General features: G+C 43.9%; 1 protein-coding gene across 2 annotated transcripts; it reads left to right on the top strand.

The window, feature by feature from the left end:
* The first annotated feature begins 17,429 nt into the window (after window positions 1-17,429).
* On the top strand, window positions 17,430-53,809 carry FRS2 (fibroblast growth factor receptor substrate 2). 2 transcript variants are annotated; one of them, XM_082257125.1, is made up of 6 exons: window positions 17,430-17,532; window positions 23,436-23,527; window positions 28,520-28,706; window positions 40,989-41,144; window positions 43,433-43,596; window positions 51,431-53,809. In XM_082257125.1, the coding sequence occupies exons 2-6, from the start codon at window positions 23,462-23,464 to the stop codon at window positions 52,385-52,387; spliced, it is 1,530 nt and encodes a 509-aa protein (XP_082113251.1). In that variant the 5' UTR covers window positions 17,430-17,532; window positions 23,436-23,461; the 3' UTR covers window positions 52,388-53,809. The 2 variants fall into 2 exon arrangements, with proteins under 2 accessions (XP_082113251.1, XP_082113252.1); XM_082257126.1 differs by lacking the exons at window positions 17,430-17,532; window positions 23,436-23,527; window positions 28,520-28,706 and adding an exon at window positions 40,418-40,549.
* Window positions 53,810-72,089: the final 18,280 nt, after the last annotated feature.

The following is a 72,089-nucleotide window of genomic DNA, read 5'->3' as shown; positions in this document are numbered from 1 at the left end:
ATCAGCTTTTTCAGCCAATGGCTAAGGGGGGCTGATCGGTGATTGGTGTGTTCTGGCAGGGGGAAGGGGACAGTCCCCCCCTGTCAGAACACAAAACCTTAGTGGGAGAGATTGCTGTACTAACATTGCATAGTTAGTACAGCGGCTCCTCCCAAGCTCTTTAGTTTTTTTTTGTTTTTTTTTAGTTTTCCATGCTGGGTTTTAGGCTTCTTTAAAATTGAATTGTACAGGCTGTATTTAGCCCTGAAAGCATGTTTAGAGACCCCAATAGCTTTTACAAACAGGGTTGGATAATTCTTCTGCAGTGACTCATCCTGAATGAGACATGTTAGACAAACAACCTGAAGGCAGGCAACAAGCCACTGCTGTACTGTGATTTTAGCTAGTCTGCATGTATTGCATGGGTTTTTACAACAAAGATTATATACATAGTAAAAATAAAAATCTCATATAGTTTAAATACGTGTGTGTGTGTGTGTGTGTGTGTGTGTATGTATGTATGTATGTATGTGTGTGTGTGTGTGTATATATATATATATATATATATATATATATATATATATAGTATGTATGTGTATATATAGCTTTATTTCCTCCATGCAGCTTTTTATTAGCAGCAGACCACGTCTAAGATACCACCAATAGCTCACTATAGCAGTGATTTACTGCTGTAGGGAGAGGCTGGACAGGACATGTGGTTACGTCCCTTGTATTGGAACTACACTCCTGATACTAAATACTCTGCAGTATAGGTTTTATGTTTACTTATACAATGTGCTCCTGTGGAGAGGTCTGTAGACGTATCAGAAGCCCAGGATCTGATCGTTTAAGCTCCTGGGCTTGATCCTTGATTCCAGCTGTCACTGACAGCCAGCTGTTCCAGTTTGAACCCTTGCCAGGACACCCAGGAACTGCTTGATTCCCAATGCTGTTTCAAAACCGTGTTATGGATGAATATCTTCTCTCTCAGTGCTGTTTAAGACGACACTGTGGACTCAATTGGGTTAACTTAGATATTTTTTTTTTCTTTACCAGGCAGCAACAAAATAGAGCAGAAATCTGCCAGCTCCCTTTTTTCACCATGTGCCACCATAGGAAGCTACTTTCTTTAATGACATAAGTGCAGGTTTGATCCTGGGCCAGGCGAAGTGTGTGACTGTTAACACCGTGTGGCTTGACCCCGCTCCTTCTAACTCGATTTAAATGACAGCTGCAGGAACCAGCGGCTCCCACTGCTGCCTCCATGTCCACTGAGAAGAGAGAGCAGTGCTGGATTAAGATCAGGTTCATGTTGCCATTTAAGGGGTGCTGGGTGGAGGTTCATTTTTTTTAATTTTTTTATCCTAATGCACTGAATGCATTAAAACCACTTTTACTTTTTATTGCTGTTTAGGGCTCCATTAGTGAAATTTACTCTCGCTTACAGTTCTGCTGACGCTTTATCAAACAGGAAGTGAGGGGAATTTTCCAACTGCAAAATGCACAGAAATAAAACTGGCGGAGTAGAAAAATGTAGGTAAATAGGATCTAGACATAATTCATTTATTTCACTTGTTTTAACTTTAATCACTTCCCGCACAACACGGTCATATGATGTCATGGATTTTCCCGCTCTCCCGTGCTTCTAGCGGCTCGCCGGTGCAATCGGTGAGCTGGGGAATAAGTCCATAGAACCAGTTTACCGTAGAGCTGACCGTGGACCAGATGGTCCCCAGTCATCTCTTTGACCTTAGGAGGCCAGGCGTGATGTTATGACCTCACGTCCGGCTTTGGCAGTTGTAAACCCTGCCTTTGCCTCTGCTGGGAAGCTAAAATTGTGTTTTTTTTTTTTTTTTTTTTTTTTAAGGCTTTCCAGCCTAGAGGAGAGATATGGGGACTTATAGACCCCAGATCTCTCTGTAAAGAGGACCTGTCATGCACTATTCCTATTACAAGGGATGTTTACATTCCTTGTAATAGGAAAATAGTGGTAAAAAAAATGTAAAGGGAAAGTGTCAATCTAAAAGTAAAATAAAGAATAATAATAATAAAAAATTTAAAGCGTCCCAGTCGCTGCGTGCTCGTACATAGAAGTTTGACGCCATTCCTTGTGTGCAATTTTAAAGCTTGACATGTTGGGTATCTATTTACGCAAAAAAAAAATCGGCTAACTTTAGTGGTTTTTTTTTTTTTTTTTCATGAAAAATTGCTGCGCAAATACCGTGTGACATAAAAAAATTGCAAGACCACCATTTTATTCCTTAGGGTCTCTGCTAAAAAAAAAAAAAAAAAAATGTATAATTGTCTAGCAAAAAAATGATGATTTTTACATGTAGGAAAGAAGTATCAGAATTGACCTGGGTGTCGAGTAGTGAAAAAAATACTGCAATTTTCTTTGCCTCCTTTATACATCACATTGAGTATTTTATGTCGGACAAAGTAGTTTGGCAAGGTAAAAATAATTAGCTTGGTTCTGACTGTTAAGGCTACATTTATTATTACCCGATACCCAACTCTCTCCATAGAGCTACTTTTGTTGTAAATATTTTTGTGTTCAAAATATCAGATGCCCTTACACTATTGTAGCTATGACATTGGATTGTTAAAGTAGAACTATGGGGGAAAAAAAAACGTACTTTTTTTCCATTTCAAATAGAGTAAGGGAGGGTTATAACAACCCCTGTCTGGTGTGTGTGTGTGTGTGTGTGTTTTTTTTTTTTTTCTTCTTGCCATCTGTGTCACATTGGGGAGATATGCCTTCACCTCCTGTCCCGTAGCCAAAACAGGAAGTGAGACGAAATCCCTGCAAATTAAGGGAATCTCTTGGGGTCACCAGAACTAGTGTCCCCATTGGAAGATTTCCCCTCTAATACTTTTCTGGGGCAACCCAAAATTTGAGATTTTCTTTTACTTTCACTTTCAATGATCATGGTAAACAGGACAAATAGTGAGGGTGAATCTCTGCAGAAACTGAACAAACACGGATGTGTCATCCACCCACTCTGCTCCGATTAACTGGGGATCTGGCAGCTGATCCCTGCTGATGGGGTACACTATGGGAACATCAGAAGAAAAATTCTGTATGGGGCACGATTGGTTGATTTGAGTGTGTACACAACTTTGGATTCCAACTTTCCAAACAAAAATTTCCAAAGGAACAAACTCCAAAAATGTTTTCGTACTTAAACCGAACAATTATCGTTTACTGTGTACTGTTTTCATATGAGAAAAATCCGATACAAAAGACTATGCATGATCAGAAACCACAAAAAAAGCCTTTATTGTTGTAAGAATTTTGGTACAATTAGTACCATCCTCTGTTTTTGACTTGCTGTGAGACATCGAGGAAAACCTGACGATCATTCGCCTGATTTTCTTATAGTGTGTACCCAGCTTAAGTACAGCTATGCCTGCAGCATATGGCTTCTGAATGGTTCACATTTCTTTTCTTGTGCACTCTGTAGCTGTTGCTTTTCCTTTATGCACCAGAGTTGTGTGGTCTGGTCTTTGTGCACTGGGTGGTCAAAAACAAAGTTTGTGATTTGATGAATTGGTGCGATCACCATGAAAGTGTGCTTTGAATAAAAGTAATGCGCTGTATATGGTACAAATAGCTCACATCTACCCAAGTGTAAATTCTAGATTTAGCCATTTCATGGTGCCCAAATATCCTGTTTTAAAAAAGTCAAACTTGCCGTTTTGATCAAAATGCACCCTGTGTACTAAAAGCATAATTTGCCTTGTTTTCATGTGCATGTGTTTTTAAAATGCATTAATCATCTCCTCATCCATTAAAATGCCCAAAAAGCACCAAAGTTGTTATATGCTTATATGACACTTAAGCTAGAAAATTAAAGCATGTAAAAGGGAAAAACGGAACCTGCTCCTTTAAATCATGTTATACAGCACAGTGCTATCTACAATCTATCACTTGCAATACCTGGCTGATCCTGCCTGGCTATACCCCCCCCCTTCTGTAAACTGGCCATGGTGTATCATGGCTGCTGAGCCCTGACACTGTGGTCAGGTTACGTGCCTCTGCCACCTGCAGCTCTCCTCTCTGTCTCCTATATCTCTTCCCCCCCCCCCCTCCCCCATCCTGCTGCTGAAATACCCTTATAAACTGCACACAATCCCCTCTGTTATAAAGCCTCCTAAGCTGCAGTATATGTTCTTTGTAAATGAAAAAGGGAGGGTCAAATCCATGCCTCGATCTCGCATGCAACCAATGAAACCGGAAGTGATGTCACTTCTGGTTTCATATGCACACTTTCCTGGCCAGGAGACACCTCTAACCATGCCAATCTGTGTGCTTGGTTAGATGGTGTGAAGGGCAGGGGTGACATTGGGGTCTGTTAGACCCCTAATGTCACCAAAAAAAAAGTATCTGTCACCTGCCCAATGCTATCATGTATTGTTTGTTTTTTTTTTTTTTTTTTTTTGTTTTTGTTTTTTTAACCTCTTGTAATCGCAATCACAAAAATAAATTGAAAAATAAAAGAAAAAAGTAAATAAAATGATAAAATATATTAAAATTAAGAAAAAAATTGCCAAAACCCCCATTGCCCCGCACACCTGCGCAAAGCACGCCCAGGGTGCATACATGTATGAAAACCATGAAGAATAATCATTCTAGCACAAGAGCGCCTAGTTAACTCTGAATTAATGAGCTGTAACAGCTTTTAGGCGTCACCTACGCTGATTTTTGGGCACCATAGTTTGACAATATTGTAGGCGCAAACAATTTTTGAACCTGTAATGTTGGATATCTATTTACTCGGTGCAACCCCATATTTTATATAATTTAATATATATATATATATATATATATATATATATATATATATATATATTTTTTTTTTTTTTAACCAAAAATTGGCATTATATGGTGTGATTTTGCACTAAAATTCATTTTCTTATATTTTTTCCGGAAAATTTGAATTTAAACAGTTGGGCAAATATCACGTGAAACAAAAATTTGCAACGACCACCTTTTTATTTTACAGGGCCTCTGGCTGTTTTGGGGATGTATGTAATTTTATTGGCAAAAATTAGGATTTTTACATGTATGCGACAAATAAAGCAAATTGCTCTGGAATGGAACTGGTTAAAGAGGAGCTCCAGGCAGCTATAAAAAAAATAGTCAGCAACTACAAAAAGTACCGTATAGCTGCTGACTTTTTAAAAAAACAGCCACTCACAGGTCCTATGGTCCAGCGGCAAGCTCACCCCAACCTTCTTTATTCTCCGTCCTCCCTCGGTGCCGCCGGCATCTGCACTATGGGCACCCGGCTGTGACCGCTTGCGACTTCACAAAGAGGTGCCCACTGCGCATGAGCGAGTGGCACGACGCATCCTGGATTGGTGGATGCAGTCTTCTGGGAACTGTCAGTGTCCCAGAAGACTGCAAGGGGAGGGCGGAGAACTTGCATTGCCGAGCGCCAAATGGAAGCGGGAGCAGGTACCTGTCAAAATCGGGTACCTGCTCTCCCCCTCCCCCCCCGCTCCTCAAAAGTGCCAGTTGTGCAAGAGGAGTGGGGGGCGACTCCTTAAAGCGGAACTTCCCCTTTTGAATGGAGTTCCGCTTTAAGAACAAACCTACAGAACCCGTTTGTAACCTGGAGACTGCATGTACGGATTTCACCTGGGCAGTTTTCTACACATGGTTAAATCTTTTTCTGATTTAATATTAATAGTCATCTGTGTTTTCCAAACCTGAATCAAACTTGGGTGTTTGTAGTAAGATGTTTTATTAGATTACTCCTAATGTGTGAAGACAGATTTGGAAAAAGATCTGACAACTGCTGAATAATTTTAAAGTTTGTCTGATTCAGTTCTTTAGTTCTTAGCGCAGCCATACATGGACTTTAAGATGCGCAGATATTTCACCAAAAACCGTGGCAGTGGGATTTAACTGGTTAAATCCACCCAATCGTTTGCAGTTTGGCCTCCAAGTTGAAAAATCTGTGTATGCTAAAGAGCAGGACTCCTCCTGGGACCAGACTGTGTTTGAACACCCTTGGAACAGGGTTCCTAATCTGCCTTGAGCTAGTGCTGCTAACCTTATTATTAGAAATGATATGTTGCCCCATTTATAATTGGAACCAGATTCATATTTAGTACGCAAGTCTTTACAGCCTATTCTGTCTTTTTATGTTTTTTCTTTGATGTTACTAGTGCATTTATAATTGGAAAAAGGTTCAGTTGCATTGCTCATTTATCCCATGTATTTGTCTCAGGCCCTGTTCACATCTAAGCTTGTAAAGCGCTCATCTATGAAGTCTACAAATACCCAACAAGCAAAATCCCATTCATTTCAATGGCTCCTGTTCTCATATAAGCGTTTTGTCGCCTGAAGCTCAAAAAAAGTACATGAGCTTCCCTTTTGGCAGATTACAAGCGTTTTTGTTAGATGTCAATGCCTGCCTCCAAACACCTTAAAAAAACGCTCAAAAAAAGCCTGAAAACTATACGCTCAGGTGTGAATGGAGCCTTAAGCTTGGTTATTTTGCAGTAATGGGCCATGCACACTATAATATTTTCTGAAGACTTTTTCCTTTAGATTTACCAAAACCATATAATATGAGGTCAAACCTAAACACTTTCAATTTGTATGCAATCTGGCAGGCCCTTGCACTACATAGAAAAGGTAAATCTGAAGGAAATCTAACCACAAAAGTTGGATAGTGTGTATCCAGCTTAACACTGTGAAACATACCTGCTGACATATGCCCATGATAATGTTACTGTGTTTATCAAGACTATGAATATCCGAAGCGTAAGCACCGATACTCTGTTTTCTGAGGTCTATAAAACTTTACTCGTACTGAAGGAACTAGGGAGGGGCTGATTAGATAATTAAGGTGGTTTTAAAGGCAGTTTGACTTTTTTTTTATTTTTTTTACCTTTTTATTGTTCGTTTTTTCTAATACAATAACAATCATGTTATCCTTGCAACCTCTGTTTAGTGGTTTTGTACAGGGCAGCCCAGATCCTCCTGGGGTCCTTGTCTGGAGCTCCTGGCCCCTCCTTCCCTGTTGAGTGCCCCCACAGCAAGCAGCTTGCTATGGGGGTAGTTGAGCTGAGCTGCAGCTCCGTGTAACCATTCAGACACAGAGCTACCGCTCGGCCCCACCACCTATCTCTTCTTATTGACTGAGTTTAACAGCAGCAGGGGCCAATTGTGCCACTGCTGATTCTCTGCTAATCAGTAGAGCGTCCCTGGACATCACTGGATAGAGAGGGGGCTCAGGTAAGTATTGGGGGGGGGGGGGAAGACCGCTGCACATAGGCTTTTTTATCTTAATGCTAAAGGCTCCCCTCCAGCCCCACTTATACTTACCTAAGTCCCTTCTCTGTCCAAAAGCTCTCATTGTAGATGAAGGCTGGCCACTTAGAGGTTGTAACCCTCTCTTATAACTTGTACCTAATAGGTAAGCCTTTAATAAGGCTTACCTATAGGTACTTTAAACATCTCCTAAACTTTAGGAGATATTTACTTTTAATGCAGCCAATGACATCATTAGCGCATGCGCTCAGAAGGAACGACCACCTGTGCTGTTTTTTTTTTTTTTTTTAAATATTTTAGTATTTAATATTTAACTAGTATGCACTGCATACTAGCTCATTATGCCTTTGTCTTACAGGTTTTTTTTTTTTTTTACTTTTGGGTTTACAACCTCTTTAACCCATTGTAAAAGTGGCCTTTTCTGCCTTTGATGTGAATCCTCTGTTTGCCTCCTACCACCCTGCACTAATGTTGCCTCAAGTTTTAATATACGTAGTGTGAGAGTGAAAAAAGACCTTTCCCATTTTAAAAACAGCAGAAATTTCTGTTGCCAAGGAACCTCTTAAACCAACTTGCTGTCCATATTGTATACAAAAGGTTGCTAGGGTAACTTGTGCTGTTAGGGGAAGAATGCCGAGTGAGCTCACAGTATATGGAGGAGAGAAAGAATGTGTTCTATTTGGAAAGTTGGTGATAGTTGTGGTGTGTTTAGGGACTGAGCACATGATTCTTATACTTATTTGTTTTATTATATTTAGCATCTTACAGTTCTGATCTGTCTAGGAAATACCAGCGCTCTTTAGGTATCGGTTACTGAAAAAAAGAACATGTACACATTCTCTGACCAGCCTGCTCTGATTGTAAAAAAGAGCTGACAGTTACTTTTTGTTGCAGAAATTGAAGCCGAATAAAAAGCTATGAACTTGCATTGATTGATATATTATCCACCCCCCTTCTTTTTTTTTTTCCTATGGCCCTGCATGCCCTTTATCAGAAATCTGTGTTTATACATGCAATCATGTGACCAAAAACCTCAAGGTCCTCTCCCCCGCCAGGCGTGGCTGCTGAAGCTGGTGAGAGGACATTCTCTTCCTCCTCAACAACCGATAGAGTAGTACACGTTGGTGGATGACGTCACTGCTCTATGCTGTTCATCCCTGTTGTCTGTCAGCCTTCCCCATAACCGAGCATTTGGAGCTTTATGGTCGCATGTTCGAGTGTATAAAAGTCAAAAAAGGTATTTAAACAGTGATTTGTGATAAAGGGAATACAGCGCCATGAGGAGAAAAGGGGAAGGAATATTTAAACGTAAGTTTGATCTAGGAGTTCAGTTTACATCAGGCTGATTAGGCTGACTAATATTGGATTACAATTAAATTGACATAGCCATTAAAGTGTACAACCCTATTCCAAAAATGTTGGGAGCGCTGTGTAAAATGTAAATAATAAAGAAGTTGTATTTTCTCTGACACTGCTTGTAACAAAACTGAGTACCCATAGCAGAGAGAGGGAGTATACCCCCTGGGACTGCCCATAGGCATAGCTAGACACTTTTTCTGCCTAGTGTCCTACTCCTGTAGGGTGCAGTATAACCCAAAGGTTAAGAATAAATAATGAAATCTAGCCTTTTTACCCTATAGCAGTGCTTGGGTAAAAAAAAAAAAAAAGGGTAATACAGCGAATGAAGACTGTGCTTTTGTATGCATCTCGAAATTAAAGTTTTCCTTGGTTTAGTAACAAATGAACATATTCTCTATTCTGGCAGCTTCTTTCAGCACAATAGTATTGAGTATAACAAGTGTGTTTTTTGTTGTATTTAGACAGGCAGCATTCAACCAGGTCATCCATGTTTTAAAACTTCAGTAATTGCTTTAATTTGGGTGTGGTAGGCTCATCATTTAATTTTTTTTTATTTTTTGCTTATCGTACAAAGGTGCATACAAGCAGCAATCCCTATACAAAGTGTGTTGACTAGCCTCACCCTTTGTGCATGTATTTAGGTGTGCATAGTCCATGGCATTTACAAATAAATTAATCACAATCTGGATTTTAATTCACTTCATTGAATGTTACATGACTACAGGGACACTCAACTACTTTGAGTCGGTTGTAATTTGCAATTGTGTTCAGTTAACCACTTAAGCCCCGGAAGATTTTACCCCCTTCCTGACCAGGGGGTATTTTGCGATTTGGCACTGCGGGACTTTAACGGACAATTGCGCGGTCGTGCGACGCTGTATCTAAACGAATTTGGCGTCCTTTTTTTCCCACAAACAGAGCTTTCTTTTGGTGGTATTTGATCACTTGTGCGATTTTTTGATCATGCGCTATAAACAAAAAAAGAGCGTAAATTTTGCAAAAATAGCAATATTTTTCACATTTTTTTATATGAAATTCTCCCCCAAAAAAATGTAAAAATCAAAAATTTTTAACATTTTCGGCCAATTTGTTTTATGCTACCTATGTTTGGTAAAAAAAATCGCAAAAAGCGTATTTTGATTGGTTTGCGCAAAAGTTATCTCGTCTACTAACAAAGGGAAAGATTTTTGTCACTTTTGTTGTTTTTTTTTTTTAACGCGTAATGGCGGCGATCTGCGATTTTTATTTTTTTTTTTTTTGCGGTACTGCGACATTGCGGCGGACAGATCGGACCCTTGATTGACATTTTTGACACTTTTGGGGTTACCAGTGACATTTCTACAGTAATCAGTGCTATACATATGCACTGTTACTGTAAAAATACACTGGCAGTGAAGGGGTTAACTTTTTTTGAAAGGGAGGGGCTATGTGTGTCCCTAGGGGCGTGCTTTCTACAGTGATTGGCTGTGGCTTCAGATGTATGAACGGTGATCAACGGTTATACATAGTAGAACCGTATGATCATCTCTCATACACAGGGGAGAATGACAGGCAGCTTGTTTACACAAGCCGCCTGACTTTCTCCCTCTCCCCCGCCGATCGCCGAGTAACCGGCGGACATCGGGTCCGCCGGTCACACGCGTGGGGGGGTCCGTGACCACGCGGGAGCGCGCCTCCGGGGGCACGCGCTCGCTCCCTAGACCCTCACAAGCAAGCGACGTAGACCTACGTTAGTTTGCCTGTGAGGGGCTGACCTCCGACGTAGATAGTCGTGCGGCGGTCGGCAAGTGGTTAAAAATAAATTACAGTGTAATTTCCGTTTGAAAGTGTATTTCCACTTATGCTGTCCAGTTTCATAAAAAAAAATATATATTTCTTACCTTTTTTATTTTGGAGCAGGTTTATACGTAAGACTTTAAATGCAGCTTCTATTTAGAATAGCTTTCCGTGTGTAATTAGAGGAAAGATTGAGGACAGTTTTATTTTTAAAGTGCATAACATACAATGTACTACTCAGCCCTTGATATTTTTAAACCTTTGTAAAGCCGCTCATAGATTTTTGCTTTTTTTTTTTTTTTTTTTTCCTCCTTCCACAGTCAGTGTTGATGGGAAAACCCTAACACAGCGCTATAATGTTCTGCTGGTGGGGAACCTTCCCTGCTAGCAGAACACAATGATTGAACACTGCTGGCCTGGCTGCTATAGCCACTGGTAGTGATCACATGCAAAAAATCTGGCAGGCTGGATGTTCTGAAGTCGATCGATGGCTTGACTAAAGTACAACCAGCCTGCCCATAGGTGGATGAAATCTCGGCCAGTCCCTGTTGAATTGGTAGAGATTTGATCCATCTATGGCTGCCTTTAGGAAAGACAGTATGTACATCTAAATAAACTTGTAACATGCCTGATTCCCAGTTAGCAGCTGACAACGCCAGTTAGCAGCCCTAAATCGATCAAAACTGACTATAGCATTCACACTATTTCAACACTAATAACTGTGATAAACTAAAGCCCCATACACACGTACCAATCGTCGGCCGATTGTAGGCTTTTAGTATGATGCTTCAGACAGCCGACAGCGCATTTTCGGCCAAACAGAATCTGTCGTGCAGGCATTAAAATTTTTGTTGGCCTACACCAGAACGGCCGATTGTTCGCCAGTCAGTACAGAATTCGGCCGACAATCAGCAGATTAGCAAGACTGGGCATGCTCAGAGAAGAAAAAAGACAAGGAAAGTTAACCATCACATGACATCACTTCTGCAGTCGGCTGTTGTTGGCCGACAAAATTCGTGTGCAGTCTTTTGCACTTTTCAGCGGACAGGACAGCGCTGGACTAAAGACGGCCGATCGTTCGGCCGACGATCAGTACGTGTGTACGGGGCTTAAGAGTGCAGAAAGAGCAACTGGAGGCAAATCGCATTAAAAAAACCGACATGCAGGCATTCAATTGGGAACTTAAGTCTACAGGAATTTTTCATATTTCTTATGAAAAATACATAAACAAGCAAGTGTCCAGTGAAAATTCGTGGAAGGTGCTCCTTAATCCAAAATATCCAGGTGACTTTTATGCAAAGTGAATTTGTTTCACACCCCCTAAAGTGAATTCACTTACCAGACTATGTGGAACCCTGGGCAATACTGCACAGGGGTCAGTCAGGCTTTGGGCTGGTAAGTCTGGTGGGTGCAGGTTCTTGGATACCTCCTAGCGACCAATGTCCAAAAATGGAAGACCAAGCATAGCCCAGTAGTGTAATATGTTTGAGCTTTAATTTCACATGAATAAAATTGCACTTGCAATATTAAGATAAGTAAATCCCATATAAACATCTTAGCTCCTAGTGGCCGATAGCGCTGTAATAATGGGCACACAGCGGCGTGTGTTCCACCACACTTACTGCATTGGGCTGTTCTTTGTCTTCCATTTTTGAGCATTGATCGCTAGGAGGTATCCAAGAACCTGCACCCACCAGACTTACCAACCCAAAGCCTGACTGACCCCTGTGCAGTATTGCCCAGGGGTCCACATTGTCTGGTAAGTGAATTCACTTTAGGGGATGTGAAACAAATTCACTTTGTGACTGATACTCCAAATCAAGTGAGTATCGGCCCCACTGATAATCGGTCAATCCCTAGTCTCTGAGTACACAGTAGGGCGGACAGGCAGGGCAATACGTGATAGACTCTGGGCATATACCAGTCTTGGGCCACCACATGTTCTGGCAGCAAATGGCTCCCACAGAAAAGGGTCTACGAAGTGGACCCAAAGAGTTCCAGTGTCTGGAAAGCAGTATGGACAGTATGGAACTACAAATCAGAGCAGTCCCAGTGTCCAGAACGTAGCAGAAAATAGTATATACTGAACTGTCAGTCTCAGCAGTTCTAAGCACCTTCTAGTATTTTTTCAATAAGACCTGAAGCCACGAGTTCCTCTATGCCTAGCACTGGAATGAACTCTGAAAACATTTGACACTTTTTCTCTCAGCATAGGGATAATCTATGATTACCTCGCCTGAACAAGCTGAAGCTTCAAGCTGATTGGTTATTTTGCACAACTGCTGCACTGCAGATTCTGTCTGCTCCAATTTTAGTACTTCTCCCCTTCCCTTTTCTTCAGCAGGGACAGGGAAGATAGTCAGAGTTGATGGGAGGATGGAGCCAAATAAGGGGAATCTTAGAAGAAATCTTAGAAGAAAACCTGTTGGAGTCTGCAAAAGACTTGAGACTGGGGCGGGGGTTCACCTTCCAGCAGGACAATGACGCTAAACATACAGCCAGAGCTACAATGAAATGGTTTAGATCAAAGCATATTCATGTGTTAGAATGGCCCAGTCAAAGTCCAGACCTAAATCCAATTGAAAATCTGTGGCAAGACTTGAAAATTGCTGTTCACAGACGCTCTCCATCTAATCTGACAGAGCTTGAGCTATTTTACAAAGAAGAATGGGCAAACGTTTCACTCTAGATGTGCAAAGCTTAGAGACACATACCCCAAAAGACTTGCAGCTGTATTTGCAGCGAAAGGTGGTTCTACAAAGTATTGACTCAGGGGCTGAATACAAATGCACGCCACACTTTTTTCAGACATTTGTAAAAGTTTTAAAAATCATTTATCATTTTCCTTCCACTTGACAATTATGTGCCACTTTGTGTTAGTCTGTCACATAAAATCCCAATAAAAAACATTTACATTTTTGGTTGTAACATGACCATGTGGAATATGTCAAGGGATATGAATACTTTTTCAAGGCTCTGTATATTGGCTTTTTTTTATTATTGGAAAAATAGCATTAAAGTTTTAGTGAGCAAATGATAATAAATATCTGCCGGAACAGGAGAGACAGGATTCATTGTGGTAAACATAAGGAGGAGAGCAAAGTACTTTTTTTTTTTTTTTTTTTTTTTTTTAATAGGTAAAAAGGTTAGCAGCAATTAATTAATTTTTTTTTTTTAAGTTAATTCTATGTGTATGGGAACTAGGCTTGTGACGGTATCAGATTTTCATGCTGCGATTAATTAATTAAGGTTTTGCCACGGTATACGGTATTATCACGGTATTCTATTATTAAATTTAAATTATTAACTTTCCACCTCACTTCAATTTCATTGCTGAATTTAGGGGCTTTGGTTCACTTATGCACATTATTATATAGTCAGTCAGTACAGACTCTGTGAACCAGGCCTAAAATAGGTCATCAAGCAGTGTCTGGCCTAACTGGTGATAACTGGTCCTGGCGCTCGGCTCCGATCCGATGGCCTGGTCATTAAGAGGGCAAATCCTTGTGGTCAAGAAGTGGTTAAACCTGAAGGAGGTGTTGTTTATAAATTACTTTACTATCGCTTTAGGCCTGGTTCACATGTATGCGGGTTGGTGGTTCACATGTATGCGGGTTGGCGGTTCACATGTATGCGGGTTGGCGGCCCACATTTGCACAGGCATAGCAGCCCATTGATTTGAACGGGCTGCTATGCCCTCATTTTCCGCAGAAAAAAGGTGCATGCAGCATTTTTTTTAAAATTCAGTGGCCTTGAAATCCATCCTGCTTTTGCACCATGCGACTTACCTGCAGTTCCTGCTCTGGCAAGCTTTCTGCATTTTTTGTATATGTGGGCACGGCATTTAAAAACAGTTTGCGTGTGCAGCAACGGCAGGTAAGTCGCATGGTGCAAAAGAAGGATGGATTTCATGGCCACTGCATTTTTTTAAATTCTGCATGCACCTTTTTTCAGCTGAAAACGCAGGCATAGCAGCTCAAGCCCATTCACATCAATGGGCTGCTATGCCTGTGCAAATGTGGGCCCCCAACCCGCATACATGTGAACCAGGCCTAAAGCAATAGTAAAGTCATTAATTGGTTAAACCTGCAGGAGGACCGGTGTTTTTATCTATTAATGACTTTACTATTGCTTTAGGCCTGGTTCACATGTATGCGGGTTGGGGGCCCACATTTGCACAGGCATAGCAGCCCATTGATGTGAATGGGCTTGAGCTGCTATGCCTGCGTTTTCAGCTGAAAAAAGGTGCATGCAGAATTTAAAAAAATGCAGTGGCCATGAAATCCATCCTTCTTTTGCACCATGCGACTTACCTGCCGTTGCTGCACACGCAAACTGTTTTTAAATGCCGTGCCCACGTATACAAAAAATGCAGAAAGCTTGCCAGAGCAGGAACTGCAGGTAAGTCGCATGGTGCAAAAGCAGGATGGATTTCAAGGCCACTGAATTTTAAAAAAATGCTGCATGCACCTTTTTTCTGCGGAAAATGAGGGCATAGCAGCCCGTTCAAATCAATGGGCTGCTATGCCTGTGCAAATGTGAACCGCCAACCCGCATACATGTGAACCGCCAACCCGCATACATGTGAACCACCAACCCGCATACATGTGAACCAGGCCTAAAGCAATAGTAAAGTCATTAATAGATAAAAACACCGGTCCTCCTGCAGGTTTAACCACTTCTGGATCGCAAGGATTTGCCCCTTTAAAGACCAGGCCATCGGATCAGAGCGCCAGGACCAGTCATCACCAGGTAGGCCAGACACTGCTTGATGGCTATATAATAATGTAATGTGGGCTGCTATGCGTGTGTGTGTGTGTGTGTGTGTGTGTATGTATATGTATATATATTAGAGCTGCACGATTCTGGCCAAAATGAGAATCACGATTTTTTAGCTTGGAATAAAGTTTACGATTCTCTGTGTAAAAAAAAAAAAAAAAAAATTGGGATAACTTTACTGTTATGTTTTTTTTTTTTTTTTTATTCATTAAAGTCTATTAATTGCGTTTGAAAGACTGCTGCGCAAATACAGTGTGACATAAAATATTACAACAATCGCCATTTTTTTTCTGTAGGGTCTCTGCTAAAAAAATATATGAAATGTTTGGGGGTTCGAAGTACTTTTCTAGCAAAAAAAAACTGATTTTAACTTGCAAGCAACAAGTGTCAGAAAAAGGTCCAGTCTTTAAGAGGTTAAACTTCCTTTCTCCCTGGCAGAGGGAAGGAAAAGATACAATGTATTCATTTTTGTTTATAGTTACTGGGAGAGCTGTGTGAGTGAATGAGTCATCCAGCTCACTGAAATGTATCAATTCACAAGTCAGACCCAGGAGCAGAGAAACTCGGTATTTTAAAAATGTCACAATAACAATACTGTGGCTATGCAATACCGCGATATATCGAATTACCGAAAACCGGCATATGTCTAATGGGAACATGAATGGAATAGTTATACCCATTTGGCTTAAAAGTGGAAAGTACACTTTAGGCAGAGATTTGTCGTAAATTGCCAGATTAGTTTGTATCTCCCAGGGAGTGTAGATGGACGAATATTTTCTCAGGTAAATGCTTTCGTACGGGGGATGCTTATGCTACATTTATTTAAGCCTAATCAATTGTTCCTTTGCGTCTATGATGACTCTTTCAGATAGTTTTGATTACTCAGTTTTCATTGGACGTTCAACACCTGCCTAGTGGCAGAAAGATACCTATATTAACCACTTAAGGACCAAGCCTATTTCTGACACATGTTTACAAGTTTAAAATCGGTATTTTTTGCTAGAAAATTACTTAGAACCCAAACATTAGATATTTAAATATTTGTTTTAGCAAAGTCTCTGGAGAATGAAATATTTTGTCACGCAATATTTGCGCAGCGGTCTTTCAAACACATATTTTTTTTTTTTTTGGGGAAAAAATACATTTTTTATTGCATTTAAAAAAACTAAACAGTAAAGTTAGCCCAATTTGTTTTGTATATTGTGAAAAATTGTCACGCCGAGTAAGATACGTAACATGTTACGGTTTAAAATTGCGCACACTCGTAGAATGGCGACAAACTACGGTACTTAAAAATCTTCATAGGCGACGTTTTAAATAATTTTAACGGTTACCAGTTCAGTTACAGAGGAGGTCTTTTTCTAGAATTTATTGCTTTCTCTCTGGTGATCGCGGTGATACCTCACCTGTGGTTGGAACACCATTTTCATTTGCAGGCGCGACTTACATATGCGTTTTCTTTTGTGCACAAGCTCGCAGGGTCAGGGGCGATTTTTACATTTTTTTTCCCTATTTTTTTTTTAGCACGTTTTTAAAAAAATTAAAAAATCTGATCACTTTTATTGCTGTCACAAGCAATGTAAATATCCCTTGTGACAGTATTAGGCAGTGACAGGCACTCTTTATGGAAGATCGGGGGTCTAAAAGACCCCAGACCCCCTCCACTGCACTTCAAAGTATTCAAAATGCTGAAATCTGCATTTTTTTGAATACCGACAACTTTTTAAAAACGGCGCCGTTAGCAGCCGAATAAACTGGAAGTGACGTCGCTTCTGGGTTATTACATCGAAGATCCGATCAAAGCCGAATCTGGTGGGACAGGAGACTTGGGCAGAGCTGTGGAAGGTGGCGAGAAGGGACATCCCCTTCCGCTCTCTGGAAAAAAACGGGTGTGGCTGCTGAGCAGCATCAGCTGTTGTGTCCTGAAACCCGACCTCTGGCTCTAAAAATCGGTACCGGGTTGATCCCTGCAGCTGCGGACATCATCCCGGTAAAACCATTTCTGCAAGCCGACGTACAGGTATATCAGTTTGCAGGAAGTGTTAACAAAAAGTTCTGTCAAACAATTCGGAAGGTTTATGCTACAACTATTTCAAGAACAAAAAACCCTGGAAATGGTAGGATGTGAAATGCTAGGGAAGTGACCTGCGTAGATTACTTGGAATATGTGACTGTAGTACCTAAATATAAATCATTGTTGCCAGTAAGAAGTCCATAAGTTACTGATATTTTTTCTTTCTCTCTTTAAAGATTGGAGGCTATTTAAGAACTCGGTACGGTATGCTATCATGGTACATGACTGACGCCCTAATGCTGCAGCAGAGGTTATGGAGATTAATGGCCAGATCTACGTAAGTTCTCATTGCTGTGATTTCAGAATTTCCTGTCTCTAAAATCTAAGTGTCTAGGTGCACTTTTAGTAAAACATGCTGGAGAGAAATGAATGTTATACATTGTTAGTAAATGTAATGCTATTCCTGTGTAAATAGTAAGTTTGGTTAAGTGCCGGTTCACATTTATACGATGCGGGAACGCTGCGAATATACAGCGTGTTCCCACATTGCATTCGCAGCACAGGCAGTTCACACTGCCTGCGAAGGCAGTTTATGCAATACGCTGGGGGTGTCAATTCAAAGTTAACGACACCCCCAGATCAGATCGCATATTGCAGTGCGATCTGAGAGTTCGCACAGAATCAGATCGCACTAATGCGATCCGATTCTGCTGCGGACCAAAAAAAGTCCTGTGCGTGTTAAGTGCGATTGCGGTGCAAATTCAGCCATACAAACTGTATGGCTGAATTTGCACCGCACAGACATCGTATGTAATTTTAGGAGCAATGCGCTCCGAATTACATGCGAACTCTGTGATCGCATAAATGTGAACCGGCACTTAGAGACGGTTCACACAGCCTGCGTGATAAAACATCATAATTTGTCGATTTGAGCCACTGGTGCCCTGGACTTGTAAAGCGCAAAGCTTTCTTTACCATTTTCTTTTTTAACTTTATTGAAATGCGACTGTGCAACATTTCATTCATTTTTCTGCACTGCAGCTCGCACACAGCACTGGCATACTTGCACTTGCACCCCAAAACACATTCTGCTACCTCTTCCGAATAAGGGGTTACCAACACTTGTGAGACTTTTCCACTGTCTAGATGCATAGAGGGGTCCAAAATCTAAGAAGCACCTTTGGACTGTCAATTAGCGTAAATTGCGCATCTAATTTCCTGACTACCTATCACATTTTAAAATGACATGGAGCACCGGACAGTGGAAACGCCCACAAAATGACCATTTTGGAAAGCAAACACCCCAAGGTGGCTTTACTGGCGTGATGAGGCTGTGCTGGCGTGGCTGCGCAGGACACTGATTAGGCCGCACTGGCGTAGCGTTTGACGCACTGAGGCTGTATATCAGCTACACTATGGGTGGTAAGTGGTTAAACTGCTTTTCTCTATCGCTCATTGACAGACGTAGTCCTCGGTGATACAGCACCTTCGGGTTATGTTGCCTCCACAGGAGTAGGACTAGACAGGAAATAAAATGCTCTGGCCACACCCTAGGGGCAGTCCCAGAGGGTATATCCTCTCTCTCTCTCTGCCACAGCAAATCAGTTTTTTTCTGTCTAGTCAGGAGTAAGGACCTAGATACCTTGCTGGGATCTTCGGTCCTGGCAGGATTTTTTTCTTAAGTTTTTTTTAGACAGCTTTTTTCTCCAGTGTTCCTGTGAGATCTTCAAGCAAGAAAGCTGAACTGGGCGACGGGCTGGATGTTGAGATCCGGTGGTCACCCCAGTTCAGCCTACGAGCGCGTGCAGGCCATAGCTCCGCACTGGGTCGGCCGCGACATAGTCCCACTGAAGGGACTGACCCCGCGAGTTAAACGTCTCGCTGAAACGCCAAGGACCATGAGTCACGGCGTCCGTATTGGTCGACAGCCCTCCCGCCCCGGTGGAGAAGGGTACTGTCAGGAGTTGGTGCCCGTCTGGTTCCGGTATGGTGAGTAGTATGTTCCCCCTTTCCCCTGACGGGTCTTGTGGTGAACGCGGGCCCCTCTCTGTATGGTAAGGATGAGTTCCCCTCTATCCTAAAACATGGCACAGATCCCCCTACTTTGAGTGCGATTTTATGTGCAAAAAGCCAGGAGGCTTGGTTTGGGAGCTGACAATCTAATTGTAAACATGTTAAAAAGATTGTAATTAGTGGCAGTATGGGTATCTTACTGTGATAATATAAGTATCCTACCAGTCAGTAGCCACGGACATGTAGACTGCTTTCCTAGTCAAGTCTCCAGCGATAGCAGGCCTTCCGAACGGCCATGGGGTCCGCCAGGGCCGGTACCGCCGACCAGGCTAAATCCCCATGTAGAGAAGGTGTTGTGATGCTCTGCAGTCACGCCGCTATTCGGTACTAACCGCCGCCATTGTTTGCTAGATCGCACGAGGCCGCCATTTTGGCGTAGCCTCGTGTCTCCAGCATGGGGGCGGCCATGTTTGAGGTGATCCAAACACCTCGTGGAGCTAGGGGAGGCGCCGGAAGGCGTGCAGAGGGGCGGAGCCGCCTCCTTTCTTCCTGGGCAGCCAGCCAAAAGACTTCCTGTTTGTGAACACAGCGCTGTAACCTGTTGCAGTGAACTCTGAGCATCAAGTGGTGAGCCTGGGGGTCTATCTCTCTCTCTCGATCGAGAGAGAGAGAGCAGGTAACACTGAGGGGCTTTTGTGGCGCTGGGGGTCTGGAAAAAAAAAAAACGTTTTTTATTTAAATTTGAATTGTATTTTCCGGGAAATTACTGGAATAATCATGGACCCTGCCATACAAATACCCCCACCTGTTTCCCTCGAGGGGGCCACGGGACCCGCCGGTGCACAGAGTATGGATGCATTTACAGCAGTTTTGGAGTCTTTGGTGGCTCGGGTGGAGGCAGCCTGTCAGGGACGGGGGTCAAGAAAGCGACCCCCGCCTACCCCTATATTATCTGACACCTCTGACTCAGATTCAGAGATGGTCACTGCAGCTGCAGGTCCCTCTGCAAGGGCTGTTATCTCAGGTAAAGCTCCCTCAGACAGTGAGGAGGACGTTCTTTCTCCCGCTATAATTCAGGAAGAAGCATTGGTGGACGCACTAGTTGTGGCGGTGCGGGAAACCTTAAGACTTGAGGTTTCACCGGCAGAGACAACTGAAACAGAGATTCCCTTTGGTACTAACAAGCCCATCAAAACGGTGAAGGTTTTTCCTGTACCCAAGTGTTTTGGTAATAAAATTAAAGGAGAATGGGAGCATTCTAAGCGTACCTTTACTATTTCCAAGCGTATTGCTGGACGCTATCCGTTTGAGGAATCCCTCATTAAGAAATGGACGGTACCACCAGTGGTGGATCCACCTATTTCCAGGCTGAATAAAGCCACGGTTATCCCAGTGGAGGACACTTCGTCCTTTAAGGATCCGGTGGATCGAAAGATGGAAGCGGAGTCCCGCACTATCTTCTCCCTGATAGGGTCAGCATTTAGACCAGTAATTGTTATTGGTCTAGTTTCCCAGACACTTACGGAATGGGCGAGATTGGTACGCCAAGACCTAAGGGGAAAAGATATCCCCCAGGGAACATCTGATTTGATGGAACAGATTATACAAGGGCTACAGTTTGTCTGTGACGCAGCCTTGGATGCTACCCCCCTATTAGGGCATGCATCTATGTCAGCGGTAATCCTCAGACGTGTGCTGTGGTTAAAATGCTGGCGCCACCGGGGGCAAGAGCACTTTCTTGCCACAGGCTGCTAAAGCTAAGGGACCTCGCAACAAGCGAGGACCTTTCTTTACCGCCCATAAAGGGTTCGTACGCCCGGCTGGAACAAGCGGGAAAGGCAAGACTCCTCCAGGAGGGTTCAAGAAAGGCTGGTCGGACAAACAGAGGACCGACTCAGCCAAACCCGAAGCAAAGGATTACACAGCCTGAAGGTGCGCCCCCACCCGGGTTGAGGGTGGGGGGACGTTTTCACCGGTATTCAGGACATTAGATCGAGCATCGACTACTACTACCGGTGCGATTCTTCCCTTCCAACATTTAAGTACCATAGGGAGCGGTAGTCACCGTTCCCTGAATAGATCTTTTCCTTTACCTTTTCCTAAGATTAGTCTCTATTCCCCACAGGAATCGGATCTGGTTGACCAGACAGACCAAGAAGCCTCTAGCCCGGTGACTTCGGTCCCTGAGGTTCAACCAGAAAAGATCACCGTTCCTGATAGGAATCAGGTATCTGATAAATGTGTGGGAACAGAAAACGACCAGACTTTCTCGGATGGTCGGGGCCAGATAGCTCTAGGGACGCCTGGTTCAGATCCAGTCAGCGCCAGTGGTCCTAGAAATTCTAGGCTGGCCTCGTCAAGCCGGCCTGGCCGACTTGGACATGCTAGTCGCAGACGTTCCGTGGGAACTTCGTCTCAGGGAGTGTCTGTGGTCTCAAGGACCAATCTTCCATCGTGCTTTACAGTCGCTGGTTTTAATGGCCTGGCCATTGAGACCCAAGTACTGAAGGACAGAGGGTTGTCAGCTTCAGTCATTCCTACCCTTATTAAAGCAAGGAAAGCGACTTCCAGCAAGGTCTATTATCACACATGGAAGACTTATATTGCGTGGTGCGAATCTTTAGGATTTCCTCCACGTACCTATTCGGTGACTCGAATATTGGCCTTTTTGCAAAAAGGGGTTGAGCAGAAACTAGCCTTGAGCACCATCAAGGGTCAAGTTTCAGCATTAGCAATCTTCTTTCAGAAACCTTTAGCTACCAAGTCCTTGGTGCGGAATTTCATCCAGGGGGTGCGGCACCTGGCTCCACCAGTCCGCGCGCCCTTACCGCCCTGGGATCTTAATTTGGTTTTGTCGGTTCTACAGAAACCTCCCTTTGAAAACATCAGGGAGATTCCCTTGCTTACTTTATCCCAGAAGGTGGCCTTCTTGGTGACTATCACTTCTGCTCGCAGGGTGTCAGAACTGGCTGCATTATCATGCCAGTCCCCATACCTAGTGATTCATAGGGATAAGGTAGTACTTCATCCTAAGCCATCCTTTCTTCCTAAGGTGGTTTCAGATTTTCATCTGAATGAAGATATTGTACTACCTTCCTTGTGTCCTCAGCCCAATCATCATCGGGAACATGCGTTGCATTCCTTGGATGTGGTTCGGGCAATCAGGGTATACCTGAAAGCTACGGAATCATTCCGTAAGACGGATTCACTTTTTGTGATCACGGATGGCCCCAGAAAGGGGTTGCCTGCATCTGCCGCGACTATTGCCAAATGGATTAGACAGACGGTGGTACAGGCTTATTCTATTAAGGGTCAGAGTCCTCCGTTCCCTGTTAGGGCGCACTCCACTCGAGCGCTCAGTACTTCCTGGGCCTTTCGCCATCAGGCGTCAGTGGTCCAGGTATGTAAGGCGGCCACCTGGTCGTCGGTACATACCTTTACAAAATTTTATAAAATTGATGTGATGGCATCGGCGGATGCCTCTTTTGGCCGCAAAGTGCTGCAGGCCGCAATTTGAGGAGACCGGTGGTCTACCTCGAGGGTTTTTTTTCTGTTGAAAAATGTTTTTGTTGAGTCTCATCATTAAGGATGAGCATTGTAAACTTCTAGTTGGCACCGGTTGGGCCTTCTAGATTTGGATTTGATTTCCATTTTCCCACCCCTCATTTGTGATACTGCTCTGGGACTTCCCGAAGGTGCTGTATCACCGAGGACTACGTCTGTCAATGAGCGATAGAGAAAAATGGATTTTTGTAAAATCTTACCGTAAAATCCTTTTCTCTTAGCTCATTGACAGACGTAGTACCCGCCCCTCTGTTTTTGAGTTGGGTTGGGTTAAATTCTCTAAACACTGCTTTTGTGACATAACTGATTTGCTGTGGCAGAGAGAGAGAGGATATACCCTCTGGGACTGCCCCTAGGGTGTGGCCAGAGCATTTTATTTCCTGTCTAGTCCTACTCCTGTGGAGGCAACATAACCCGAAGGTGCTGTATCACCGAGGACTACGTCTGTCAATGAGCTAAGAGAAAAGGATTTTACGGTAAGATTTTACAAAAATCCATTTTTGCAAGGTCAAAACTTTGCCTGAAATTTTGTAATTGTGATACAAAGTTTATACATATTTAAATGTTCTTTTAGTGTGCACATTTTTATTGTAGGTTCTGGAGACACATTGACCTTTGTGTAACATCTCCTAACACTGCTGCTGTTAAATATTCTGTTTCTAGTGATCACATGGTCTTCTAAAGAAGCAATGGGTAGCTGTTGTAGCTGTCCAGATAAAGAAGCTTTTGCAGATAACCAGCAAAATAGGTTCAAGGTAAGTTCTTTTTTTTTTACTTTTCACCTTTCACCGGTTATGGCATAAAGTGACCCTGTCACTATAGTAAAATGTTTCAAGAAAGCATAGCCTGTAAAATACGAATATAAATACGTATTTCTTCCTGCTTGCTCTACTGCTGGGAAAGGTAAACTTTTAGGACTGTTGATCTCCAGTGTACTGTTCAGCTCTGTGGTTCCACCTGCTAATCTCCATGGCATTACTGTGTCCTGCAGAGGTGTGGAGGTCACCAACTTGAACCAGTGATCGCTGCTGGCAACCACTGAAATCAACACTTCCAGATGTGATGGTTTCTTAATTGTCTTTAGGGACTGTTTCACATCAACGTGGAGATGTTGGGTGACACAGGCAGGAGGAGGGCTAAGTATATACACAATAAATTAGGACAAAAGGTGCTACGCTTCTTACCAATTTGTAAAAAACATGATAAATAAACCTTAACAATCTTATCTTAATATCACTGTGCAATCTAAAGAAAACGATCTGTTCCAACATTAACCACTTGTGCTTATTCCATCCAATGTCATGATGACAATACATAATTGTTGAATTTATAAACATGAATATTCTGCAATAGAAAAAAACACTCTTCATCAATACATTGTTTCCTCAGTGCCACACCACTTGTTGTCTTTTTAGGTGCTTATAAATTAAAACCACACATGCCACCTCTGCTCTCCAAACTCTCACTTTAATAGAACAGAAACTGCACCTAGTTGTCGTCATCCATTAACAATGTAGTTATCAAGGTGATTCCCAATCCTCCCGTCCACTTCAGTGTCGCTTGTAATACCACCAATATAACTGGGCTCTGGCCCCTTTAAAACTTCAGGTCACTCATGCGATGGTGTTCATGTTTAGTTTTTAAAATTGTGCTTGTGTTGTCACGAGGACCGCATGCCTCATTTTGTGGATTAAGCTTAAGTAGTTAATGTTGGAACAACTTACTTTATTTAGATTGTAGAGTTATCAGACGATAAGATTGTTTTTGTTTTTTATGTTTATTTTTCACTTCTTTCACAAATTGGTAAGCAGCACAGCACCTTGTACCTTATACTGGCCATACAATTTTCTTATTCAATTTCCTTTAAATTTACCGTCCGCTACGTAGTAGAAGGGCCTGCCTGATTGCATACAAATTGAAAGTGCTTAGGTTTGACCTAATTTTATATGGTTTTGGTAAATCTAAAGGAAAACTGTACAAGAGAATTGACTAATGTATGGCCAGCCTTAGTTTATTTGCAAACTGACTCATCTGTAGCACAAGAGTTTACACTGGTTTAAGTATATACACTCTTCCTTTACAGAAAGCTATGCTTTGCTGGCAAATTTTATTATAGAAGCATTTCAATTAAAAATGCAAGGACGACTTTCTCTTTTTTTTTTTTTTTTTCTTAAATCCAAACTTTCTCTTTCGTTCCTCGACGGTCCATAAATCATAACTAATGGGTTATATTGCTGCCTCCAGGAGTAGGACTAGGCAGAACAAAAAACACGTGTCTATGCCCATGGGCTGTTCTTTGCTTGCTAACCCCCCTCTCTGCTCTAGGTAATCAGTTTTATTCTGTCTAGTCAGGAGTAAGGATGTAGGCTCCTGGCTGGGATCTCTAATCCTAGCAATTTTTTTCTCCTTCCTTACATCTTTTTTTGTTCTCTTGGGAGATCTACAATGAACTGACGGGCTGGATCATTTAGATCCAGTGGTCTGCCCAGCCAGCGAGCGCGTGCAGACCGCAGCTTAGCCCTAGTTGGGCTGCGACATAGCCTCACGACAGAGGCTGGCCCGCGAATTAAACGTCTTACGGGAAAGCATACGACCCAGCTTGGGTCTTAGTCGCAGCTGCCCTTTGGCTGACAGCTCCCCTACTTCGGTGGCGAGGATTCTGTCTGTAGCGTTACCCACACCATGGAAGGGTAAATACTGTCTTCCCCCCCCCCCCCCTCCCCTTTTAGTGTTTTTTTTTTTTTTGGGGGGGGGGGGGTGAACGCTGTTAGGAGGACCCTTAGGTGCATGCCCTACTGTTTGCAGTGTGGATATAGTGCAATGGGGTCCCAGTGCAGAGTGTGCAGCAGAGTCTTCCCTAATGTGTCCTAACTTCGGAGGGGGTCCCCTTGCAGAAGGTGCAGCATTGAAGAGGGCGCAGGGAAGATCCTAGCAGCATGCTTCAGGATTTGTAGCTGATGGTGGCCGTTTTCCCTAAGTCTGGCTGGTCTCCAGGTGGCGGCCGTGTTTGTGTAGCCCGATGTCACGGGGGCCATTTTTCCTTTAGTCCAGGAGACGCTGGATGCGACCAAAGCCTTGTGGGGATGCCGAAGCTCCTCCTCTTCCTCCTCTGTTTCCTCTTCCTGTGCCCGGGACATATGAACAGGGATGGTGTCCATGATGATGCTGGGTTTGAGTTCTCGGTGCTCCTCCAGTCGGTAGGGTTAGTTCTTGGGGGTCCCTGTTATCTCTTTATCTGCGGATAGGTACCCTGAGCCTTGAGGGGATCCTTTAGGGGTGCCTAAAGATAATTTTTGTACTGCAAGGTCATCCTTTCCTTTATGGAGCCTCAGGGTCACATCTCCCCCACTGACCCCCTCATGAAGGTGACCAAACAAAAAAGTAATTGGGGTACCTCATGGAAACCATGGGTCTCCCTAAGAAATGGTTGCAAACAGAAGGCTCATCTCAGGTTAAGAATGCAAATAAACATACTTTATTTTAAATCAATGGACCGACAGTGTACCAAAGCTAAAACATTCTACAGCCAATGGATATACCAGTCCGTGGACTTTCCGCTGCAGATTGTCACACTCAAACTCACATGCACACATAAAGGGGCCCTGACCCTGTGCCCTGCGCCCATGTAAATGTAACCCTGCCCTGTATGATGGTATGGAATCTGCTACAATTTGACCAATCAATAATGCGTTGCATGAAGTTGCAGTGATGCCTCAATGCTGACAGGACAAACCCTGAGTATCATGCATGCACATATTGTCCCAAATCAATATATTCCTGAATGACAGATCAGGTCTGGTGCATCTACCCTTAGTGATCCAATGTACAGACAGTCACTGATGTAGTCATGGTGCACTTGAAATTCTGATTCTGATATACATCCATCAATGTATATGGTAAACTTTTGGTGATAAACCATATGTTGATGTCGGGCTTGGAAAGAGGAATCAAACAGCCTTGTAACATGTAAATGTCATATCCCTGTCTAGGGTATCATGGGGATGACCAAACAGGCCAGAGCAGTGTCTTGTCTTCCAGCAATCCCCAAGTCACAATACCTCAGTACCTTGAATGCAAGGTACTGAGGTATATTGTCTTCCAGCAATTTCCATTTCTTGGTGTGAGTCGATTGGCGCTCATTTTTGAACCCTTTCTGTGACTCACATCTTAACCTTTCTTCAACGGGGGGGTTCCATCAAGGGCCAGGTGTCTGCCTTGGAAATCTTCTTTCAGCGACCCCCTCCAGTCATGCACTCTTTAATTTGTACCTACATTCAGGGGGTTTGACAAGTGGCTCTACCTGTATGGTCTCTTTCGCCGCCATGGGATTTAAATTTAGTGTTTTCGGGTCTCCAGAAACCTCCATTTGAGAATATTCGGGAGATTCCCTTATCTACATTATCCCAGAAGGTGACATTCTTGGTGGCTATATTACCTCGGCCCGCAGGGTATAGGAATTGGCGGCGTTATTTTGTCGCAGTCCCTATTTGATGTTACATAGGGATAAAGTGGTTCTTTGTCCCTGACCATCATTCCTGCCCAAAGTTGTCTCTGACTTCTATTTGAATGAGGACATTGTGTTGCATTCCTTGCGTCCCAAGCTGGCTCATTCCAAGGAATTTGCTTTGCATACCTTGGATGTGGTTCGTACGATTCTGGCGTATCTGGCAGCTACGGCGTCCTTTTGGAGGTCAGACTTGCTTTTTGTGGTTACGGACGGACCAAGAAAAAGGCTGGCCGCTTCTTTGGCTACAGTCTCCAGATGGCTCAGACAGACAGTGTCCCATATTCCATTAAATTTCAGGTTCCACCTTTCCCTGTCACGGTGCATTCTACTCAGACGCTGAGTGCTTCTTGTTCCTTGTGTCATCAGGCGTTAATCAAGTTTGCAAGGGTGCCACTTGGTGGTCAGTGCAAACCTTCACAAAATTCCATTAAGTAGATACTTTGGCATCTACGAATGCTTCTTTTGGCCGCAAAGTTTTGCAGGCTGCTGTTTTGATAGGGGCTTTTTCCTCTTGAGGGGTGTTTTTCTTTGAACGTTTATTTTACAGATGGGGCTCTTGTGACCCAGTTAAAGCTTAGACCAATGTAAGTATGCATATTCAATACCTAGCTAATCCCTGTTGAAGAGAATCGCTATAGTCCTTTTTTCACTTTCTTCCAGGTCCAATGCCAAGAGGCTGCCCTGATACATAGTAACCTCAGGAGGTCACCTGCTTGGCATGGGCACTGTTGAGAGAACACCATGTTTTCTCGTTGAATGCAAATTGTTTTCTGCTTAGACGAGGTGGGTTGGTGATGGAATAATCCCCAGTCAGAGAACGCCTTGTATTCATTGAAAAAAAAAATACTAGGTGTCAAAGAGAATGGCACCCATGTCGAGCGAGGGACCCTCTGAGGTTACTAAGCAGGAGGGCAGCAGCTTGCTATGGGATCCAGAAAATATCGAACATCACTATTGTAGCGGTGGCTACTGCAGTGGTTTTTCACATCCACAGCAATTGGCCAGGTGTGGAATATGCATGCATACATACATTGATTCAAGCTAGACCAGTTTATAATGTAATAAAATAGAAATTACTAGAATTCAGCTTTAAGGTAATTTGAGTGTGGATCTTGATTTTAGAATGTTAATGTGCGCTTACTTCTGAGAACTTGTTCAACAAAGTTAAAATTGAAGTTTCCCGGGAAACTTTTACAGTTTTGTGATGGATGTGTTTTTTTTTTCCCTGTATTTCTGAAAGGTTATTAATGTGGATGATGATGGTAATGAGTTGGGCTCTGGCGTGATGGAGCTGACAGAAAATGAACTCATCCTATACACACGCAAGCGCGACTCTGTCAAATGGCCTTACCTCTGCTTACGCCGCTATGGATATGATTCAAACCTTTTCTCTTTTGAAAGTGGGCGACGGTGTCAGACTGGGCAAGGTGAGTTTATAGACTTTTAGTTAATGTCAGGAGGAACATAATGGAAGTAGGGGCATATACTCTGATTCTGCAACAGTAAACCTAGAATTTTCGATATGAAAACATATAAACCCAAGAAAAAAAAATGTATACCTTGCCTTTTATCGTTAGCTATCTGTGCCACTTCTAATGTTTCTCACACAGCCTAAATGAGTAACAATGGGGGTGCATGCGCAGTAAGCTGAGAAATCTAGTTTGAGAAGTGATGCATGGGAGTATGGTAGACGTGCACCACGTTTATAAGTTGACGGAATAGCTCGGGAGCTATCATTTTAAAAGACAAAAAGAATGGTATGTGTAAGATGAAATTGTCACCTTTTTAAGAAATTTTGGGGGTATAGTAGTAGGTGCTGGATTAGATGATCACAGGAGGAGAATTTTAATTAATGCAGAAGCCAGCAGCACAAGTGACTTAATCGATGTTAAGTAATTGCCCTTGTTTTAGCTTTTTTTTTTGGGAGGGTGGACTTAAATGCTGACATTTTTGTGAATTGTACATGTGCCAAACATAAATTGCATTGCATTCTGTCTTTTTCTTCCCAATTCTGCAATGTTAATGGTAAGACATTTTTGTTGTAGCATAATAGCTAGTGTCGTGTTGCTGCAATCTAACAGCATATAGCTTTGTTTTCTGACAAAATGCAAAACCGTATATATTGCCGTGTTAATGCAGACAGCATCAGTGCAGCAAGAGACAAGAACACTGCATCTATTAAAATGAATGAAGATGTGTGTATGTGTATATAGATATATATATATAATCTGAAAACACAGCAGATCTCGATGAGGAAAATGTAATGCTGGATATCTTGCCTGATATGGACTGGGTAATAATGTGTTAAGGATGCCACATCGATCGCTGGAAATGAAAATAATCAACCTAAAGAGGGCTGAATTCAAAGACACCTCGTAAATCAAAGTAAAAAAAAATGATGCCGCAGGCTAGTCCATTTTGCTGAAATTTCCTAGCAGCAACTCAAAATGGTATGTAATATAGTGTATGTATTAAAGGAACACTTTTTAATCAAGAGTATAGCATCAAGTCAAGTAAACTCCTGGAAGATTGATCTAGTCAGATAAGTAGCAGTGGGGGTTGTTAATCAGTTTAAGCTGCTTTGGTGTTAATGAAATTAACAGGTGCACTAGATGGGAAACAATGAGACAACCACCAAAACAGAATGGTTTTACTAGTGGAGGCCACTGACTTTTTTTTTTTTCTACTCCTCTTTTCTTACTGTTTGACCCTAGCACAAATGCAAAACTAGTGGAAGTGTCCCTACTGGTAGTATGAGGCGATACCTGGACCCTAGAGGTTGCACAGGCATTCCAACTCCTCCAGGATGGCACATCAATACGTGCCATTACCAGAAGGTTTTCGGTGTCTCCCAGCACAGTCTGAAGAGCATGGAGGAGATTCCAGGAGACAGACAGTTACTCTAGGAAAGCTGGACAGGGTAGAAGGTCTTAACCCATCAGCAGGACCAGTATCTGCTCCTTTGTGCAAGGAGAAACAGGATGAGCACTACCAGAGCCCTACAAAATGACCTCCAGCAGGGCATTGGTGTGAATGTCTCTGACAAAGCAGACGGAAACCGACTTTGAGGGTGGCCTAAGGGCCCGACGACCTCTAGTGGTTGTAGTGCTCACTGCCTGGCACTGTGGAGCTTGATTGGCATTTGCCATTGAACATCAGAATCGGCACGTCCACCACTGGCGCACTGTGCTTTACACAGATCAGAGCAGGTTCACCCTGAGCACGTGACCGATGTGGAAGGATCTGGAGAAGCTGTGGAGAACGTTATGCCACCTGTAACATCGTTCAGCTTGACTGGTTTGGTGGTGGGTCAGTGATGGTCTGGGAAAGCCTATCCATGGAGGGAAGCAAAGACCTCTGCTGGCTAAACAATGGCACCCTGACTGCCATTAAATCCTTGGACCCATTGTCAGACCCTACACTGGTGCAGTGGGTCCTGGGTTCCTCCTGGTGCATGACAATGCTCGGCCTCGTGTGATGAGTATGCAGCCAGTTCCTGGAGGATGAAGGAATTTATACCATTTAATGGCCCCCACTCTTACCCGACCTAAATCCAATAAAACACTTCTGCGACATTATTTCGGTCCATCCGATGCCGCTATTGCACCTCAGTTTGTTCAGGACCTTAGTGATGCCCTGGTCCAGATCTGGGAGGAAATAACCCAGGACACCATCCGTTGTCTCATTAGGAGCATGCTCTGACATGGTCAGTCTTGCATACAAGCACGTGGGGCCCATACAAACTACGGATCAACCGATATCGTTTTTTTCAGGTCAGATACCGATTTTCTGGCTACACTTAAGGCCGATAGCCTATATTAGGTGCCGATATTCTGTACATTTAAAGTTTTTATTTACGCTGTTCTTTAAAAAAAGATAAAAAATTGTTCACTTTTATTGCTGTTACAAGGAATGTAAACATCCCTTGTAACAGTAATAGGCAGTGACAGGTACTCTTTATGGAGGGATCTGGGGTCTATAAGATCCCAAACCCCTCCTCTGCACTTAAAAGCATTACAAACGCCAAGTTTGGCTGTTTTGAATACTGTCCTTTATTTTTAAATCAGGCTTCAGTAACCGGAAGTAATCTCATGACATAACTACATCAGAGACCCGATCAGAGTAAAATATTTACAAAAATGTGAGGGGTGTACTCACTTTTGTGAGATACTGTGTGTGTACACACACACTTTTCCCTTTTAATAGCTGCCATTGTCTATCTAAATTTTCTGTCAGTAAAGTTAACGAAAAAGTATCTATAGATGAATAGGTTTAGAGAACCTGAACCTTTCTTAACAAGTAGTTTGGTAAAGTGACAATATTAATATAAAGTAGGCACCCACCCATGCCTGCAAATAATTTGCAGTATCTTTTTTAGAAGCATCCCCAGACCCCCAAAAGCCAGACAACTTTGAGTAACAAAGGCCAAAGCTGACCTGTCTTTTCTCCTTCCACCACCAGTTGGTTAATGAGCCTCTCAAACTTGAGCACAGTTGTACTCTGTGAGCTTAAAGCTGTTTCATTATCCTTGTTGAGTAGAATAAATTGAGTTTCTAAACACCTGAAAACCTTTTCTGAAGAAAACGCTGCATGACGTGACCAAAAGCCTAGGGATTTTGGTTATGTGTTCCATATTGAAAAGAGCGGATTAGCCAGTCTGAACTCTGATCTTCATTTTTAGCAATGGCATCTTACAAGATATCTTGGCTTTTGCTTAAAATCTGGCATTATAGGGTACCTGGAGCCATATATTTTTTAAGGAAAGTTAAGTATTTATAAACCTCTTTTTTGAAATACATATACAGTATGTAAATAGTTTTATGTCCAGAAAAGATTTGTAATTCTGGTAGCCATACCCTTATGTTCTACTTAGAGCAATAGCTTAGAGCAATAGTTTGGCTAATAAACTGCTCTAGTTTTTGAAGGGAAGAACGATGAAGCCGCAGCAGGCTTGGGTCATCTTTTGCTTTTCAGAAAGCTCTGCAACATTTAAAGTGATAAAGTGTTTTTTTTAAGTTTATTTATTTATTTTTTTTTTAAAAATAAACATATACTTACCTCCTCTGTGCAGTGGTTTTGCACAGTGCAGCCCCGATCTTCCTTTTCTCAGGCTCCCTCGTCGGCGCTCCTGGCCCCTCCTGCTGAGTGCCTCCAGAGCAAGCAGCTTGCTATGAGGGCAGTCGATCCACGGCTTTGTGTCCATTCAGACACTGAGCCACAACTAAGCCCCACCCCCTTTCTCTCCCCCATTGGTTCACTGACATTGTCTCGTCCAATCAGGAGGGAGACTCTTGGGTAGCTGAGCTTCTCGTGCAACATTGCTGGATTGAAATGGGGCTGAGAGGGGCTGCTACACACTGAAGGTTTATCTTAATGCATAGAATGCATCAAGATTTAACCACTTCCAGCCCCCCCCCCCCCCCCCCATAGGCAATTGACGGCGGGAAGGTGGTTAAATTATCCCGACCGGACGTCATATGACCGTGGCAGGATAATACGCTTAGCGCCCCCCCCCCCCCCCCACCGCATCTCCGATCTTGGTAAAAAAAATAGCCTAATAACGTAGGCTCTTTACCATGTGACCAGCTGTGTCCAATCACAGCTGGTCACATAGTAAACAGGAAGAGCCGTTGAGTAGAGGGGAGATGATCTGTGGCTCTCCTGACGGGGGGGGGGGGGGTTATCTGTGCTGGTAATCAGAGCATTGATTACCAGTGCAGACCCTTGGGGTGGGGGTGCCACTAGAACCACCAGGGATGCCCACCCATGACCCCAGGGATGCCCACCATGGCCACCAGGGATGGCAATCGGAGCTCAGGGAGCCTGCCACGGATGGCCCTCCCCAACAGTCCTGCACCCCATGCCATCTATCAGTGCTGACCATCATTGCTGACCATCAGTGCTACATATCAGTGCCACCCCATAAGTGCCTCCTCATCAGTACCTGTCAGTGCGGCCTCATCAGTGCTCTTCAGTGCAGGAAAAAAACGTATATATTTACACAATTTTATAACCTAAACAAAAAAACTTTTTTTTTTTTTTTTTTTCAGAATTTTTGGTCTTACCAAAAATACCACCAAAAGAAAGCTCTATTTGTGGGGAAAAATGACATAAATTTGTAGGTACAGTGTTGCATGAACGCGCAATTGTCATTCAAAATGCGACAGCGCTAAAAGCTGAAAATTGGCCAGCGTGGGAAGGGGGGAAAAGTGCCCTGTATTGAAGTGGTTAAAAAAAAAAAAAATAACTGCCTTTAGAACCACTTTAAAGTGGTGTTAACCTCAAAACCAGAAATGTAATACAGTGCATCCAGAAAGTATTCACAGAACTTCACTTTTTTTACATTTTATGTTACAGCCGTATTCCAAAAGTGATTAAATTCGTTGTTTTCCTCAAAACTCTACAAACAATACCCCATAATGACAACATGAAAGAAGCTTGTTTGAAATCTTTTCAAATTTAATAAAATTAACGAAAAATCACATGTACATAAGTATTCACAGCCTTTGCTCAATACTTTATTAAAGCACCTTTGGCACTATTTAAAGGCTCAAGTCTTTTTGAGTATGATGCTACAAGCTTGACACATCTATTTTTGGGCAGTTTATCCCATTATACTTTGTAGAACCTCTCAATCTCCCATCAGGTTGGACAAGGAGCGTCAGTGCACATCCATTTCCAGATCTCTCCAGAAATGTTCAGTCTGGTTCAGGTTTGGGCTCTGGCTGGGCCACTTGACAACATTCACAGAGTTGTCCCGTAGCCACTTTTGTTATCTTGGCTGTTTGCTTAGGGTCATTGTGCTGTTGGAAGATGAACCTTCGCCCCAATCTGAGATCCAGAGCGCTCTGGAGCAGGTCTTCATCAAGGATGTCTCGGTATTTTGCTGCATTCATCTTTTCCTCGATCTTGACTAGTTTCCCAGTTCCTGCTGCTGAAAAACACCCCACAGCATGATGCCACCACCATGCTTCACTGTAGGGATGGTATTGGCCAGGTGATGAGCAGTGCCTGGTTTCCTCTAGACATGACACTTGCCATTCAGGCCAAAGAGTTCAATGTTTGTTTCATCAGACCAGAGAATTTTGTTTCTCATGAGTCCTTCGAGTGCCTTTTGGAAAACTCCAGACCGGCTGCCATGTGCCTTTTACTAAGGAGTGGCTTCCGTCTGGCCGCTTTACCATACAGGCCTAATTGGTGGAGTGCTGCAGAGATGGTGGATCTTCTGGAAGGTTCTCCTCTCCCCACAGAGAAACGCTGAAGCTCTATCAGAGTGACCATCGGGTTCTTGGTCATCTCCAGGACTAAGGCCCTTCTCCTCTGATCGCTTAGTATGGCTGGACGGCACGCTCTGGGAAGAGTCCTGGTTGTTCCAAACTTATTCCATTTACGGATGTTGGAAGCCACTGTGCTCATTGGGACCTTCAATGCTGCAGAAACCCTTCCCCCTAGATATGTGCCTTGATACAATCCTGTCTCAGAGGTCTACAGGCAATTCCTTGGACTTCATGGCTTGGTTTGTGCTCTGACATGCACTGTTAATGGTGGGATCTTATATAGACAGGTGTGTGCCTTTCCAAATCATGTCCAATCAACTGATTTTACTACAGGTGGATTCCAAGTTGTAGAAACATCTCAAGGATGATCAGTCGAAATAGGATGCGCCTGAGCTCCATTTTGAGTGTTCTGGCAAAGGCTGTGAATGTTTTTTTTTATTTTTTTATTTTTTATATATATATATATATATATATATATATATATATATATATATATATATATATATATATATATATATATATATATATATATATAATTTGCAAGGATTTCAAACTAACTTCTTTCATGTTGTCATTATGGGGTATTGTTTGTAGAATTTTGAGGGAAAAAAATGAATTGTAAAATCCAGCTGTAACCTAAATAAATGTGGGTAAAGTGAAGAGCTGTGAGTACTTTCCGGATGCACTGTATATTGCAGCTTACAAATATGTGGTGGCTTCATTCGGTTTTTTACTTTTTTTTTTTTCCCCCCTCTTTTTATTCAGTGATTTGGCCAGTAACACACCCTCCTGTATTAGAGCACCTCCACTATGGATGAAGGAGCGCAGGGGCACCTTTGGACAGCAAAATTGTTAATCTGAGGGGAGTGTTAGATGTACTAGCAGAAAATATATGCTAAATTGAAGCCAAACTCTAGCGAATAATCAGTTACAGCAAACCCTTTAATCTCTTGCATTTTTTTGATGGGTGTGCTCTTCCTTATTCTTGATGGTTGGGGAATAGCTACACCTTAAGGAGTAGGGCACTAGGCACAGAAAAAAAAAACGCACACAACCACCTATGGGCTGTCTTAACTGATAGTCAACCCCCTCTCTGCTCAGCTGCTGGTCAACTCTGTTTTTTCTGCCTCTTGTAAGGAGAGGACCTAGCTCCCTGCTGAGATCTGTAGTTCCATAGTTTTTTTTTTTTTTTTTTTGTTCCTTGGATTTTTTCTTTGGAGATCTTCAACAGCTGGGCTGCGCGATAGGCTGGACAATCTAGATCACTGGTTCTCAACTCCTGTCTTCAGGACCCACTAACAGGCCAGATTAAGTATAACCTTGGGGAGATGCAGACTAGAATACTGCAATCACTGAGCAGCAAATTGTATCACCTGTGATGCATTTCAGTTATCTTGCAAACTTGGCTTGTTAATGGGCCTGGAGGAGACGAGTTGAGAACCACTGATCTAGATCCAGTGGTCATCCCAGCCTTGCCAGCAAGTACATGGAGACTTGCAGGGTCAACTGCGACTGCCCTATTCTGGATCTTGGGGCAGCCTGAGGGTGTTTCTCACAGGGGACAATTATGACAGGTTGACTAGATGTGGATCTTCTGGCCTCCCAACTCAACAGGAAGGTGTTAAGTTTTGTGGCAAGAGCATGAGATCCCCTGGCAGATGTGACGGGATGCTCTGGTGGTGCTATAGAGCCATTATGCGTTTTCCTCTCTAAAACATCTTCCTCGTCTGCTGCACAGGATAGAGGACACAGGGATCCTGATCATTCTGGTCTTGGCAATCCCGGTGCGTTAACGTGGTATGGCTCCTCAGCCGGAAGATTTTCTGTCTCAAGGTCCAATCTTCCACCGTGCTATACCATTTACCATTACTGGCTTTGACAGCTTGGCTATTGCCAGTTTCTAAGAGACACGGGGTTCTTAGTCTCTGATTCCCACCATGGTGATGAAGGCGTGTAAATTTACCTCTCAGAAGTAGAGCTGCACGATTAATCGTATGAAAATCGCGATCTCGATTCACCCCCTCTGACGATCTAAACCTGACATATGCTCGATTCTTTGCATAGCTGAGGGAGCAGAGAAAACAGCTGTGGAAAACTCCCAGTAACTATAAACAAAATGATTACATTGTATCGTTCCTCCTGCAAACTCCTATCAGCATTTAAGTCTCCCAGTAACTATAAACAAAATTATTACATTGTATCTTTTCCTTCCCTCTGCCAGGGAGAAAGGAAGTTTAACCTCTTAAAGACTAGAACTTTTTCTGACACTTGTTGCTTGCAAGTTAAAATCATTTTTTTTTGCTAGAAAAGTACTTAGAACCCCCAAACATTTTATATATTTTTTTAGCAGAGACCCTACAGAATAAAATGGCGATTGTTGTAATATTTTATGTCACACTGTATTTGCGCAGCAGTCTTTCAAACGCAATTAATAAACTTTAATGAATAAAAAAAAAAAACGTAACAGTAAAGTTATCCCAATTTTTTTTTGTTACACAGAGAATCGTGAGAGAATCGTGATCTTTATTCCAAGCTAAAAAATCGTGATTCTCATTTTGGCCAGAATCGTGCAGCTCTACTCAGAAGATGTTTGGAAAGCTTACATTTCATGGAATAAGGCTGCAGTTTTGACCACGGTTTCTTCTTGGTGTCTTAAATGTTGGCCTTAATCCAACAGGGCGTTTGATTAGAAACTGGCTTTATGTACCATTTAAGGGCTGGGCTTCTGCCCTTGTGATTTTTCCTTTCAGCACCCTTTGGCCACGCACCACTTGAGAAGTACCTTGTTTCAAGGGGTTCAGCATGTAGCTAATCCAGTGCGATCTCCGTTGCTGCCAAGGGATGAGAACTTGGTTTGTTTTGGTTCTTCAAAAGCCTCCCTTTGAGAGTACTGGGGATCGTCCCTTACTCTCTCTCAGGTGGTCACTGTTTGGTTGCTGACAATCTTGTCCTGTAAGTCTTTGTATTTACGCAGAGATCAGATGGTTCTCCGTCTGCGTCCCTCTTTCCTTTTAAGGATAGTCTCTGAATTTCACCTGAATGAGGACATCATCCTTCCTTCCCTGTGTCCGTACCCTTCACATCCCAAGGGGGTTGGATGTGGTCTGGGCAGTTTGTGTGTAGCTGTTTGTTGCTGCCTCCTTCTGGAAGTTGGATTTTATTTTTGTTATTGCGGATGGCCCTAGAAAAGGCCTGGCGACCTCCTCTGCCACTATTTCCCCATAGATCTGGCAGACGGTTGTGCATGTGCAGGCTTTTGCCATTTAAGGGGTGGATACTTCCCTGTTACGGCACACTTAAAAGGGAAATGGATGCCTCTTGGGTGTATTGACCTCAGATGCCTGTGTCCTCAAGATTGCAAGACTGGTGCCTGGTTGTCTGTTCACACCTTTTACTAAGTTTTTTTAAAGTGGATATTTGGGCATCTTTGGATGCGGGTTTCGGGTGTGATGTTTTGCAGGTGGCCATTAGAGGTTTCTTCCTCCTGGGGGGTTCTCGGGTGCTGTTGCATGTTCTTTCTCTGGTTACCCACCCTTCCCTGTGGCACTGCTTTGGGACTTCTCTATGGTCAAGCATAAGGAAGAGCTGTGGCCATCAATGAACGGAAAAGAAAATGTAATTGAGTTAATTGATGGATACCCCACCTGCCCCTCTTCTGACTTTTCCCCTGTGCTGCTTTGTGACTAACTGGGCTGCTTATAGCAGAGAGGGGGTAGTTAAGAATGCCCTAGGTGGTACTGTGTTCTTCTTTTTTTTTTTTTTGCTTGGTGTCCTAATCCTGGTGGTGCTATAATTCTGCAGTTAGGATTAAAGAAGTACGGTGTCCTTCAACGAACTCCAAGAAAAGGATTTTACGTTGCGCAACAAAATTATCCTTTTTTTTTTTTTTTTGTCACAAAGTTAAATGGTTTGTCTTATCCATGTAACTGCTACGTCTTATCCATGTAACTGCTACATCTTCAGGAGAGCTTGTTCTTTTGAAAACCAGGCTTACTGGCTGGATCACCAGGTGAAAATAAAGCCTAAAAATGAAAACCGCCATCGCATCTAGGATTTGGTAGGCTGCTATATAATATTTGGTTTTAATTCCACTTTATTATATTGCAGCTTACCAGTCCTTGGATGTGGTGGCTGCTGTGCTGTCCACAAGGCAACTGGAAGAAATGTAACTGATAATGCATACAGGGGTACAGAGTGCAGAAGATGTCTAGTAGGATCTTTTGTTTTTTTTTTTGTTTTTGCATTTATCTAACAGCTTTAACAAAACACTATTGATGATATCTTAAACAGACCAAAAATTAGCAAATAGGAGTAGTTCATTGCTAGGGTTTATATGCACTTTAAACTAACGTTTTAATATTGCTCTACGTTATTGCTCAATATTAAAGCCCTGGGGGTGGCAGACAAGCCATTGACTGCTTCACAAATTAGTGATTTCAGTTTTTCCCCACTGTACAGATCCTAAAGAAATATTTTTTATCTGGTCCAAATAGAAGTGATCAAAGAAATGTAATTTTGGGCTAGTCTTATGAATGAGAGTTTTTTCATTTTTAAATGGTATGTATATGGACAACTGCACATTTACACCAAACCCCTCTAACACAGCCATTCTCACTCTAACACTAATCTTTAACACCTACCATCGCATCTGCTTACTCAACTTTGTAACCGAGCCCTATCCTTCCACATTGTTTAATTTTCCTCACACAGTTGCACCTTGTGTGCTGAGCCCTCATAGCCTTATATGGGACAGTTTTGTAATGCAGCTTTAAAGTGATTGTGAAGTTATATTTCTTCCTAAATAACAAACGTGTCCTACTCACGAAACTGTTTTGCACGGAGTGGCCCTAAACCTATTTTCAGCTCTTTCATCCTGCCTTCTAAATGCCCCATAACAATTTGCTTGCTATGGATGTGTGAGGGCTCAATCTATGGCCAAACTCTGCATCTATTGACACACGGCATGAGCCCCACCCCCTGCTCCTTTCTCAACAGCAGCGCTATTGGCTCCTTTTGCTATCCCCATTCCTTGTGAGAGAACAGAGATCAGTGCTGCTGCTCTTCGGCACTGTGCCGGATCAAATGTGTGTGTGTGTGTGTGGGGGGGGGGGGGGGTGCTGGCTGTGGAAAGATTTTTTTCGTTTGTTTTAAGCCTCAAGATTTTGTTCAACTTTCATTCTATGCATTAAGGTAAAAAAAAAAAAAACACACCTCTACTGCAGAATCCCCCCCCCCCCCAGTTCCCCTCCCTTATTCTTACCTGAGCCCGATCTAATCCAGTGCTGTGCACAAGAGCAGCGACTCTTGTCGCTGTCTCCCTCCTCATTGGGCAAATTGATAGCGAGAGCCATTGGCTCCAGCTCATGTCAACTCCAGTGATGAGAGGGCAGGGCAAAGTCCCACTGTCTGTGTCAATGGACACAGCAGCGGGGCTTGGAAGGAAGTCCGTACAGGTGCTCTCATGGGAATCAGTTTCCTATTGGGGGCACCAGCAAGAGGAGCCAGGAGTGCCGGCGGGGGACCTGCGAAGAGGATCGGGGGCCGCTCCGTGCAATTCTATTGCACAGAGCAGGTAAGTATAGACTCGTTTGTTAAAAAAAAAAATAATAATAATTTGCCTTTACAACCACTTTAATGCAGACAATGCACAGGCACTACTGGTGCTTAAGAGGATTTCTGTAGAGAAGCACACACTACTGCAGAATGCAGCTTTGCTACATAGGACAGGGGCGGTTACCGTAGGTTAGCTCAAGAGGAATAAGATGGTGAATTAGAGGATTTTAGAGTTAATGTACAGTTGTCCTATCTAGTGAGCATCAGTTAGATGTGATAAATAACAACATGTTGCATGTTTTGAAAAAGTACTCAAGGATCGCAGATCAAATCGTACAGTAAAGATCCTTTTGTAACAAGATTATTAATTTTAACTTAATGCTTGCAAAAGGAAGAGCAATCCAAATCTGGGACCTCACTGGTTGTCTTTGCTGGTACTGGTAAGTTGGGCTCCCTCTGCTGTCCAAAGAGGCACGGTACATCAATATCAATGCCTCCTTTGTACTGTCTGTCTTCTTTCCTTCTCCCATCTCTCCAAGAGGCCTACATGAAGGGGGCAGTTGCTTTCTTTTTCACTACACCAAAGTATAAAACAAAGTGCATTGCATATCATGACTACATAGCTACATAATTGCCACTTCTCTTTAGTCCTTTTAGAGGCCCCAATGTCTCCTAGTATTTGCATCCTCATGTACCAAGCATACAACCTCTACCTCGTGTTATTGCTTTCCTTATGCAGGATATCTTGGTATGTTGTGTTTTCTTCTTGTCACAGTGAATGGTCAGTAGTGTTGTGAATATCCCAGATTGTGTGTAACTAGCTTTTTAGTTACGAGTTTATGATCAATGTTCTCATTCGTTTTTTTTTCTCATTTCCAGGAATATTTGCCTTTAAATGTGCTCGTGCAGAAGAACTTTTTAATATGTTGCAAGAAATCATGCAGAACAATAGTATAAGTGTTGTAGAAGAACCAGTGGTGGAAAGAAGTCCTCAGACAGAGCTTGATGTCCCAAGAACTCCACGCACCCCCACAAGTAAGCACTAATCATATACTAAAATTCTAAGGTACCAGTCTTTCTCTGTTGATGATGGACCCACAGAAAATGTTGATGAAAATACATGCAGTAACAATTGCAGTAACAATTAATCCACATCAGTTACTGATGTAACTGGAGGGTTAAATCCTCAGTACACTGAGCCATGGTGGCACAAGTTCCAATTTATTGTGGTACCAACACTACTACATTGCTATGGGCAAAGAAACAAAATCTTGACTTCCTGATTAAACATACACTCCTGTGAACACTGAACATTAAACATTCATTTGCTCACAGTGAGCATGACTCTACTAAGATCTGTGTTGTTTTTTTTTTTTTTTTTTCATTTATTTTTCTCTGGAATTCAGACATTACTGAATTATACCTGAACACCCTGCTCATTTTTGTTGGTAATCTGATCCTGGAATGGTGGTGCTGGAACATACTCCTTTCTCTCCTTCACACACGCAATTTGGAGAAGTTTTTCACGACCATTAGTCAGGGTAAAATCTCCCGCTGGCCCTCTGCAGAGCTATGAGTGCTTATGTTGCATGAAGATTACAGAACTCAGATTAAAGTGTATCTAAACATAAATGTTAAATATGCTGATTGGATGTGGTAGGAATATTTTCAGCAAGTACAGAATATATCCATCGATCCTGACAAGAATCCAGTGTACTTGTCATTTTCTGTGCGCAGAAAAGGCCGCAAAAATCATTTTTATTTTTAATTTTTTTGTAATCAACTAATCCTATCAGTTGACCATGTATTGGAGATGAACAAAGGCAGGCGCATTTAACCGCCTGCCAACCACTTAACTTGGTTATACAACTGCAGGGCTGTCGTCCTGCTCCGGATCACATACCTAGTACATGATTCGGCACTTCCGGGTAGGGGCACATGACTGTGCTGTGTTTAAACACAGCACAAGCCCATCAGTGGGTGCTGGCCAAATAGATGTCTGCTCGCTAATCAGTGGCGCGAGACGCAGAACATTGTTTACTGGTTAGGCACATATTTAACCCTTTGATAACCCTAGATGTTTAACTCTTTCCCAGCCAGTGTCATTAGTAGAGTGACATTGTAAATTTGTAGCACTGATTACTGTATTAGTGCCACGGATTCCCGCAAATTTTTTGTGTCAGACTATCTGACGCAATATTGCAGTCCAGCTATAAGTTGCTGATCGCCACCATTACTGTTATAAATAAAAATTCCAGTATATATCGCATAGTTTATAGACGCTATAACTTTTATATACTTTTAATAAATATATATGCTTATTGGGTTTTTTTTTCTACCAAAAATATGTAATGGAATACTTATTGGCCTAAATTTATACAGAAATTATTTAATAAATGAAATTTTTTGCTTTATTTTAATGGGTATGTTTTATAGCAGAAAGTAAAAAAAAAGGTGGTTTTCTTCCCCAAAATATAACTTTTTTTTTTTTTTTTTTGTTTATTGCGTACAAAATACAAAAAAACCCAGTGGTTATCAAATACCACCAAACTAATTTAATTTGGGTACAGCGTTGCATGACTGCACAATTGTCAGTTAAAGTAATGCAGTGCCGTAGCACAAGAACATGGCCTGGTCATAAAGAGGGGTGAATCTTCCTGAGGTCAAGTGGTAAAATTCCAGCCTGTGTGACTTCCCTGGTTCTCACCATAGATACACTGAAGAAAATGTAGACACCTAGGGACAGGAAGTGTTATATACAGGATTTCTAGGTAAAAATATAGGAAAACCAGCCTGAAAATAGAAAACGATTGCAGTTACCTCATCGAAGGACTGGTAAGCTGTCATAAACAATTTGTTTTGGAGTTTAGATACACCTTGTAAAGGGTATCTAAAACAAAATTTTTATTAATGTTGAATTGTGTAGAGAATCGTTGGCTTTCCTGGTTTTTATTGCAGTAAGTGAACTTCTTTATTTTTGAAACTTTGCTGTGCTTGCTGCCTATTGCCTCTATGCATTCCTTGGAGTAGCTCAATAAGGCAACATATATTAAGTCATAAAATGTAGATTTCTGAAGGTGCAGAATACAAAAGTTATTTGACCTGGAACTAAAGATAAGGTTCATATCCCACTTTACACGAGTGCAAGGCTAGCACTGACACCCAGTTTCCATATGCGCAGCACTGCAGAATAGGATTACCCTAAATTCAGTTAATACATGTAATGCCTTTAGGCCATTTGTATGCAAACCTTTTAATCAGTTTTTCATATTACAGTACAGCCTTAGTACTTATATAATATGTTTTGTTTTGTTCTTCTGCAGCTCCTGGTTTTAGTGGTTCAAGCATACCTAATGGATATCCACGTTGCCCATCTTTTGGGGATGCATCTTCACATCCCTCTAGTAGGCATCCATCAGTAGGGAGCACACGCCTTCCTTCTGTGGGAGAGGAGTCTACACACCCACTGCTTGCTCCTGAAGACCATGTAAGTAGCCTAATATTATATCTATATTTGGTGTATTTTGTGTGCTTGTAGCTTTTTCAGATGTTGTAAACTGTATAGCAGTGAGGTCCAGGTGGCTGCACACATCTTTACTTTGTGTACAGAGTGCCCCAGGGGTCTCCTGTCAGAACACTATAGAGCAGCAGGGGAGATCGCTGTACTAACATTGAATTGTTAGTACAGCAGTTCTGACCTGAGCTGTAGTGTGTGTACAAGGCTTTATAATTGTTGCCTGCTTGTAAATAAGGACTTGAAAATCTGACAGATAAGCATTCAAAAGGGAACAATCCTTTCACCACACAAACACCATAGTAAGATGTCAGCTGAACCAGGGAGGAAAGGCGTCACTGAGAAATATGTATATGAGCAGGGTGATCTATTTTCCTATTGATATTGCTAGGCTAAGTGTGAACTTCGAAGTATATCTTCAGTTACATTTCAGACTGCGTTTGCTGCGGCTGATTGATCCTGTCACAAATGCAGTTCACAATAAGAGCCCATCCACATTAGCGCGACTTGTCAGGCGACTTGTCAGCCTGACAAGTCGCGCTCGGTCGCGGTCCATTGATTAGCACAGGACCCGTTCTAATAGGAGCGACACAAGTCGCTCCGACTTAGAAAAAGGGTCCTGTACTACTTTGGGGCGACCTGGAGGCGACTTGCATAGACTTCCATTATGTGAAGTCTCTGCAAGTCGCGCCGAAGTCGCGGTGCACGCGACTTCACAGGTCGCCCCCCCAAAGTCGTGTCATGCTAGTCTGAATGGGCTCTAAATGCATCTTGCTAAATGTTTTGTGTGACACTGTGGAGGAAATATAGGGATATGAATGTTCAGTGTTAAAGGAGTATTTCTGGGGTGGTTCTGGTGCCGCTTGACTTCAGAGAAAAACAATTTTCGCTTGCGTTCATTGACGGACACAGCTCATCTTCATGACCATAGGGTTATGCTGCCCCCTACAGGAGTAGGACACTAGGCAGAGTAAAACTTGAGAACTCCAATGGGGCAGTCCCTTGGGGTATACTGCTCCCACTTCCTGCTATAGGTATCCCAATTTTTTTCTGCATAGTCAGGACCTACAGTATCTCACAAAAGTGAGTACACCCCTCACATTTTTGTAAATATTTTATTATATCTTTTCATGTGACAACACTATAGAAATTACACTTTGCTACAATGTAAAGTAGTAAGTGTACAGCTTGTATAAAAATGTAAAATTGCTGTCCCCTCAAAAATCTCAACACACAGCCAATGTCTAAACTGCTGGCAACAAAAGTGAGTACACCCCTTTAGTCAAAATTTCCAAAGTGGGCCCAACGTGTGTCAATATTTTGTGTGGTCACTATTATTTTCCAGTATTGCCTTAACCCTCTTGAGCATGGAGTTTACCAGAGCTTCACAGGTTGCCACTGGAGTCCTCTTCTACTCCTCCTCCATGATGACATCATGGAGCTAGTGGCTGTTGGAGACCTTGCGCTTCTCCACTTTCTGTTTGAGGATGCCTCATAGATGCTCAATAGGGTTTAGGTGCGGAGAAATGCTTGGCCAGTCCATCACCTTTACCCTCTGCCTCTTTAGTAGGCAGTGGTCATCTTGGAGGTGTGTCTGGGGTCGTTATGTTGGAATACTGCCCTGCCGCCCAGTTTCCGAAGGGAGGGGGATCATGCTCTTCTTCAGTATGTCACAGTACATGTTGGCATTTGCCCCAGACCATGGCGCTCCCACTACCATGCTTGACTGTAGGCAAGACACTTGTCTTTGTACTCCTCACCTGGTGCCCGCCACACATGCTTGACACCCTCTGAACCAAATAAATTTATCTTGGTCTCATCGGACCACAAAACCTGGTTCCAGTAATCCATGTCCTTAGTCTGCTTGTCTTCAGCAAACTGCGGGCTTTCTTGTGCATCATCTTTAGAAGAGGCTTCCTTCTGGAATTGACAGACATGCAGACCAATTTGATGCAGTGTGCGGCGTATGGTCTGAGCACTGACAGGCTGACCCCCAACCCCTTCAACCTCGGCAGCACTCATACGCTGAGCACATGCGCTCAACCCCTTTGGCCAACCATGGCGAGGCCTGTTCTGAGTGGAACCTGTCCTCGTAAACCGCTGTATGGTCTTGGCCTCTGTGCTGCAGCTCAGTTTCAGGGTTTTGGCAATCGTTTTGGCAGATGTTTTGGAACTACATTTCCCATGATGCTTATGCAGTCTGCAGTGTAGTTAAACATCATGGGAAATATAGTTCCAAAACATCTGGGGGGCCAAGATTCCCCATCACTGGCCTAGGCCATCTTTATGTAGAGCAACAATTCTTTTTTTCAGATCCTCAGAGTTCTTTGCAATGAGGTGTCATGTTGAACTTCCAGTGACCAGTATGAGAGAGTGAGAGCGATAACACTAAATTTAACACACATGCTCCCCATTCACACCCGAAAGCTTGTAACAGTAACGAGTCACATGACATCAGGAAGGGAAAATGGCTAATTGGGCCCAATTTGGACATTTTCACTTAGGGGTGTACTCGCGTTGCAAGCGGTTTAGACATTAATGGCTGTGTTGAGTTATTTATAGGGGACAGCAAATTTACAGTGTTATACAAGCTGTACAATCACTACTTTACGTTGTAACAAAGTGTAATTTCTTCAGTGTTGTCACATGAAAAGATATAATCAAATATTTACAAAAATGTGAGGGGTGTACTCACTTTGTGAGATACTGTGGTTCCTTGCTGGGATCTCTGGTCCTAGGTATTTTTTCTTTTTAAATGGTCCCCCCAGTCTGGCCTGCGAACGTGTGCAGATCGCAGCTCCGTGCTCAGTCGGCCGCGACATGGCCTGCAAGGTAAACTTCTCGCAAGGGCGCATACAAACATCGGCCTGATTCGCAGTGTTTCCTCTTGGCCGACAGCACCCACATTACGATGGCGCGGTGTCCTGTCCGCAGCGGTGCCCACCCTGTTCCTGGTGTGGTAAGTAGCTGTCCCCCTTCTACCCCTGGCGGGTTTTTGGGTGGACGTGGGCGCCTCCCCTCCAATTGTCTCCCCTCTCCCCCAGCACGGTGGTCTTTGTGGCCTGTGGCCCCCATCTGTTCGATAGTGATGGGGAGGAGCGCGCGCTGCTGGCACCCAAAATGATCGCTCCTTGCGGGGAGGGTGGGCATGGTTGGGGCGCCTGCCTGGGCCCCCCTCCCTTTTCTTGTAGCCTGGTTAGCTACTGATCGGCGGCCATGTTTGTGTAGCCTCGGTGGCCATTTTTCTTTAGTTTTCCTATTGAAAATGGCGGCGGCCAGGTTTTTGGAGCTTAGATAGGTGGTTATTCGGCGGTGGGAAGTCCTCAGCCTTTAGTGCTTACAGCCAGACATGCCTTTTTACTGATCTTCGCATGATGTGCAGGAGCTTACTTTGAGCTGTCTGGTGGTGGCGAGTGCCTGGGGGCTACCTCTCCCACTTGCTGCTATACAGTGGTAGTGCTGTGCTGGGCCTTGTGGTGCGAACAGCGCTGTGGGGTGTCCCTTTATAGTGCGTTTTTGTTTTTTTTTTAACACCTGTGGGCAGATTCCCTCTTCATGTAGGGGGTCACTGAAACATGTTTCACTACCTGGTCATCTCTGAGGATGTCAGGCCTTCTGGGGCCCCACAGCTGGCTGCACTGACAGCGGTCCTGGAGTCCTTGGTGTTAAAGTGGATTTGGTTATGGGCAATTTGACTACCAAAAAGCGTACCCCGCCTTCAGCTGCTTCCTCTGTGTCTCCTCAGATCCATCTGAATCGGCTGCTGCAGATGCTGGTTACCCTTCGGGGTCTGCGTCCACACACGTGCACACATAGTGAGGATGATTCCTCTGTTCCTCTAGCCGTACATGAAATGGCACTAGTTGATGCACTGATTGTACCGGTGACGGAAACTTTACATTTGGAAGATGCGGCTAATGCAGCCTCAGAGGCACAGGTAACCTTTGGCACCCACAAGTCCTCCAAAGCGGCAAAGGTGTTCCCCTTTCCTGTCTTCTTTGACGATATTGTCTCAAAACTGTGGGGGTCCCCAGAACGCACCTTTGCAATCCCTAAGCATTTTGTGATATGGTACCCTTATGAGGAGTCCCTCCTTAAAACATGGACAGTACCTCCTGTGGTGGACTCTCCGGTTTCCAGGTTGAATAAAGCTACGCTTATTCCGGTAGAGGAGTCTCCGGTCTTCTCTGATCCGGCTGATAGGAGGTTGGAGGCCTTGACCCGCCATATGTTCACTGTGGCTGGGTCGGCACTTAGGCCAGTGTTTACCATCACCCTGGTGTCTCGAGTTATGGCTGAATGGGCAAAGGATTTACGCAGGGACCTTCTGAGTTTGTTTAGCTGGGGAATTAATTGGCCCAAGGGCTTCAGTTAATCTGTGATGCCTCTTTGGATGCCGCTCCCTTGCTTTCTGGACTGTCTGTCTCTGTGGCGGTCCTGCAGCGCATTGTCTGGCTGAAATGCTGGTCTGCGGACCAGGCTTCTAAAGAGGCCTTGTCCGATCTTCTATTTGTGGGAGATCGCCTGTTTGGCGCTTCCTTGGATGACCTCATAAAAAACCTTACAGGTTAAAAAGTACTCTTCTCTTGGCTTCCAAGGGTAAGGAGTCCCGTCGCAGACGTGAACCCTCTTTTTCTGCTCACAAGCGGCCTTTTCGTTCCTCTGGATCTCAGGACAAGGGATCCAGGGGTTCCAAGAAGTCTTGGTCGAGCAAACCAAAAGTTGTCTCTGCCAGGCCTGTGGACAAAAATCTCTGCATGAAGGGGGGCCCTCACCCGTATCTGGGGTGAGGGAAGGTCTTTGCTGTTTTCCGGACCCGTGAAAACAGGGTCTGGAACCTCCCTAATTCAGGACAAGTGGGTCCACAAAGTCGTTTGATCGAGTTTCGATCGTACCCACTTCAAGGTTCTTTCCTTCCAACCTGCACTTATCCCCAGATTGCCTGAAGGATCTCTATGGCGCAGTGCAGGACTTGGTGTCTCAAGGAGTGATTGTCCTGGTTCTGACGTCGGACCGCTTTCGATGTTTCTATTCAAACCTGTTTACGGTTTCCAGAAAGGAGGACAAAGTGCATTCAATTCTGGACCTCAAGGCGCTGAACTGTTTTGTGCAGGTACAGAAGTTTTGAATGGAGTCCATTTCGCACGTTGGTAGCATCCCTACATCAGGGGGACTTTCTCGCATCCATCGACATCAAGGATGCTTACCTTCAAATTCCCATTTGTGTCGCCCATCAGCGCTTCCTCTGCTTTGCCGTGGGCGAGGAGCATTATCAATTTGTGGCATTGCCCTTTGGTCTCGCCTCCGCTCCTCGGGTCTTCACAAAATTGTTTGCCCCGGTTCTAGCATTACTGTGTCAGCGGGGGGGGGCGCAATACTGGGGTACCTGGACGATCTGCTCTTGCAAGCAGAGTCTTCGTCTGCCCTGTTAGCCAAATTGAAGATTACTCTACAAATGCTGAGGGAATATTGTGGACTGACTCTGGATCGGCCTCGACCAGAGTGTTTCTCCCTCTGGCAAAACATCAGTAATTGCAGGAGGCAATTTGGCTTCTGCTGTCCAGCAGATAGTCATCTCTTCATACTTGTATGTGGGTGCTGGGCCTGATGGTGTCTACCTTCAAGGCGGTTCCGTTTGCACAGTTCCACACAAGATTTCTGCAAGTCGAGATTCTGGTGAAGTGGAGCAAGGATCCTCAGTCTCTGGACAATCGAATCATGTTGAGCTGGAGGACAAGGGGGTCCCTGATTTGGTAGATTTCCTTCTCCGGCACTTCTTCAGGGAAAATCCTTTCTTTCCCTGTACTGGACAGTTGTCCCCATGGATGCCAGCCTGTCAGGGTGGGGAGGCGTCTTCAGCACAGATTGTGCTCAAGGGATCCGGACTCTGGGGCAGTCCAGGCTTACCGATCAATGTACTGGAGCTTTGAGCGATCAGACTGTGCCTGGATCATTGGACAGTTCTTCTCCAGGGATGTCCGGTACAGATTCAATCGGACAATGCCGTGGCCTATGTCAATAGCCAAGAGTTCTGGTGGCTCGGGAAGCACCCGACATTCTAAGGTAGGCAGAACGTTTTGTTTCAGCCTCCTGTGCTGTACACATTCCAGGGGTGGAAAATTGTCAGGCGGACTATCTCAGTCGACAGGCGTTGGGCCAAGGAGAATGGTCACTTCATCCGAAGGTGTTCCGTCAGTTGTGTCTCTGGCGGGGGACACCCGAGGTGGACCTGTTGTGTCACGGTCTCAGGACCCTTTAGCCAATGCTACAGACTCCTTAGTGGCTCCTTTAGTCATTATCGTCTGATATATGCCTTTCCTCCTCTCAAGCTGCTGCCGCGACTCCTGCGCAGGATCGAGGCAGAATGTATCCAGGCGTTTTTAGTGGCTCCAGACTGGCCTCGCCAGTCTTGGTACGCCAATCTGGTATGGCTGGTCACCGATGTTCCTTGGAGACTCCCTCTCAGTGAAGATCTGCTGTCTCAAGGACAGATCTTCAATCCTGCTTTACAGTTGCTGGCTTTGACGGCCTGGCTGTTGAAAGCCAGGTGTTGAAGGATAGAGGGTTGTCTGATTCGGTGATTCCCTACGCTTTTATAAAGCTAGGAAATCTAATTCCAGGTAGATTTACCATCGTACTTGGAAGACGTATATTCCGTGGTGTGAGTCTCTTGGGGTTCACCCTCGCTCCTTTTAAGTGACTCTGATCTTGGCTTTCCTCCAGCGAGGAATCAAGCAGAAGAAGAAGTTGCTTTGCGATTTACTGGATGTGGTTCGGGCAATAAGGGTGTACCTGGCAGCTACGGAGTCGTTTCGTAAGTCAGACTGACTGTCCTAACGGATGGACCTCGTAAGGGGCTGGCTGCTTCTGCTGCTAAAATTTCCAGATGGTTCAGGCAGACACTGATTCAGGCTTATTCTCTTAAGGGTCAGGTTTCTCTTTTCCCTGTCAGGGCGCACACTGCTTGGGCGCTTAGTGCCTTCTATCAGGCGTCAGTGGTGCAAGTTTGCAAAGCAGCCACTTGCTCGTCTGTGCACAAATTCACAAAGTTTTATAAAGTGGATGTGTTGGCATCTGTGGATGCTTCCTTTTGGCCGCAAAGTTATGCAGGCTGTTTAGAGGATTTGTCCTCTTGAGGGTTTTTTTTTTTCAGGTAAGCTCCAGTTCTCAGTTGAGCTCCATGTTACCTGGTTGGCTGTGTTTAGGCCTTTGGGAAGTCTGTTTTTCTGCTGTTCCCACCCCTCATGTTTGAAACTGCTTTGAGACGTCCCTACGGTCATGAAGATGAGGAGCTGTGTCCGTCAATGAACGAAAGAGAAAATGGGATTTTTGACTTACCGTAAAATCCATTTCTCTGTTTGGCGGACACAGCACCCACCTCTTTGGAGTTGGGTTTTAATCTTCCAACACTGCTTGTTACAAAGCTGAATTCCTATAGCAAGAAGTGGGAGTATACCCCAGGGACTGCCCCATAGGCGTGCTCAAGTTTTTTTCTCTGCCTAGTGTACTACTCCTGTAGAGGGCGGCATAACCCTATGGTCATGAACATGAGGAGCTGTGCCCGTCAATGAACATCAGAGAAATGGATTTTACGTTAAGTCAAAAATCCCATTTTTTTAACGATCTGTCTCAATAAATGTTAATGCCCTCAACTTAAATGACACAGGCTGGTAAGTCTTCTGTGTTTCAAACTAGTATTTGGCAAGCGAGTCAGGAATTAGTTGTGGCTACCCACCATAAGTCCTGTATATCTATAAGATAAGGCTCTTGTTCCATTTATTGACTCTACTTTTTGTGTCTTCTCAAGGTGCATACATATGTTAACACAACTGGGGTACAAGAAGATCAAAGGCAAAGTGTACCGACACCACTTGAGCAATGTCTTTCCACTGCTGAAGGAAGTGTAGCCCAAGGTGAGCCCAGTTCCATTCCAGAGAGAGACCCCCATGTTATCCTGGAGCCTGAAGGAGTGAAGTTTGTTTTAGGACCAACTCCTGTTCAAAGACAATTGATGGAGAAAAAAAAACTGGAGAAACTTGAGGAACAACAAGCTGTTGGAAAGGATAGCAGCAGCAGCTGCCCTAATAGCACAGAGTGGGACACTGGTTATGACAGTGACGAACGCCGAGATACGCCTTCTGGCAATAAGATGGTGTATGAAAATGTTAATGGACTATCTCTGCCCTCTTCTGCACTTAGGAGGGGACGTATTCCACCACCTCTGTCCACTGATGTCCAAAATATTAATAACTCTGCCCAGAGGAGAACTGCGTTAATAAACTATGAAAATTTACCATCTCTTCCTCCTGTTTGGGAAGCCCGAAAATCCAGTAAGGAAGAAGATGACCTGTTAGGACCAAAGACGCCATCTATAAATGGATTTCATAATAGCCTAGACCCCATGCATAACTATGTAAACACGGAGAACGTAACTGTCCCACTAAGTGCTCACAAGGTTGAGTTTTCTAGGCGTCGGGACTGCACACCAACTGTTTTTAATTTTGATATAAGACGCCCAAGCTTGGAACATAGGCAGCTTAATTATATACAGGTTGATTTGGAAGGTGGCAGTGACTCTGACAACCCGCAGACACCGAAGACCCCTACCACTCCTCTTCCACAAACTCCTACCAGACGCACAGAGCTTTATGCTGTCATAGACATTGAAAGAACTGCTGCTATGTCCAACCTGCAGAAAGCACTGCCACGTGATGATGGTGGTTCTAGAAAGACTAGACACAATAGTACTGACCTACCCATGTGAGCAGGTTACACCTTTTGCACCTTTTTTGTGTTCTTTTTACAAAAGACAAACGCTTGTATAAACAGAAATGGGAAAAAAATCTACCATTCACGTCTTAAAACACTAACACTATTTCATAGGTTTTATTTTTATTTTTTTCATGTGCTTTCTTCTAAAGGGAATTTATGTAGAGCAGGTACTCCTAAATAAGGTTCACTCTACAGTAGTAGTATGTACTGTATAGTTGCATAGCTGTATTGCCTTTTTTTTTTTTTTTTACCTATTTAAGTTAGGTTGCAGTGACATGCCAATTTTGAGTTTATAAACTTACTAGACATTTGCCTATGTTTTTGCATCTAGACTGTTGCCATTTAAAGCTAAAGATAACTTTATTTTTTGGGATGTCATTTACAGTATGAATGTGTGAAATTATATACAATTATGTATTTTTATACTAACTTTTTATGAGTCCAGAATTTTGCCAAATTTGTCGCACCAGCATTTTGCATTGAGGCCATTGGTACGACTGTATATTTACATTTGACGAATGGAGTGTTAAAAAGTGCTGGCCTTCAGCCTTCAAACATGCGACGTCACTCAAGCGTGTTACTTTTTTCTTTTTGCACATGAAGCACTATTCAGACTATTCTCCCAAAGTGGCTGTTGATGTCTTAATTTTCATGACAGGCTTTTGGGTGTATAGGAATCTAGTTCTATGCGTGAAGGTTTGGTGTTTTTAGTTACAGTATGTCAGGGTTGCATTTATATAATGCAGACATATATACATTTTGTATAAAGGCCAAAAATGATTCCCCCCTTTTTTTATCACATTGTATGATATTGTAAGATTATTGTATGTTCCTAATTTGCATTATAAATTCAAATTTTTTTCATACTTAAAAAAGTATATAAACAGTAACTTTTGTATAAAGGTAGTGTAGACAATTTTAAATTTTTTTTTTTTTTTTTAAGATATGTAGATGTGCATTGCCAAACGTTCCATGACATTTAAAAAAAAAAAAAAAAAATTGGGTTTATATCTGGACTTAACATTCCATGATACTGTCTTGATATGTGACCCTTCGAATGCTAGGAAGCGCTCAGCAAGAGAATTGGCAATCTGTTTCTACATCATGTGTTATGCTGAGCCAACTGGGTGCTGAAGGTTGTCTTTTCTTGGACTACCACATTTTGCAGAGTAGCTTCTGCTGTTTGCACTGAAGGGTTCAAGCAAATTATACTATGCAGACAACTTTTTTAAGAAGAAAACTGTGTTCCATTCTGAATAGTTGCTTTTAATTTAATTTTGGTGTGCATCAGGTACTGATATTGCTTACCAAATGTTCATTAAAATATATATTTTTTTGATATTGACTACATTTCTCATTTCATTGGTGCCAACATCATTTTGTAGCATGGCAATAAAATACTGATTACACATGATATTCTTGTTTGCTCTTTCTTTAAAGAACTAGAACTAAAAAAATGCACAGGCAGGATTTGTAACGCAGAAGAGACATGCCATGTCTTTTCTTCATTAGTTACTCGGTGTAATAATTTTGGCAATGCCTGGATGACGTCATCTTGGCCTAGCCAATGAAAACAGCCCGGGATCAATACACAGAAGCTGCTAGACTGTCAGTTTTTTTTGTTTCGTTTTGTTATATTGCATCTTGATACTACAGTTGTTTAAATTATTATTTTTTTCTCATTAATCTACACGCAGTACCCCATAATGACAAAGTGAAAAAATAATTTAGAAATGTATGTGAATTTCATAAAAATGAGAAAACCTGATGTATCACACACATTAACTTAAGGTGGAAGTTCAGCTAAAAACTAAGGCCCCTTTCACACTATTGCGACTTGTCCTGGGATTTTGGACCGCAAAATTGCATGACAAGTCTTTTTCCATTATTTTCAATGAGCCCCATTCATATCAGTGCATTTTTGAAGTCGCACCAACTTCAAAGTAGTTCCTGCACTACTTTGCCACGATTTGATTGCGTTTTGAGCCATAGCCATTGCTTTCAAAATCGTGGCAAAGTTGCGTCAAATTGCGCTGTAAAATCGCGTTGCATAAGTGTGAAATGGGCCTAACTCTCTAAATCTACTGACAACCAAATTCTAAGACTAATCTATCTAACCCTGTAAAGCAAAAATCACTATACATACCTTTTCTGCAGCTGATCTGGTCTGCTCTCCAGTGGCAGATGCTGTGTAGAAGAGATGGCCATCAATGGCTGGGATTTGACACCCAAAGAGTTACTATGAGGGTTTGATTCTCAGCTGCTTTTCCTGCACACGCCTTCATTCTTCTTTGTAAGTCCTCAGTCGGGTTGGATGGGGACCATTGGTGGACAGACATTTTCAGGTCTCTCCATTGATGTTCAGTAGGGTTCAAGGTGATGGCTGGGCCACTCTAGGACAATTAAAGAGTTGTTCCTAAGCCATTTCTGTGTTATCTTGGCTGTGTGCATAGGCTTGGCTTTTTCATGTTGGAAGGTGAACCTTCAACCCAGTCTGAGGTCATGAGCGCTGTGGAACAGGTTTTCATTGAAGATATCGCTGTACTTTGCTCCATTCAGCTTTCCCTCAACCTTGATCAGTCTCACAATCCCCCCCTGCTGAAAAATACCCCCACAGCATGATGCTGCCACTACCATGCTTCTCTGTTTGGATGGTATTGGGCAGGTGGTAAGCGGTGGTTTCCTCTGGACATAACGTTTTAAAACTGAGGCCAAACAGTTGATTCTTGGTTTCATCAGACCAGAGAATCTTGTTCCTCAGTCTGAGGCTGGGTTCACATAAATGCGAATTGGATGTGTTTTTAACTGCATCTAATTCAAAAATTGTGAATGTGACTGGCTCCTAATGGAGCCTGTTCACACATGTCCGGGGCTGCCATGGTGTGGGTTTGGGTCCGGTTTAGGTCCAAATTCAGGGAAAATTTGCACCTGAATGGCACCCCAACCCGTGAACATAAACGGCAAACCGTGGCTGGACATGTGTGAACCCAGCCTAATAGTGGCCTGAGAGTCATACTTTGTGTACTCCAAAAGGGCTTCTATGTTTGCTCTTTCTGAGAAGCTTCTGTGCAGCCACTCTGACATAAAGCCCAGATCGGTGGAGGGCTGCCCTTGTTGTCCTTCTGAAACTTTGTCTCATCTCCACATAGAATCTCTGGAGCTCAGAGTGACCATCGGGTTCTTTGTCACACCTCTTACTAAGGCCCTTGTTCCCCGATTTTACAGCATCAAAGTGGTTGAGATTTTTAAAGGAGATTGCTGGGAATAAGGTTCACTTTTTCTAGCAATTATTTTCATTTGTTGTATAAAAAGAATTGCTATTGAGTAAAAGCCTTTATTTTTGTCTTGAATGGGCATCACTTCTGCTGAAATCCATGAAAATGTCTCACATTTCATAATTTCCTTTTTTTTTTTTCTTGCATCTGAAGTCATCCCAAAAGTAAAAAATATATTTAAGTGATATTTAACCGTTTGATTTGCGACTTCAAAATGAACAATTCACGCTATTGTCATAGATGCAGTATGCAGTTTATCATTGTCCTTCTGAAATATGTAAGACTTTCCCTCAAAAAGATGTCTTCTGGATGTGAGCACCTGCTGCTCTAAAACATGGATGTATCTTTCAGCATTAATTTAGCCTTTCCAGATGTGCAAGCTGCCTGTTCAATATGCACTAAGGCACCCCCATATCTTAAGAGATGCAGGCTTTTGAACTGAGAGTTGATAAGCTGGAAGGCAGGGCTCAACCAATCCCAGGCGCCAGGTCGCCGTGGCGACTGGAGATTGCATCCTGGCGCCTGGGCTACACTGCAGCAGCAGTCTGGATTCGGTCTCCACATATGGCTCCCCGCGCAGGTGCGCAGACTAAGAGGTTGGGATGGCCATTAAATGAGAGGCCACCTTGGCTTTGTGACCTGCTGGAGCGGGATACAGTGCTCATTTGTGGGAACCGGCGGCCTCCTCTGGTGGGCAGGGCTGTAATGGGCACGGCCCGCCTGCAATTGTGACTGAGGCTTTCCCTTGCTTGCTCGCTCTCACTGCCCACTCACCTCTGATATCTCCTTCCCAATTTGACAGCTGGGTGCCCTTTCCTTTACCGCTGGTGTGTGACAGCGGACATGTACACAGACATTGGGGGCACTGATAATCAGTGCAGCCTCATCAACACATCAGTGAAGGAGAAAAAATTACTTTTTCTCTATTGTTCGACAGACGCAGCTCCATCTAGTCAGAGACTATAAGGTTATGCTCTTCCTATCGGGAATAGGCACTAGGCCAGAAAAAAGCTTGCCCACGCCCATGTGGGCTGTCCCTGCAGGCATAACCCCCACACACCCTGCTATCATCAGTTTCTGTCTAGTTTAGGAGTAGGACCTAGCTTCCTGCTGGGACTTTGGTCTTAGCTATTATAGGAAAGTTGGTTGGTTTGTAATGTTTTATTTTCACTAGTTAGTTCCTGAGGACCAAGATCCAGAGGAACTGCAAGCAACAGCCGGCTGAGGTTTTTTACTGATAATCTAGATCCTTAAGGTCTCCCAGACTGGCCAGCGAGCGTGAGCAGGTTATAGCCCAGAACTAGGCCTCGCCACGACAGTGCCCCGACGGATGGGGACGCACACGACCTGGAACGCTCCGAATCGCAGCTTCCCCTTGGCCAACAGCATCCTGGGTGGGAGGTGATCTGTTTCGGAATTTGCACCCAACTGGTACCGTGGTATGGGGAGTAAATTGTCTCTCACCCCCCCCCCCCAAAAAAAAACCCCCTCATGTTTTCAGGATGGACGTGGGCCCTTCCCTGGAATAGTCGGACCTTAGGGGCTCATTCTGTTCCCCTGGCACCTTGGAAGACTAGTCGTGTGTACCCCTTGGCATTCCCCCTACCCCTAGCAGGTTTTTAATTGGGGGGGGCGGTAATAATGCGTCCTTTGTGGCGCTTACTTTAGGAGGGTGACTTGTCCTATGTGGGCCCTTGGGCGGGGACCTTCCAAGTTCCAATGCCTATTGTTCTGGGCCCCCTTTTGGGTTTCCCGGAGACCGCATTGCGTGCCGAGGGGGCCGCCATTTTGCTGTGGATCATGATTTTTATATTCCCAATATTTTTTATGGGCAGCCTTTTTCTATAATTCCCCATTGAGAATGCATGAGCAGCTATTTTCCTGAGGTCCATAGGCTGGACAGGCCTGGTTTTTTAAAATATAGAGGCTGAGTTTTCTCTCCCTCTTCCTGTACAGTTAGTGTCAGTTTCGTTTTTGCACAGATTGTGCTGGAAGTCTCCTCTGTGGTCTAGTAATGTTTTCCTGGGTTACCCTGTGAGTTTTTCTTCACTCTATTATCTTATAATAACCAGGGATTGTGAACCCGCACCTATAGCGGTGGGACCGTGTTTTTGGCAGTCTTAAATAGACATTGCCCGATTATTTTATAAAGTGTAACAGAGTCCCACTTTCACCTGCAGATCCCCTGGGAGCGATTGCGGGACCTTCTGCTTCTCGGTCTCAGCCAGAGATTGCAGCTTTTTTGCAAAATTTGATGTCCAAGGTAGATTTTGTCATTGCTAGTGTTGCCAGCCGCAAACGCCCTCTGCCCTCACCTCCATCTGCATGATCATCAGACTCGGATAGACATGGCAGACGCAGACCACCCTGAGGGGTCGGTGTCGTCGAATTCTGAGGGTGAAGAGAACCTGTCCTCAGCTGCCGTGCAGGAATGTGCTTTGGTGGAAGCTCTGATAGTTTGTGCGGGAAACTTTAAAATTGGCTGATGAACCCACAGCGCCGGGTACGCAGGTGTCTTTTGGCTCCCGTAAATCGGGCAAAGGGTTCACTTGCCCAGAGTTGTTACAAGCTATTGTGGATAAACAATGGCGGCACATTAAAGCGGAGTTCCGGCCACAAAATCGAACCTAGTCGATTTTGGGGCCATCCGCTTGCTATTTTTTACCTGAAAAACAAATGGGTAGTTACGATTTTTATTTATTTTTTTTCTTATTATTGAAGAAAATATACTCCCCTTTCCTTCCACTTCCTCCCTCTGCGGCCGCAGCCCGCGCCGTCACTTCCTATCCCGCACTGCATCCTGGGAGCTCTTACTCATCACTCCCAGGATGCAATGGGCAGTGACGTAGGCGGCCGGCCACTCCTCTCATCGCATTATTTGCAAACCGGAAATAACGCGATGATAGGCATCCCTATACTATGCCGATTGCATAGTACTGGGCATGCGCGAGATTTCGCACAGCATTCACCGGCCCCCCTCCATCTCGAACCAGGAAGCAGGGCATCCATTTACACACACAGCGGCTTCAGGGGAACCCGGACAAAGATGGCGGCGCTCAGGACACATTTTATAAAGTAAGATTTTATAATTGCCAATCGATTACTATACTGTAAAAAAAACGGATTAGTTGATGTATGAAGGGGGGGGGGGGTGACAGTTTGGGGAAGTATTGATAAAAAAAAACGATTCTGTGGCCGGAACTCCGCTTTAAGCACATGTTAGGGTGCCTAAGCGTTTTGCACGCAGTTACCCCTTTGCAGGGGCAGTGTCCACTAGGTGGACTGTACCACCAAAAGTGAATCCCTCGGTGTCCAGGTTGAATAAAGCGACTCTGGTACCGGTGGAAGAGTCTCCAACTTTTGCAGACCCCGTGGAAAGATGATTGGTATCCTTGTCCCACCATTTACATGTGGTAGCAGGTCACATATTAAAGACTACCTTTGTGATTGTTTTGGTAGCGCAGACTGCTACAGAATGGATGGTTACTTAAAAGTAACTTGGAAGCTGAATGGCTCCGCCCTGCGGTGTTGGAACTACTGGACCAGTTTGCTCAAGCCCTGGTGTTCATGTGTGATACGTCCCTGGATTAAGCCCCATTGGTGGCTAGGGCATCGGCAGTGGGGATTGCCATAAGGCGCATGGTCTGGCTGAAAAGCTGGTCGGCAGACCAGGCTTCTAAAAAGGCCTTGACTGATCTTCCCTCCTTAGGGGAGAGGCTGTTTGGATCCTCTCTGGATGAGTTGATCAAAGGTATCACGGGGGGTAAGAGCACTCGTCTTCCCCAATCTTCTAAGGGCAAGGTGCCACGTCCTAGGCGGGGGCCTTCCTTTAATGCTCATGAACGTCTTTTTCGTGCCTCCAGGTCGCAAGAAAAAGGTAAATCGTTCAGGTCTTCTGGGGATTCCAAGAAGCTGTGGTCGGGGAAAGCAAAGAACGGCCAATCTGGACCTGCAGACAAGTCCTCGTCTGCATGAAGGGGCGCCCCACCCCATTCTGGGATAGGGGGACGTCTTTGTTTCTTTTTGGAACCCTGGACCTCCTTGATTCAGGACAAATGGGTCCATGAACTGATCAGATCTGGGTACAAGATCGAATTCTGGTCTCGCCCGTCGGACAGGTTCTTCCTTTCCAATCTTTGACTATCCCCAGTCCGGTTAAGGGACTTGCGAGGGGCAGTACGCGATTTGCTGTCGCAAGGAGTGATTGTACCGGTTCCTTTTCAGAGATGTTTTTAAGGGTTTTATTCAAACCTCTTCACCATGCCCAGGAAGGAAGGCGAGGTACGTCCCATCCTGGATCTCAAGGCCCTGAACCACTTTGTGTGGGTACAAAAGTTTCGGATGGCATCGATGCACCAGGGAGACTTCTTAGCCTCCATAGATATCAAGGACGCATATCTACACATCCCTATTTACGCTGGACACCAGCGGTTTCTTTGCTTTGCGGTGGCAGAGGAGCATTATCAGTTTGTGGCCTTACCCTTAGGTCTCACCTCAGCTCCCAAAGTATTTATTAAGGTCTTAGCACCGGTATTGGCATTACTGCGCCAGCGGGGGATTGCGGTACTGGGGTACCTAGACGATCTCCTGTTGAGAGCGGACTTTCCTTCAGTCTTGTTGGGGGATCCGACGGTCACTGTCAGAACTCAGCACGGATTTCTTGAAATTGATGTTCCAACTGAAATCCTGCAGACACCTGTCTTGTGATTGGATTATCTGGGATTTACTCTGGATTCAGCCTTGGCCAAGGTGTTCCTTCCCCCAGGCAAGCTGCAAAAGTTGCAGGAGGCGATTTGGTTGTTGTTGACGAACGATCTGTCCTCTCTGAGTTTGCATGCAGGCAGAAGGTCTGATGGTATCAACCTTTGAGGCAGTTCCATTTGCTCAGTTCTGTACCAGACCTTTGCAAAGGGAGATTCTTGTCAAATGTAACAAGCATCCAAAGTCCTCGGACTCTTTGATTAGGTTAAGCCACAACACAATGTCTGCTCTGTTGTAGTGGATTCAGTCTCCAGTACTATGCCAGGGCAAGTCCTTCCTTCCGTTTTTTTGGATGGTGGTGTCTACGGGCGCCAGCCTATAGGGCTGGGGTAGGGTGCTGGGGAAGCTCTGTGCCCAGGGTACAATGAACGATGGAAGAGTCAAAACTACCGATCAATGTTTTGGCGCTCAGAGCAATAAAGCTTTGTCTGAGCTATTGGATGACTCGTCTGCAAGATTGTCCGGTTTGGATTCAATCAGACAATGCCACAGCTGTGGCTTACATCAATCCCCAGGGGGGCACCAGGCGTGTCTTGGCTGAGATTCTGGCCTGGGCGGAAAAATTTATTCCATCCCTCTCTGCTGTACACATTCCAGGTGTGGAGAACTGGCAAGCGGATTACCTGAGTCGTCAGGTGTTGGATCAAGGGGAGTGGTCCCTGCACCTGGAGGTGTTTCATCTCCTGTGTTCGGTGGGGGACTCCCGATGTAGATCTGTTTGCTTCTCTCCTCAACAAGAAGGTTCAGAGATTCGAAGGTTCAGAGATTCGTAGCCAGGTCTCAAGATCCTCTGGCCGACGCCACAGATGCTCTGGTGGCTCAATATCAGCTGATTTATGCCTTTCCTCCCTTGAAACTCCTGCCGAGGCTTCTGCGCAGGATAGAGGTGGAAGGGATTCCGGCCATTCTGGTGGTTCCAGGCTGGCCTTGCCGGTCTTAGTATGCAGACCTAGTAAGGTTGGTCACCGATGCTCTTTGGAGACTTCCTCTTAGGGAAGATCTGTTCTCTCAAGGTCCAATCTTCCATCCTGCTTTACAGTCGCTGGCTTTAACGGCATGGCTGTTGAAAGCCAGGTGTTGAGAGATAGAGGTCTTTCAGACTCTGCGATTCCTAGGAGGAAGGAGTTGAAAAGCGGTTCTCATTGGGCACCATCAAAGGCCAAGTATCAGCTTCGGCTATATATTTCCAACACCCATTAGCTGCACATGCTTTGATTCGTACATTTATACAGGGAGTGCACCATATGGCTCCTCCGAGAAGGTCCCTGCTACCTCTGTGGGACCTCAATCTAGTATTATCTGTTTTTCATAAGCCTCCTTTTGAGAACATTCAGGGGATTTCTCTGCTTTCGTTGTCCCAGAAGGTTGCCGCTCACAGAGTATCTTTGCTGGGGGCGTTGTCCTGCCACTCACCTTATCTGGTGATACACAGGGATAAAGTGGTACTTCGACCTAATCAGTAGTTTCTTCCTAAGGTTGTTTCTGATTTGTATCTGAATGCAGACATTGTGTTGCCTTCACTCTGCCCTAAGCCCAAACATTCTAAGGAATTTGCATTGCACTCTTTGGATGTGGTTCGGGCGATCAGGGTCTATCTGGAGACCACTGAGTCTTTCAGAAAATCAGATGCTCTTTTTATCCATACCAAAGGATCTCATAAGGGATTGGCTGCATTTGCGGTGACCATATCCAGAGGGATCAGACAGACAGTAGTTCAGGCTTATTCACTGAAGGGTCAGGTTCCTTCTTTTCCGGTGAAGGCACATTCTACGAGATCGCTGAGTGCGTCTTGGGCTTTTCGTCAGGCGTCGGTGCTGCAAGGTGACCAATTGGTTGTCTGTCCATAAGTTTACAAAATTCTACAAAGTAGATGTGTTGGCATCTTCAGATGCTTCCTTTGGCTGCAAGGTTTTGCAGGCTGATGTTTAAAGAGAACTGTTTTTTTTTGTTTCTCTTTGAGGGTGTATTGTGTATTTAGGATGAGCTCCAGTTGTTCCTGGTTGAGCTCCACGTTACCTGTTTGGCTAAGTTTAGCCTTTGGGGAATTGTGTTTCCGTTTTGTGTTGTCTTCCCACCCCTCATAAATATACTGCTTTGGGACATGCCTATAGTCTCTGACTAGATGGAGCTGCATCTGTTAAACTTCAGAGAAAATGATTTTACGGTAAATTCTTACAAAAGTCCAGTTTTTGCTAATTTTTATAAGAAGCCTAAAAGGTGTGCTTTTTTTTTTTCTACCTTTTTTTCATTTGGCACCAGACGGGAGCAATTCATATTGCTTGATGCCCCAGACACGCAGTTCAGGGCGCCAGGCAGCTGATTTAAAAAAAAAAAAAATGGCTCCTAACTTTTTTTTAGCTGGCTTCTAGATTCAAACAAATGTGTTAAGGTCGCAGCAACCATGGTTGCCAAAAAGAATGTCAGATTTGTTTGACCACAGAACAGTTTTCTACTTTGCAACAGACCATTTTAAATGTGCTTTTGCCCAGAGAAGACAATAGCATTTCTGGATGCAGATATCAAATATCAAAGGTCCCTGCGAGCTACTACGACCAATACTGCTTCAATCAAGCCAGCTGTGCAAGCACTGATCAGCATCTCATTCTGAAGTGTATAGTGCCATAATAAAACAAACCTTAGTGCTGCACTCAGGGCCGCTGATAAGCCAGTACAACCGGCCCTGTTGTACCGGGCCCGGAGTGCTCAGCTCAGCAGGGGGGCCCGGGCAATCTAAAATCAAACACACAGTGCAGAATAAAAAAAAAGCCTTTCTGAATTAAAACCAGGCAGCACCCCCCTCCTAATGACTTAGCTGGGTGTGTTTTTCCTTTTACTGGGCCCCTCTGCAGTGATGGTCTGGTGAGTGTGTGGGAGGGACTACTCCTATTTCGGGCGCATGTCAATTCAGTGCCCGCCCTGCATAGGATTCTCTGCATATTGCCTTCCCTGGCGGAGTGATCTATCTTCTCCTGCTCACAGTGCTCAGCTCTGCTCTCCACTCAGCCTGGATGCTGTGAGGCGGCAGAGGAAACAGCTCTGCCAACATTTCTTCACAGGAAGCAGCACTGCAGGAACGGAGGGGAAGAAGAGGTTGGTGATGCTGCCAGTGCCTAACACAGCAGAACAGGTGTGTCTGACTGTCTGAAGACACATTTATTTCACATAAAGTCAGGCAGGGCTATAAATTCAGGGAAAGTCCAGATTATCTCTTTATTTATTTAACTTTGTGAACGTTTGCAGGATTGCTATACCTAAATATGGGTTTGCCTGTTATTATTTTCCAAGTCAGCCTAAAGGCTTCTATAGTAAATAGAAATAAAAGTTATCCTTTGACGTGTGCTTTTCAATAAAGCTTTTTGAAAACAAAAGTTTTTTTTTTTCCATTTTGGAAATAAAATGCTAACTAACCATATAGCAGTGTCGTTAAATGCATTCTGTCACTTCTGTTACAAGGGAAAGTATCAGGAATTCAATAGGTAATGAATTAACAAAGAGGGTTCTCCCTGCCAGAGGTGGGAAGCATTATGACACTGCCCTAAAATTCACTGATTTCACTTTATATAAAAACGCAGATGAGAGAGAGAGATGGATGGATGGGGAAAGAGACTGAAAGCCACAGATGGAGAAAACAAGACATGGAGAGAATTACAGATGGAGGGGCAGACAGAAAGAGAGAGACAGATAGATAAATATTATATAAGAAAAAAATGAAGAGGGAGCGAGAGAGAGAAAGAGAGAAAGAAAATGGAGAAAGAAGCAGAGAGGTAGGCAGAAAAAGAGAGGGGCGGGGGGAGAGAGAGAGAGAAATAAAGAGAGAAAGAGAAGTAGAGAAAAATAAAGAGACAGAGAGATAAAGATTATATATTACAGAATAAAGATAGATGGATAGAGGGAGAGAGACTGAAAAGATAGAGATACAGCAGAGAGAGATAGAATATAAATATATATATATATATATATTGTCATAGGTAGGTAAAGAGAGCAAAATGGACAGAGGGGAAAAAGAGAGAGCAGAAAGATAAATGGAGAGAGAGGAAAGGATGACAATGAAAGAAAGAAAGAGGAACAGAGTGAACCAATGAGGGAGGGAGGAAAGAAAGAAAGAGGAACAGAATGAATTAATGAGGGGGGAAGAGAGATAGAGGAACAGAGTGAATGAATGAATGAGGGAGGAAAGAGAGAAAGAAAGAGACAGAGAACAGAAGAGAGTGTAGAGAGGAACAATGAGATTAACTGAAAGATCTATATACAGTATCTGAAGCATCAGCGTTTATCAAGAGAACATGAACTTGTATAGAAGGCTGTATACGGTGGCACCTGCAGCTCCTCAGGTGCAGAAATTTTATGCCCAGCTTATTTTTGAGGTTTTTTTTTTTAGTTCCCATCACCACTGCTTTAAAATTGGGTAGGGATAGCACTGGCGGCAATTTATTTCAGACCCACCCCAGTGCCATTTCAAAACAGCTAGCTTACCCTCAGCATTTTCTGTGTGCCCCCTTTGGATTTAGTAGGAGGCCTGAACACACAGGGGGCCCACACAGGGAGGGGGGCTTAGTGATGAACTCTTCCTCCAGCAGCTGAAAGCTGGTCTCTCCCCCTCTCCCTGCTGCCAGCTTTTATCTGCTGAGAAAGAGACAGTTATCCTTCACTAATCCCCCCTCCCTGTGTGGGCCCCCCTCCCATCCCTGGCTCTAATGTTAGCTTTGCTCCTGCGATTTTTATCTCTGCATCTTTGTTTCTCTCCCTCTGTCTCTCTGATCCAGAGCTCTAAATGCCCAGCCTGTATATTTTTTCATCTCATCTTCATTTTTTTTTATTAACTCAGTTTTTTCTTTTAGATTTAGCAGGAATTCTGTGAGTTATGTTGTACTTGTTTCTGCTAATAATGATTTTATTGTATTTTTAGCTAAATATAGCTTTAATATTTTCTTGGGGGCCCTGTCAGGTAGTCTGTAAGGGGCCCCGCGATTTCTATCAGCAGCCCTGGCTGCACTAAATAACATATAAAACAAAGAAATATATAAATTAAATAACGGTCAGAACCTCAGTTGTGACAAGTGTGGTATACTTGAGGAACATGTGAATTAATAATACTTGTGATATAATCAACTGCTTCTTTTAAAAAAAAACAAAGTCTAAAACTATGCAAACTTTATTTCTCTGTCGCTCATTGACAGACGTAGTCTTCTTGATTCACATCAATTGGGTTATGTTGTCTCTGCAGGAGTAGGACTAGGCAGAAAGAAAAAATGTTCTGGCTCCACCCTAGGGGCAGTCCCAGAGGGTATGTCCTCCCTCTCTCTGCTACAAGGAATCAGTTCTATCTTCACATTCCCATTTTCGCAGGACATCAGCGGTTTCTACGTTTTTCCGTAGAAGAGAACCACTATCAGTTTGCGGCATTACCTTTCGGTCTCGCCACGGCTCCTCGGGTCTTCACGAAGGTGTTGGCCCCAATGTTGGCACTACTGCGCCAAAGAGGCATATCGATTCTAGGTTACCTAGACGATCTCCTGCTTCATGCAGAGTCTCCTCAGACCCTGCTACAAAACATAGAAATTACTATAATTTCTTTACAGGAATTCGGGTGGCTGCTGAACCAGCAAAAGTCATTTCTGGTTCCCACCCAGAGGCTCGAATATCTGGGTCTAATTCTAGACACAGTCAGGACAAGAGTTTTCCTTCCGGTAGGGAAACTCCGGAAGATTCAATCAGCAGTCCAGTTGTTACTATCCAACAGCTGGTCTTCCCTTCGGACTTGCATGAGGGTTCTGGGGTTGATGGTGGCTTCCTTCGAAGCAGTCCCATTTGCCCAGTCCCATACCCGAATTCTTCAGCAAGAGATTCTCCTCAGATGGAATCGGAATCCGGAATCCCTGGACTATCGGATCCGACTGAGCGAACAGACCAGAGAGTCTCTGGTCTGGTGGCTTCGGTCTCCGATGCTCAGCCAGGGAAAGTCATTTCTGCCAATATATTGGACAATAGTGACCACGGATGCCAGCCTATCCGGATGGGGAGGAATTCTCGGTCAGTTATCCGTTCAGGGACTTTGGTCCCCGGAAGAATCCAGGTTACCGATAAATGTATTGGAACTGAGAGCGATCAGACTTTGTCTGATTCACTGGACCGAGCAGCTCCAGGGCAGCCCGGTTCGGATCCAGTCGGACAACGCCACAGCTGTGGCTTATGTCAATCACCAGGGGGGCACCAAGAGTGTCCGAGCGGCCAAGGAAGTGGCTTGCATTCTTCGCTGGGCGGAACAATTTGTTCCAGCTATCTCTGCGGTGTTCGTTCCGGGGGTGGAAAATTGGCAGGCAGATTATCTCAGCCGTCAGACTCTGGATCAGGGGGAATGGTCCCTCCATCCAGAAGTTTTCCACCAGTTGTGCCTACGTTGGGGCACCCCGGATGTGGATCTGTTGGCATCACGATTCAACAGGAAAGTACAGAGATTCGTGGCTCGCTCCCGCGATCCTCTAGCAGAGAACGCAGACGCACTGGTCGCCCCGTGGGGGCAATACCAGCTAATGTATGCCTTCCCTCCTCTCGGGTTACTGCCAAGACTTCTTCGCAGGATAGAGGAGGAAGGAATTCCAGTAATCCTGGTAGCTCCGGACTGGCCTCGCCGAGCTTGGTACGCCGACTTGGTCAGACTGGTGGCGGACGTCCCGTGGAGACTTCCTCTCAGGGAGGATCTACTGTCTCGGGGACCGATCTTCCATCCTGCTTTACGATCGCTGGCTTTAACGGCCTGGCTATTGAGACCCAGGTGCTGAAGGACAAGGGATTGTCAGCTTCAGTTATTCCTACTCTAGTTAAAGCAAGGAAAGCGACTTCCAGAAAGATTTATCATCGCACATGGAAGTCCTACATTGCACGGTGTGAACCCCTGGGGTTCCACCCACGATCTTATTCGGTTAGTCGAATATTAGCTTTTCTGCAACAAGGGGTTGAGCAGAAACTGGCCTTGAGCACTATCAAGGGTCAGGTCTCAGCATTAGCTATCTTCTTTCAGAAGCCTTTGGCTACTCATTCCTTGGTGCGGAATTTCATCCAGGGGGTGCGACATCTGGCTCCGCCAGTGCGCGCGCCGTTACCACCCTGGGATCTTAATTTAGTATTGTCGGTTCTTCAGAAACCTCCCTTTGAAGATATTAGGGAGATTCCTCTACCTACGTTGTCCCAGAAGGTGGCCTTCTTGGTGGCTATCACTTCTGCACGCAGGGTGTCAGAACTGCCTGCATTATCTTGTCGTTCCCCATATCTGGTGGTTCATAGAGATAAGGTGGTTCTTCGTCCGAATCCATCCTTCCTACCAAAAGTGGTTTCAGAATTTCATCTGAATGAAGAAATTGTATTACCTTCCCTGTGTCCTAAGCCCAGTCATCCTCGGGAGTTTGCTTTACACTCCTTGGATGTGGTCCGGGCGATCAGGGTATACTTGAAAACGACAGACTCGTTTCGCAAGATGGATTCACTTTTTGTGATCCCGGATCGACCCAAAAAGGGGTTGCCTGCATCTGCCGCGACTATTTCCAAATAGATCAGACAGACGGTGGTACAGGCTTATTCTATTAAGGGTCGGGAGCCCCGTTCCCTTTTAAGGCGCACTCCACTCGGGCACTTAGTGCGTCATGGGCCTTTCGCCATCAGGCGTCAGTGGTCCAGGTGTGCAAGGCGGCTACCTGGTCGTCGGTGCATACCTTTACAAAACATTATAAAGTTGATGTAATGGCATCGTCTGATGCCTCGTTTGGCCGCAAGGTTTTGCAGGCCGCCATTTGAGGAGACCAGTGGTCTACCACGAGGGTTTTTTTCCGTTGGAATTTTTATTTGAGTCTTATTCTTTGCTTATAATGAGCCTTTAAAACTTCTAGTTGGCACCGGTTGGGCCTTCTAGATTGGATTTTGATTTCTGTCAATCCCACCCCTCATTTGTGGCACTGCTTCTGGATGTCCCAATTGATGTGAATCAAGAAGACTACGTCTGTCAATGAGCGACAGAGAAAATCGGATTTTTGTAAGATCTTACCGTAAAATCCTTTTCTCTTAGCTCATTGACAGACGTAGTACCCGCCCCTCTATCATTGAGTTGGGTTGGGTTAAATTCTCTGTTGCTGCTTTATAACAGAACTGATTCCTTGTAGCAGAGAGAGGGAGGATATACCCTCTGGGACTGCCCCTAGGGTGGAGCCAGAACGTTTTTTCTTTCTGCCTAGTCCTACTCCTGCGGAGACAACATAACCCAATTGATGTGAATCAAGAAGACTACGTCTGTCAATGAGCTAAGAGAAAAGGATTTTACGGTAAGATCTTACAAAAATCAGATTTTTACAACCTTGTTGTACAGGGTGTCCCCCCATAATTGGGTTTTTACTTCAAATGATATGACCTTGCACCTAAGCTTGGTCTAAGAACACCTTTTTACCTCTCCCCGGCCTGGTGATGAGTATCCAGTTTATTATAGCATTTCTGGATCATGTTCAGATGTGGCTACTTCTTTGCATTAAATAGCTTTACCATTTTTTTGGTGGCACGGCGATCTGTGTTCAGACAGTGATTGTTTTTGGAAGTTTTTTTGAACCCATGCAGTGATGTCCATCACAGAATCATGCCTGTATTTTTTTATAATGCATTGCTGTCTGAGAGCCCAAAAATTCGGGGCATCTAATATTGCAAATATAAACGGTAAAACAGTGCAGCGCTCTAAAAATAATGAACAACAATGGAATAAAATCGCAGATAAAACACAAAAGCAAAGTCCATCTATCAGAGCCAGATCAAAGGTCGGGTAAGAAGGATCAAAAAGGTAATAGGAGTAATAGTCCTTATAAGGTGCAAAGATTCCTAATGAATTCCCGAGGAGCCAGGTGCAGATAGCAGAAAACACACACACTCCCTCCACCTTCCAGAGTGGCCTCTCACCTTATTAAGGTATTACACGGGCATTGTAAACATAGACACATCACCAACTCCGACCTCTTGATAATCCTTCCAGTTGTCAATGAGGAAAACCAATCTGTAGTAAACATGAACCTACACAGCTTCGTACTGCACACTCCTGGTTGTCTCTCCAATGGCAGGGTAATGAAAGGAAAGAAACGCCAGGATAGTGTAATACTGACTTTTAATATGGTTAAAACATCACAAAGTGGCCTCTTACTTGGTATAGATGGACATCGGGCATATAACAGTAGAAGGACCGGGACAGCGGGACTCGCTCGGTGTCACTCGGTCTGCTCCGTGCCAGCGGGTGACGTCAGACGCTCAACTCCTCCTCCCTCCGCACGCGTATCGCCTCCGTGGGTGGAGGCTTCGTCAGCGATGAAGAGGATTGGTCCAACGTCACCATATAAATAATCCTCCCCTTAATCTGATTGGCCAGTCCTTCTAAAGCGTTCCTATGAATACCCTAATGCCGGAACTAGAGGAAAATCCCGGCTCAGACTTCAGACAATCCCGAGTATGGCTATAAACCTTTATAGCCATACTCGGGATTGTCTGAAGTCTGAACCGGGATTTTCCTCTAGTTCCGGCATTAGGGTATTCATAGGAACGCTTTAGAAGGACTGGCCAATCAGATTAAGGGGAGGATTATTTATATGGTGACGTTGGACCAATCCTCTTCATCGCTGACGAAGCCTCCACCCACGGAGGCGATACGCGTGCGGAGGGAGGAGGAGTTGAGCGTCTGACGTCACCCGCTGGCACGGAGCAGACCGAGTGACACCGAGCGAGTCCCGCTGTCTCGGTCCTTCTACTGTTATATGCCCGATGTCCATCTATACCAAGTAAGAGGCCACTTTGTGATGTTTTAACCATATTAAAAGTCAGTATTACACTATCCTGGCGTTTCTTTCCTTTCATTACCCTGCCATTGGAGAGACAACCAGGAGTGTGCAGTACGAAGCTGTGTAGGTTCATGCTTACTACAGATTGGTTTTCCTCATTGACAACTGGAAGGATTATCAAGAGGTCGGAGTTGGTGATGTGTCTATGTTTACAATGCCCGTGTAATACCTTAATAAGGTGAGAGGCCACTCTGGAAGGTGGAGGGAGTGTGTGTGTTTTCTGCTATCTGCACCTGGCTCCTCGGGAATTCATTAGGAATCTTTGCACCTTATAAGGACTATTACTCCTATTACCTTTTTGATCCTTCTTACCCGACCTTTGATCTGGCTCTGATAGATGGACTTTGCTTTTGTGTTTTATCTGCGATTTTATCTGCGATTTTATTCCATTGTTGTTCATTATTTTTAGAGCGCTGCACTGTTTTACCGTTTATATTTTTACTACCCAAGTTTTGTTTCTGTGCCTGTTTTAGTGTTCAGCTGCTATCTGATAGGGTTGAGCGCTGATATTTCTTACCATTTGTTCATCTAATATTGCAATTTGACTTTGTCCCTTGTGCACAGATATTTCTCCAGTTTCTCAGAATCATCTTTAGATATGTACTGTATATGATTATATTTAAAGTCTCTGCAATTTTGTTGAACATTCTGAAATTGTAGACAATTTTTAGATGCAGCTTTTTCACTGATTGGTGAACCTCTGCCCATCTTTACTTTTGAGACACTCTGACTCTTCAAGATGTCCTTTTTATAACGAGTCATGTTAATGACCTGTTACCAAATAACCTACAGTGCATTGCAAAAGTATTCGGCCCCCTTGAACTTTTCGACCTTTTTCCACATTTCAGGCTTCTAACATAGATATAAAACTGTAATTTTTTGTGAAGAATCAACAAGTGGGACACAATCATGAAGTGGAACGAAATTTATTGGATATTTCAAACTTTTTTTAACAAATAAAAAACTGAAAAATTGGGCGTGCAAAATTATTCAGCCCCCTTAAGTTAATACTTTGTAGCGCCACCTTTTGCTGCAATTACAGCTGTAAGTCGCTTGGGGTATGTCTCTAGCAGTTTTGCACATCGAGAGACTGAAATTTTTGCCCATTCCTCCTTGCAAAACAGCTCGAGCTCAGTAAGGTTGGATGGAGAGCGTTTGTAAATATCAGTTTTCAGTTCTTTCCACAGATTCTCGATTGGATTCAGGTCTGGACTTTGACTTGGCCATTCTAACACCTGGATATGTTTATTTGTGAACTATTCCATTGTAGATTTTGCTTTATGTTTTGGATCATTGTCTTGTTGGAAGACAAATCTCCGTCCCAGTCTCAGGTCTTTTGCAGACTCCATCAGGTTTTCTTCCAGAATGGTCCTGTATTTGGCTCCATCCATCTTCCCATCAATTTTAACCATCTTCCCTGTCCCTGCTGAAGAAAAGCAGGCCCAAACCATGATGCTGCCACCACCATGTTTGACAGTGGGGATGGTGTGTTCAGGGTGATGAGCTGTGTTGCTTTTACGCCAAACTTAACGTTTTGCATTGTTGCCAAAAAGTTTGATTTTGGTTTCATCTGACCAGAGCACCTTCTTCCACATGTTTGGTGTGTCTCCCAGGTGGCTTGTGGCAAACTTTAAACAACACTTTTTATGGATATCTTTAAGAAATGGCTTTCTTCTTGCCACTCTTCCATAAAGGCCAGATTTGTGCAGTATACGACTGATTGTTGTCCTATGGACAGAGTCTCCCACCTCAGCTGTAGATCTCTGCAGTTCATCCAGAGTGATCATGGGCCTCTTGGCTGCAT

Source organism: Pelophylax lessonae, assembly GCF_965119305.1.
Source record: "Pelophylax lessonae genome assembly, chromosome: 4".
Taxonomy (NCBI): Eukaryota; Metazoa; Chordata; class Amphibia; order Anura; family Ranidae; genus Pelophylax; species Pelophylax lessonae.
Note: the sequence above shows the minus strand (reverse complement) of the source record. Positions and strands in the feature narration are given on the sequence as shown.

What these genes read in the sequence shown, in the direction of transcription:
- FRS2 (XM_082257125.1), top strand. Translation starts at nt 23,462, where the DNA reads ATGGGTAGCTGTTGTAGCTGTCCAGATAAAGAAGCTTTTGCAGATAAC. An exon ending in AACTCCACGCACCCCCACAA is followed by an intron (nt 41,145 to 43,432) that starts GTAAGCACTAAT and finishes GTTCTTCTGCAG; the next exon opens with CTCCTGGTTTTAGTGGTTCA. An exon ending in TGCTTGCTCCTGAAGACCAT is followed by an intron (nt 43,597 to 51,430) that starts GTAAGTAGCCTA and finishes TGTCTTCTCAAG; the next exon opens with GTGCATACATATGTTAACAC.